The 72,089-nt window shown below is 38.2% G+C and overlaps 3 protein-coding genes across 3 annotated transcripts; all 3 read right to left on the bottom strand.

Annotated features, from left to right (window-relative positions):
• Nucleotides 1-20,945: 20,945 nt before the first annotated feature.
• LOC143533122 (root allergen protein-like) lies at nt 20,946-21,709 on the bottom strand. Its single transcript, XM_077027985.1, has 2 exons — nt 21,483-21,709; nt 20,946-21,357 (listed from the first exon to the last, which is right to left on the bottom strand). The coding sequence occupies exons 1-2, from the start codon at nt 21,661-21,663 to the stop codon at nt 21,071-21,073; spliced, it is 468 nt and encodes a 155-aa protein (XP_076884100.1). The 5' UTR covers nt 21,664-21,709; the 3' UTR covers nt 20,946-21,070.
• A 6,034-nt stretch (nt 21,710-27,743) lies between these two features.
• Nucleotides 27,744-28,468, bottom strand: LOC143533123 (root allergen protein-like). Its single transcript, XM_077027986.1, has 2 exons — nt 28,239-28,468; nt 27,744-28,122 (listed from the first exon to the last, which is right to left on the bottom strand). The coding sequence occupies exons 1-2, from the start codon at nt 28,417-28,419 to the stop codon at nt 27,836-27,838; spliced, it is 468 nt and encodes a 155-aa protein (XP_076884101.1). The 5' UTR covers nt 28,420-28,468; the 3' UTR covers nt 27,744-27,835.
• Nucleotides 28,469-43,424: 14,956 nt separating this feature from the next.
• On the bottom strand, nt 43,425-44,141 carry LOC143533125 (root allergen protein-like). Its single transcript, XM_077027987.1, has 2 exons — nt 43,957-44,141; nt 43,425-43,840 (listed from the first exon to the last, which is right to left on the bottom strand). The coding sequence occupies exons 1-2, from the start codon at nt 44,135-44,137 to the stop codon at nt 43,554-43,556; spliced, it is 468 nt and encodes a 155-aa protein (XP_076884102.1). The 5' UTR covers nt 44,138-44,141; the 3' UTR covers nt 43,425-43,553.
• Nucleotides 44,142-72,089: the final 27,948 nt, after the last annotated feature.

Below are 72,089 nucleotides of genomic sequence, written 5' to 3' on the forward strand. Positions count from 1 at the left end.
GCAATTTCGATTTGTGTCTCAATTGTGATTGTGATTGTCCTACAATGCGAATGCGATTAAATACCTGATGAACAAAATCGCACCCGGCACTGTAAACTTGCATTTTACACAAACACCTTCTTTTGGAAGTAGATAAGCTTCAAGCAACCCAAATAACTTGTGATACTTATAAACACACTCCTTAAACACAAAAACAAGACCAAAATCCAAGGTTGTGACCCATGAACCTTAATTAGTAGAGCCGAAAGCTTTGATACCAATTGTAGGTCTCTTGAATGGATCTCACAACTTGTTCTTGAATCAATCTCAATTCTTGGTTAACGGAAATCATCAACAACTAACCAAGATCTCAGATCTTGTGCTATGTTTGATTATTTGCTAAAAATGATAAAGTTGTGAGTTGGTGGGGATATAAGGTAGAGTGGAGAGAAAGGTTTTCCAAAAAGATTAGTTTGCATGGGCATATAGTAGGAAGCATGTGACGTGAGGTCTAAGACTCACTCAAAAATAAACCGATTACAACTATTAGATAGCGATAAGAGGCTATCGAACATAGGGAGTTTGTGGAAAGTGCGTTACTGAGTAGCTATAAAATTACACTAAATTAAACTAAATGCAAAAGTAAATTTAAGGAGTTGGTTGTTTGGATTTGATTAACGAAAATAACTGAAATAATTTAACAAGTTTTAAACAATATGAGAAACAATGCTCTATCCCGATTTCAGGTTTTCAATATTGATACAGTTAACGTTTACTTGTGTGATGAACTACATGAACATAGTTCGTGAAAATGCGTTTGACAGTGATAAAAGAGGACTAAGTACTTGAATTATGAAAACGCAAGGTTGTCACTCGATAATCAGTTTTATATAGTTAACCCTAATTCTCTTCTACTAAATCTCGATTGCCTATGGCACCAAGAACAGATAATCAAGAACACGAATTTACACTATATTAACAATTACTAATCAAAATCATAGTCACCATAGCAATTTAATCATAGAATCAAAAGACTATCCCACAAATCACATAAATGAATAACAAGTAATCAATTGAAACCCTTACAATTCGGGAGAGAACACAAAGAGTACTAGCCACTCATCATTCGATTCATCATAGCATAAATAAAAGTATATAGATGAATCTCCAATCCAATTCAATGATTACAATCACCAAAATCAAATACTTGCTCTCCAAAATTCGTCTCTAAGGTGTTTTGGATGATAAGATAATGAAAAGACAGCCCAAAAACTCATAAAATATGTAAAAAAACTCGGCAGTTACAACTCAGGACCGTGGCCCACGGTCTCCACCGTGGGTCACGGTGGGCTCCACGACCATCGTGCCAGCCACGGTACGGTGGCTTCTGTATGATTAGCCATTTTGGATCGTGGCCCACGGTCTGGACCGTGGGCCACGGTGGACTTCAACCATGCACCATTGTTTTCCACATGTTTTGGCCTCTCGTGCGTCTCTAGCTCATTCGGTTGCCTCGGTATACACCATAATAGCCCCGGAACCTCCTTTGAACCTACAATTCACCAAAAATACCGTAGTTATCTAATTCCACAAAATAAACCAATTCAAAACATGATTATTAACGGCTTTAAATCACTTAAGGGTTGTCCCATGGACCACCCGTCACATTCCCACACTTAAACGTTGCTTGCCCCAAGAAACATCTCAACACAAACTTTCTATTCCATTCAACTTGTATCCACCAATCTTACCACAAACCGGTTCAGTTAAGGTCCCAAGTCATACCCTATTCCCTTATTTTTATCGGGTGCACTAGTTCACTTGATGTTCCATTTAAACCAAAGATTTCTAACCAAACCTAACATGCTTTCGGTTTTTACCTATACATAACACGCATTTACACATTAACTTTTCATTGGTGATCATCCATACATTTCATATTTAATCAATTCTCCTCGCATACGCTTGTACAATCATCAAATCTTCACCTATGTAAATGCATTTGACATGAATACAAATCAAGATGGTCTTAAAATGGGTTGTAATGGGGCCAAGTGTAAGGGTATGGAAGGGAATATTGAAAGTAGCTCAAGCGGCCTGATCCGACTTATTACAAACAAACTAAGTAAACAATAAAATAAACAACTATAAACATCACTAACTTCTCTTTTTCTTTTTTTTTTTTCTTTTTTTTTTCTTTTTTCTTTTTTTTTCACTCAATAAATAATACTTTGAACTATGCATACATAAACATTGCAACTCTAATATATAGTTTTTTTCAATGAACTAATATAATACTTGAGCATTACATACCCGCATGATAAACATAATGCTTCACATATCTAACTGATAAATACTAAAACAATTACATAGAAACCTATTAAGTCAAATCGTTTCGCAATATAACATCAGGGTTGATCAAATAAAAGAATAGGCCCAATAAGGTTTTCTAAAGGAACCAACTTCCCGCCCCTCACATAACCATCCTCATATGTATAATGTATGAGGCCCCAACCCCCCCAAAACCCACACTCTCGCTCATCCAGACGAGGCTTAACCTAAGTGTCTTTATCACTTTTGCACTCATGCCAAGCTAAGATCTCGAAATGCACTAATTGTACAAGTTCTATCGGAGAATATCAACCGTCTCACCAACCAATACTTTCTTAATTCTCAAGTGTAAACGAATATATTATGCAAGTTATTACACCGAAAGCATGCTAACCTTGGTTAGAAAACTACATAATCTCCTTTTTTAAAACAACTAGGCACATGTTATTTAGGGAATTGTGACCATGAAAAGGGACCAAAACTTTACCCCGCCATCTTACCACTTTCCGATTCTTTTAAACACATTTTTTTTTAATTTTTTTCTATTTTTCTGATGTTTTTAATTTTTTCTGTTTTTTTAAAGTTTTTTTTAATTTTCAATTGAAACAAAAACAAACAAAAATTTTCCTCATCCCCACACTTGGGATACATTGTCCCCAATGTACGGTTTTAAGAAAAACAAAACAAACCACTTGTTAAACACAACCTTCATTTCAACATTTTCCCATAATACTTAATCAAAAGTATTTTGTCCACCACCCATCCACCCAAAAGCATATAAAGACACAAAAAAAATAACAACTATACAGTATTATACAGAACAATGTTCACCTGGAATCACGCGGCTCTATCAGTTGTAAGGCGGGCGGGCCAGCCCAAAGATAGATGTCATAAACTCTGAGAACTAGCCGAAGTTAAATACCCCATCGCCGCTGCTGCTTCCTTCTTCTTGTGGTGGTGGTGGTGCCATTGATTGCATCGGGTTGATCCACATGGAATGATGAAGAGGTGGTCCGGAATAACGTACTGAACTGTCATACGGAGGTAAAGTCGTGTAATCTACGATTTTCGGATCCGGTTCACCTGCATGCCATTGATCATGCATCCTCCGATTACGATCATCCAAGTATCTCATGTTCATCTCATGTTCTCAACCATAAGCATTGGCACGGTTCCACATCTCCAACCTGTCGTGCCTCTCTTTTTCGGCCCGTTCAACGTAGGCCCCCATAAAAGTCTGATGGTCAAATAATGCACGTGACTCATCCGACCAATTCTCATACGTGGAAGGCCTATGCCTCTCCACCACCTCATTCATGGACCCCGCATGGGCCCAATTATTACCATAAGAGTTATACCATCCGAATAATCCCAACCCCCGTGTTGGGAACTGCTGCCACCGCCCACATCCATGTAATCGGGCTCACCTACTTCTTCCACTTGTTCTATCACATCATCATCATCACCTTCCACTCCAATATCCTCTCTTACTACTCTCCATCTCACATTATCACACACCAGCACGTGATGCCTATCGGTTTGTGTGTATTTCCAACCCGGCAAATCCGACAAATTAAACTCCTTGAACACCTTGGTCATTCCCACCGACTCGTCAGTTATCACACCATGATTCTTTAACAATGTTGTGATCAGTCGACAATGCTGAATTAACTTCCGCTTATTGCTTTCCCGGCTGATCCAAATATTATGCATGACTAGATATCGGTAAGAAATAAGAGGCGTCCCACACATCAACACATACAGCACAGGAATGGCACAGTTTCGCACTATCGAAATATCTCCCCTTCGAGACATCACATTATACAAGCAAATAAACATCAATAACTGTACGTGAATCTTCAAATCCTTTCTCTTTATCTGATCACCCGAACCTCCACCTCTTCTAAGAACTTTTTCAAGCATGTGGTGCCATTGAGGATGCTTGTCGGGGCATTCAAATAAATCTTTGTCAGAAGGGTATACGTATGAGTTGCTTGGTTTGGCGTCAAAAAGCGCGATCTGATTAAATGTATCAAATGACATCACCACTTCCTGTCCACCCACCGTCCCAATCAGTCTCATGTCATTACCTTTTTTATATGCGGGACATCTTAATGTGGACACCCACTCTTCAAATTTCCCGATCATACAAAGTTTTGCTCTCTTCATCATAACATTTCAGAGCTGCTTCCCAACCTAATTCCTTAAATTTGTCAACTATCCCAAAAGCCTCAAAACCGGGATCAGTTACCTCCTTCTCACACATATATCCTTCAATTCGTTTATTCAACGTGGCCATTTTATCAATGAACAGCTCCGCTTGCCATTCCAATGCGTACTTTAACAATCCCCCACCTTTCCACGTGGGTTTTACTGTTTGTACTTGCACATGTGCTTGCTCTCCTGCATTCTTTGCCTCATTAATTGGGCTGCTTGACCACTAGAAGTTGATGCCTTTCCCTTACCCCTGTGATAGGTTCTACCCATCTACACACAACAAACAACCCAAACAAACCAAGTTAATTCAACATGAACTTCCCCACACTTGCCTGTTACTATGGTTGTGGATAATCTCTTGTTAATCAATTGACCAAAAATTTCAACACATAATTTCCAATTAATCAATATACAATCAAAAGTTATAACATTTATTCACTAGCCACAACCATAATGCATAATCATTAAACTAATTACTTCCAACAAGCAAGTGGGTATATAGAACAATTATGAACACTTACAACTTCATTGTAATATACCATCAATAATGACAATAAATTCCATACCTTGGTGTTATAGGAGATGTAGATGAAGAAAGCTTTAAAGTCAACCAACACCCATAAAATTTTCTGACTTGTTTGTCCAAAATCGACCAACAAAACAGAGGATTTTTTCAAATGCAATGATATAATTAGAATCCTTGTGAAATTCTAGCCAATTTAGACCCAAAAATCGGTTTAACTGATGGAGATATGAGTAAGTTATGGATCTTTGAAATTGGGAGTTAGGGTTTGAAAAGGTGTTTGTGAGGAAGAAGAAGATGAGAATTGAAGTAAATAATAATGGTAGGTGGTTTGTGTGGTGTGATATTGGTTTAAAATTAAAATTTTATTGTTTATAAAACCTAAAACCCGGCTCCCCTTTTCAATCGCCTCCGAACCGTGGACCACGGTATGAACCGTGGGTCACGGTTGCTTTAGGTCTGCTCTGTGTTTTCGGTGGACCGTGGCCCACGGTGTGAACCGTGGGTCACGGTGGAGATATGTTAATTTTGACAGAAGAGACAGTACCGTGGGGATCCTCACCACCGTGGAACCGACCGTGGGTCACGGTCTGGACCGTGGTCCACGGTTCACTGTTAAATTTTTTTTTTCAAAAGGAACCAAGAAAAACCGAAATAATTAAAACTTACATACCAAATTAAAATAAAAATAAAAATTAAAAATAAAATTACCCTACCCCCCATGAAAAACCCGACTTGTCCTCAACACGGTATAAAAATCACAAAGACTTCCCCACACTTGATTTGGACAACTCCAAAGCGAAAAGGGTAATTTTTAAAACCAAATTTAAATAAAAACTAAATTAACCTATACTAAAATATACAACATACCTTGGCCTCTTAATTCGTTTCCTCATCCGGTGAGCGTAACAAGAAACTCACCCGGTCCACATCGAGCATATTGATGTCCTTTCCTTCCAAGTAAGGTTTAAGTCTTTGACCGTTCACCACTTGTTTTGTGTGCTCTTGAACATCCTCTATCTCCACATCACCAAATTGGCCTACTTTTGTGATGATATATGGGCCCATCCACTTGCCCTTTAACTTGCCCGGAAACAACTTTAACCTTGAATTATACAACCACACCTTTTGACCCACTTCAAAAGTCCTTTTTCTCAACCTCGCATCATGGACCTTTTTTAGTTTGTTTTTGTATGCGAATCCCATCGAATTAAACGCGCTTTTGCATCCTTCTTTTCCATCAAATATCGAACCGCACTATGGTCCGAATAAACAATCACCTTACTCCCCAAAATATACGAGCGAAACTTATCCAACGCATACACCACCGCAAGCAATTCTTTTTCGGTGGTTGTATAATTAAGTTGCGCTTCGGACAATGTTTTGCTCGCATAATAAATGACTACCGGTTTTTTATCAACTCGTTGACCCAACACCGCTCCGATAGTAGTATCACTAGCATCATACATGATCTCAAACGGCTTTGACCAATCCGGTGGTTGTAGAATGGGAGCTTTCACCAACCGTTCCTTCAAAACATCAAATGCTTGCAAACACTCATTAGTAAAATCAAATGGGGCATCTTTTTACAACAAATTACATAAAGGTTTTGTGATCACACTAATGCTTTAATAAATCTTCTATAAAAACCCGCATGCCCCAAAAATGACCTTACCCCTTTAATGTTTATAGGTGGAGGTAAAGATGATATTACCCGGACCTTTGCCTTATCCACTTCCATTCCCCTTTCCAAAATCACGTGACCCAACACGATACCCTCTTGCACCATGAAGTGACTTTTCTCCCAACTTAGAACTAAATTTGTCTCAACACATCTCTTTAAAACTTTTTCTAATTCATTGAGACAAGTTTCATAAGTTGGACCAAAAATTGAAAAGTCATCCATGAATACCTCAAGTGAATCCCCAACCATATCCGAAAAAATACTCATCATACAACGTTGGAATGTGGCCGGGGCATTACACAATCTGAATGGCATTCGACGAAAAGCAAAAGTGCCATACGGACAGATGAAGGTGGTCTTGTGTTAGTGATCCGGGTGGATAGAAATTTGATTATAATCCGAGTACCCATCCAAAAAACAGTAATACTTTTGACCCGATAATTTTTCAATAATTTGGTCAATAAAAGGTAATGAAAATGGTCTTTAGATGTAAGGGCATTTAATTTACGATAATCAATGCAAACTCGCCACCCGGTGACCGGTCGGGTGGCGATTTGTTCACCGCTTTCATTGTTAATTACCTGTATACCTGCTTTTTTCGGTACCACCTGTGTAGGACTTAGCCATGCACTATCCGAGATGGGATAGATAATCCCCGCATCCAACCACTTTATTACCTCTTTCTTCACAACTTCTCTCAAATTGGGATTCAGCCTTCTTTGAGTTTCTCGGGTTGGTTTTGCCTCCTCATTGGTGATGATTAGGTGCATAACTACAGATGGACTAATGCCTTTTAAATCGGCAATTGTCCAACCTATGGCCGCCTTGTTCGTCTGCAACACCTTCAACAATTCTTGTTCTTGGGCCTCTTCTAAATTAGATGCAATAATGAACGGTAATGTGTCATTATCCCCCAAAAACGCATACTTCAAGTGGCTCGGCAAATCCTTAAATTCCATTTTTGGTGGGCTTTCCAATGATGGTTTTGTACCCGAATCGATCACAGCCGGTAGACTTTTAATTTGATGAGTCCATGGTGGTCGTCCTTCTTTTACCGCTAACACGTCTTGATTCTTCTCTTTCATCCTCAATGCGCAAAGATGTACCTGGTCAGAAAAATCACAAACACATGCTTCCAAAGCATCTTCCTCATAATCATGCGATTCACACATGTCAACAATATCTGCCATGAAACACTCATCACCACATAAAGCATTAGATCCGTTAGTGAACACATTTAATCTCATTTTCCTATTTCCAAAAGCCATATCAACTGTGCCCGATCGACAGTCAATAATAGCATGAGCGGTGTTTAAAAACGGTCCATCCAATATAACATTTTGTTGTTGGGTCGAATCAACCGATGAGTAGTCTAAGACCAAAAAGTCAACCGGATAGTAAAATTCTTCAACTTTTACTATCACATCCCGCACAATTCCTTGGGGAATTTTATGAGACAAATCGGCTAACACAACCATGGTCTCAATTCGTTTTAAAGGACCAAAATCATATTGGTCGTATAAACCCCCCGGAAGAATGCTTACTCCGGCCCCAAGACCTAGTAACGCCTAAGACATTTGAAAATCGCCTACTTGAATGTTAATTAAGGGCGTTCCCGTATCTTGAATCTTAGAAGAAAGATCTCCTTTTAAAACCGCACTTACCCGCCCAGTTAAATCCACTCGTAGAGGCACTTTTTGTTGCCTCTTTTAAGTGCACAATTCTTTCAAAAATTTTGCATATACGGGTACTTGCTTAATTGCCTCAAGTAGAGGTAAATTTACCTTTATTTGTTTAAAAACTTCCCACATCTCTTCTTTATGAGAACCCCTTCTTGAAATGATATTTTTCTTACCCGGGTCGAGTAAAGCCGAGGGAAACGGGACCGCATTTGGTTCCACTTCCTTATTTTTATCGTTTAAATTTGAAGTTTGACCCGGATTTTGTAATGGTTTTTCAAACGTGACATGATTAGTGGGTTTATTTGTTACAATTTCATCATCACTTTCATTACCCGTAATATCCTCAACTTCCCCATCAACCACACCCGGTGATAAATCCTTTTTATATTCTTTACCACTTCTTAAAACACTAACGTGGTTAATAGGAACATTACGAGAAGAGTTATGAGAAGGATTTACCTTTGTGTCGCTTGGAAATTGACCTTAATTCTTCTTCAAGTCCGACACTTCAGTTACGAGTTGACCTATTGTGTGGTCAACGATTGGATGTATTTATCTCTAACTTCATCCTTTTGCATGCGAATTTCATCGAGTTGATTTCTTTGTTGCATGTCTTGTTGCATCACTTTGAGCATCTCCATCACTTCATTTCCACTCGATGAACTTTGACCCGTTGACCCGCTTTGACTGTCACCCCCTTGACCTTGAAACCCTTGACTATTCCCACCATTAAAATTACATTGGTTATTGTATTGTTGGCGAGGAACATAATTGCCTTGATTTCCTTGAAAATTTGGGTTAGGTTGAGTGGCCGGGTTTCCATATCGAAAATTCGGTTGGTTTCTCAACCCGGGGTGGTAGGTGTTGGAGTTCATGTTGTAATTCCTACCACCTCCCCCTTGAAGTGCATTCACCTCTTCCACCGGTGCTTGACCTACCGTACATACCTCCGAAGCATGACCCAATTCGTTACAATTTGTACAAATATTGATTACTTGATTAGTGGTTTGTACCCCTCCATCTTCCACGGCTTGTACTTGAGATCTTCCAATTGCCGGCCTTGCTCTTCTACCGGTTTGAGCCTTTCTCTTTGATGTGACCGTCATTTGTTCCAAATACGCCCAATCATCTTGTTCATAGTTTGTACCAAACGACCCATTTCTAATCGACATCATATTTTGTTCATCTTCTGTACTCAACCCCTCATGAAACGCATTCAATAACTCCCAAAGAGCAATACCATGATGAGGACAATTTTTGATCATCATATTAAATCGCTCAAACGCATCGTGAAACATTTCGCCCGATTGTTGTTGGAAATATCTTAGTCTCCTTGCATCGTTAGTCTTTTGAGCCGTGTAAAATTCTTCCAAAAATCGTTGTTGCGTTTCGGCCCAAGTGTAAATGGATGCGGAAGGTAATGTGTAAAACCATCTCTTTGTTTTATCTTCCAACGAAAATTGAAAAAGAACCAATTTCATTTCATCCGCCGAAAAACCTTGACCCCCAATTGTGTTGCATATAGAGTCATATGCCTCTAAATGAAAATATGGTTCCTCCATTGCTAACCCCTTATACTTTGGTAGACTTTGGAGTTCATTGGTTCTCACTTCAAATGTCCTCCCTTCTTGATTGTGAGGAATAACCACTAGAGACGGATTATTGGTAATTATCGGTCGGAAATGGGCTTCAATCCCCCTTACCATCTCTCTTGCATGTCTTCTTGGTACCCCCATTGGTACTCTTGGTTGACCCATTTGCCTATAAACGGGCCTTGGCTGCGCAAATTGTTGTTTAAACTGTGGTTGGGGCATTTGTGGTTGGAATTGTTGTTCTTGAGGTTGCCCTTGGGGTTGTTGAACAATCAGTGGCGGTTGAACTTGTTGATTCACAACACCGGTGGTTGTTGTTGAGCTTGTTGTTAACTGGTGGTTGTTGAACGGGTTGTTGGACAACCGACGGTGGTTGTTGTTGAGCTTTTTGCGGTTGTTGCCATTGACCATAACCAAAATTTCCCGTATTTACCCTTTTTCTTCCATCACCTCCCATGTAGTAACCTTCCACTTCATACTCATCAAATTCACTGTCAAACCCATATCCGTATCCATCACCTTGTGATCTTGAATGTTGCATGAAAGGTTGGGGTTGATATTGGTAACTTGATTGTGATTGTTGAAAAGTTGGTGGTTGGTTTTGTTGAGATGATGATGCACCAAATGTAGGGAAAAGGTTGGAAATAAATAGCAATGTTGATGATGTTGTGTAGATTTATTGAGCAGGGATGGGTTCGGTTGTGTGAGGTGGCAATTCACTTGATGTTGTAGGTATATTAGTGGTGATTGGTGGAAGTGGATATGGTGGAGGTGTAGTCGGGACAGGTTGATCTGAAGTGGGAATTGGTGAATCCATGTTGCTGTTTGATGCGGTTGGAGAACCCAGAAGCTTGTTCTCTCTATGTAGAACACGGTTTCTTCGAAGCGTTCTGTCAATTTCGGGATCAATTACTAGTGGTGACGACCTGTTAGATCTTCTAGTATGCATACACTTATAGGTACCTGCACACTAACACAACCAGCGTAAACCCGAAAATAACAAACAAAAACTACTAACACTAACACACGTTGCGCACTACTCCCCGACAGCAGCGCCAAAATTTGATGTGAGGTCGAAGACTCACTCCAAAATAAACCGATTACAACTATTAGATAGCGATAAGCGGGTATCAAACACAGGGAGTTTGTGGAAAGTGCATTACTGAGTAGCTATAAAATTACACTAAATTAAACTAAATGCAAAAGTAAATTCAAGGAGTTGGTTGTTTGGATTTGATTAACGAAAATAACTGAAATAATTAAACAAGTTTTAAACAATATGAGAAACAATGCTCTCTCCCGATTTCAGGTTTTCAATATTGATACAGTTAACGTTTACTTGTGGGATGAAATACATGAACAAAGTTCGTGAAAATGCGTTTAACAGTGATAAAAGAGGACTACGTACTTGAATTATGAAAACGCAAGGTTGTCACTCGATAATCAGTTTTATATAGTTAACCCTAATTCTCTTCTACTAAATCTCGATTGCCTATGGCACCAAGATCGGATTCAAGAACACGGATTTACACTATATTAACAATTACTAATCAAAATCATAGTCACCATAGCAATTTAATCATAGAATCAAAAGACTATCCCACAAATCACATAAATGAATAACAAGTAATCAATTGAAACCCTTATAATTCGGGAGAGAACACAAAGAGTACTAGCCACTCATCATTCGGTTCATCATAGCATAAATCAAAGTATGTAGTTAAATCTCCAATCTAATTCAATGATTAGAATCACCAAAATCAAATACTTGCTCTCCAAAATTCGTCTCTAATGTGTTTTGGATGATAAGATAATGAAAAGACAGCCAAAAAACTCATAAAATATGTAAAAAACTTGGCAGTTTCGACTCTGGATCGTGGCCCACGGTCTCCACCGTGGGTCACGGTGGGCTCCACTGCAACCGTACCAGCCATGGTACGGTGTCTTCTGTTTGATTAGCCATTTTGGACCGTGGCCCACGGTCTGGACCGCGGGCCACGGTGGACTTCAACCATGCACCATTGTTTTCCACATGTTTTGGCCTCTCGCGCGTCTCTATCTCATTCAGTTGCCTCGGTATACACCATAATAGCCCTGGAACCTCCTTTGAACCTACAATTCACAAACAATACCGTAGTTATCTAATTCCACAAAATAAACCAATTCGAAACATGATTATTAATGGATTTAAATCACTTAAGGGTTGTCCCATGGACCACCCGTCAGCATGCCATGCTTTATTTCCATACATGAGCCCAAATGGGCTTTGTTACATTGGCCTTAGCCCCAACATACAATACACTTAAATGAAAGCATACAAAATACAACGATAATTATGCTAACAAATACAAAAGACTTATACATGAAAATGTGCTATACATTAATGAATTGTTTGAATATTGTCACTTTAAGTATGTTATTGTGTTCATGTGCAATCCGCTGTGCCCCGGCATATTCCGTCGTTTTGGTCGGGGTGTGACAATGTAAATTCAAAGCAATGTTGTAAAAGTAGGTCTACAAGGCCGAGTACACCCCGAGTACTCGCTACAAGGTATGTCTTTAACTCCGCCTAGTTACTAAGAAGTGGTCAGAGTTGGTCAACCTCAGCCAAAATCACATCTAGTCGGTTAACTTGGACCGATTTTGACTTTAAGAAAATAAAACATAATTCGTATTTCTGTAATATTAAAGAAAAAAATATATTTTTTAATTAATGTTTAGCAACTTTTAGAATAATTTAGTATTTAAGAGTATTTCTATTATTTATATTGCTATTCACTTAATTTGTTATAAATATTAGCAAACGTATTATTTTGACATATATGTAATCTTCAAAAACTAATTTGTTTCATATTTACCATTTTCGAGTACTCCTCGAGTACTCTGAGTACACCCAACTCCCCAGTCGGCCGCCTAGGGTCCGCCTAGCGACTTTTGCAACCTTGATTCAAAGTATAAACATGTGAATAAAAAGCAAAAAGAATAAAAACTTTCGGTTCAAGTGGGTTGTGTTTGGGTTAACCCGCCAATAAGCATGCCGTGTTTGGGTTAACATGTTAACATGATTTTCGGGTTCGGTTCATATTTGGCTTCGTGTCAAAATTCCAGGTCCGTATCTTTTTAGACCTGTAAACACGATCCGTTTAACACCCCCAGTGTTCATACCATTTCCAATAATGATCCATAGACAGGAAAAAGAAAAAAAAAGGTTAAAATTGTTTATGTATCAATACCAATTTTTCAACCCAACAATAAATTAAAAATCTATTGTTGAATAAATGTTGTATACTTATACACAATGAAAAAATACCTCAAAAAAACATGTAAATACATATTCTGAACCATAAAGTTAAATGACTGATAAGAATATTGAGAAACTTAGTTATTCCATTATCATAAAAACTGTTATAAAAGGAGAATGAGCACTCATGGATATTACATTTTCACCAGCCAATCATACATTGTTATTTCATTTCTACCCTGTAGGTCCCGAAACCGGATCAAACAACAAAACAAACTAAGAAACTAGTTGTTCTTGGATCAACCTCATAACTAGTTGGTGGAAACAAGTAGTTGGACCGAGATCTCGAATCTTGTGTGTCGGTGAGAGAAGGCCGAAAGTTGAAGGAAAGAAAGGGAGTTTGAGAGAGTTTTGGAGTTACTTGGATAATAATAATTTATGCAAGGGTTTATTCACAAGGTTATTGAGAAATGGGTTAAGTGACCCTTTATATAGGGTCCCCATTTCTCCAAATTTTACATTTTGTTCAAACAAAATAAACATACTGAGGTACGTATTACACCGACTCTTAGCAAATATAAAGACATACACAATCCTAAAACTAATATAGAATATTGGCCCTACAATCTCCCTCTAGGATTGAGTATGTCTAGAAACCTTCATCAAGTTCCTTACTTCGTCTTTATTTCTTGAAATCTAGTAGTTGTCTTGATCCAAGAGCTTGAACGAGATTGGATCTCGGACAATTCTTTATTTTCCGATCTTGAAGACTTGAACTTCAATCTTATTTCCTAGGATGGCCCGGCAGCAAAAAATTTTAGAAACATCAGATGCGGGAGGTTCGACATCTAATTTTATTTTGTTGACTTTCTTGTGCCAACTTGTTTCTTTGCTTTGTCATTCGACTGATCTTCAGATACAATCAGTTCCTTTATAGGTTCAACCGTAAATTGTCACGTTCTCGTTTTCTTTTAAGCGCTGTCTGCAACTTCAGTCTCTGCAGCCCAGGACACTTGATCTTGATCTACCTGTCGATGTACTTTTGCACAAAACTTAGAGAGAATAAGATTCATTCACAGACCCTATCGAGGGTCAAAGAAGAATTTTCCGTTTAAAACATGCTCTTGGTTTGAAGTATTTGCAGAATAAATCTGAAATTTATTTTATCTTGACTTTTCATAAAATACCAATTTTAGTCTCTCAACTTGTAAATGATCTGTTTAAGTCCCATATTTCCAGCGAACTTTGTATGAACGACCTTGACAACAAAACACATGATTTTGAATAAAACAAAGATTTAATAAAATATGTACGAACACATAAGAACTTAAAATCTTTTTGGAATTTTCATATATTAAAATATTTCAAATATATATATATATATATAATATTTTGAAGTTGAAACATAAAATAAAACAAGAAAAATGAAAAAGATAGGAGTAAATATGAAATTAATAATATATAACAATAATATTTACAAAATTTTGAAGCACATGTTTTTAACATGTAGTGAAAATAAAAAATAAAGTTTAGATAAAGATTAAGATAAAATAAGACAAAAAAAATAAAAAAATACAAGTTAAACTAATTTTAACATGTAAAATTAAACTAAAATAAAACTTAAAAAGAACTAAAATTTAAAACAAAGAGAAAAATTTATATGATATTAATTATATTAATTAATTTACAAAATAAGCTATTAATACTTGTTTTTTGTGAGAAAGATCACAACATGGAATCATATTGTCTATAGCGTCCTAGATCACAGTTCTATTTGGATATTATTATGCCAAGAACCCAGAGTCGATTGTAGATATGTTGGTCCACTTTAACCTTAACAAGTATTTTGATTTCACTGTGATACGTTAAGGTATAGTTAGGAACAATACTTGTGTGGTCCCCTGTTAATCCAACATGTTACAAACTCCATCATACCTCGGGCATACTTCGTGTTCATCAGTATCACCCCGAATTGACTCCGACCCCCTAATGATTGATCAAGACAGTTTGAGCTTCACAGACTTTTTGCAAACTTTTCTTTCAAACAATATGTAAAGGTTGAACCATGGACTTACTAGCCTTGTTGACTTATGCCTTCATATAAAGTCTTTAGGACTTACTTGTTTGCCCCATGTTACGTGGTTCTAATATACCCCTTTTTGTTTGATAAAATTATCAACATTTTTGTTGTTGATTTTGAATACTTTTGAGTATTTTGCAGTTTTTTCTGCTTTTCAGTAATTTTTTGACATTTTTCAATATCTGAAGCTAGAGCAAGAAATAATTTTCATTGTGACCAATCACTAACGAGCTCGTGTATGACTGACTATTAGGATTTTTGCCGTCATAAATATGACTTATTTGGAGTCGGCAACCGCTTCATAAGAGTGTAACCACTAGCATAGCAGATATTTAAGTTTATATTACTATGATACTTACTCATTTGTTAAGCCTATCTACACATCAAGCAACGATCTTTTTGGCTTTTGATCTACTCTTTTCATGTGCTAGGATCACCTAAGACAATTTTATATCATTTTCCAAAGGTCGGGTCGATTTCTCAAAATTTTCTTTTATTTTAATATTATCTGACTCCCACTAAACAGGAGCTCACTCTAAACAAGTGATTATACTTTTCAAAGTTTTCAGATTTTCTTAATTAAAATAAATAATATAAAATATTTTTGAAAACTCAAGTGACCTAATTTTTAATTTTCTTAACAAAGGTAAAATCTTTTTGGTGAGTTAAAGTTAACTTCTTTTCTCCCTGTAAAATTGTGACATATTTGAAAAATATTTATAATTTTATATACAAAAGATAGATAGGTTGTTTTAATCAAAATTGATCGATGGCTTTAGTGAAAAGGTCAACAAAGCTGTTGTCAGATGGACTATCCTAAACATGCATTATCACAACATATAATAAAGTTGGAGAGATTTAAACCGAAGCCCAGAGATGCTGGATCCATCACTTGAGAAACGCTCGACATGTTGTGGTTTATCCATTTGAACAAGGTTGGCATTGTTGAAGCACAAAGTATGAAACATTTCCCGGTCTAATCCGCCAACGAATGGTTTAGCATCAAATAGCAAGAGTTCGTCTTCCATAATATGTCGGGTGCAACCACGATCTAAGTATCGAATACCCTTGATAGTCCTCCCTGATTGACCCTACATGCACTAAGCGTTTAAATGGACATGGGTTCCCGAGACTTAGTTGTCTCGGGAAAGTCGACCATAAATCGACATAACTTGATTTTATTTCTTGAAAACAATTTATTTCTTTGGGACTCATCGCTTGAAGAGCAGTCCTTAGGAATCCAAGAACAAGATTGTTCCTTGGTTTTGAAGATTTTGGACTTTTGTTTTCTAAATTTTAAAACTGTTTTTGGTGAATCCTTAGACTTTTCAGTCTTAGGATCCTTTTTGAATTTATCCTTTTTAGTTCTCCAAAAAGGTTTTCTCTTGGGTTTTACTTTATTGATTTCGGATCTCACATCCACTTCACTGGCTTCACTATTAGCCTGATCAGTCCTTGAATCTGGGCTACTAAAGGCACCTTTTGGGACTGACTAAGCCGCCTTTGAATATCAAGTTGTTGCTTGAACCAGTGTTTGCAATGTCTTGCAAGGTGAGAAGAATGACCACAAACAAAACAACACTTTCTCCTAGGAGCACTATAGAACTCGTCAGAACTATAAAAAGGTTGGTGTGGTGGGAAAGGTGATCTGTGGAAAGGAACATGATTATAAAACACATTTGATGATTGACCTCGATCATCAAAAACAGTAGTGTAATATGGATCAACAAAATTTTGTTGATAATGACTATAATAGTTGTTATCAAAACAGTTGTATGACTGAGGACTTTGTGATTGATTAGTTGTTTGAGAAAATGATCTTTTATTTGGTGGCACGTATTTACTTGAAGTACTCGTTTGATTATCATTTTCAAACACTTTGCTTTTACATGAATTATCCTCAGTTTCACAACTTGATGATGAACAACTAGTTATGTTCACCTCAACAGGCCTTTCCACCGACCCACTTTCTTCTACACCAACTGCTGAAGAAGATGGACTACTAGTAGGACTAACTGAAGGAACAGCTGAATCAACAGTCTTGGGAGCAGCAGGAACAAATGTCTTTAAAATTTGCACATGACCAATGCCATAGACCATTTCTTCCTCTGGTGGTGAGTTAAAATCAAAGTGAGGAAGGCTAGTATAGTTATCATTAAAAGGCGATGGTACAGCAGAACTATCATAGCCTATACCAGTCTTTAATCTTAACTCCATCTGTGACCCAATTTATTCAGCTTTTCGGAAACTAACTCAAAGTTTTCTATGGCAATTTTCTTTTGGGTTAACTCAATTTCTAATTTAACAATTTTAGCATTTAGTTCAATTACATGATTTTCATGACGTTTTGCTAAATTTCTAGCAATTGAAACTTGTTCCCTAAGATCGGTCATATCATTACCATGAGTGTTAATTCTGATAGTGTAAATCTTTGCAGCCTTTTTAAGATCATCATTCAGAACTCTAATGCCCTCAATTTGTTCAAGAATTTTAGCGTTATGGTTTCTATAGTGAATAATTTTATCAATACATTCTTGAGAGCAGAGTTTGTGTACCTCGGGAATGAGAGAGGCAGGTGTAGGAATCCCATAAGTGGCGCTTGACGAGGTGTTTGCTTGATTACTTCCACCTGCAGCACACTCATGGATGATAGGACTTGCTTGACTGCTCACACCCGCATCACTTGTCTCATCTTTATTTTCTTTGCACAAAAACTTGATGGTAGAAGTCAACTCTGAGAGTATTAAGGTATCCAGGTTCGTCGTTCTCTTGATGGTAAACACACTGATGTTCCATGTGTAAGGCAGTGAATTCAACAACTTCATGTTGATCTCAGACAACTTATTTGTGATACCGGCACTTCTCATTTCAGTGACGAGTGACTCATATCTGTTAATGATAGAGGCAGCCGATTCTCCTTTAATATGGCTAAACATGTTGAATTCCTCTTTTAATATGTTCTTTCGGTTCTCCCTTATATCCTGATTCCCTTCAAGCTTAGAATTGCAAGACATTTTTTTAATGGAAAGTAAGTAAAAAATAAAAAAGTTTTTTTTGGTCAACGGGTCAAAGTCAAAGGTCAACATGTCAAAGTCAACAGTCAACGAGTCAAAGTCAACGGTCAACGGGTCAAAGCCAACAGTCAATGAGTCAACCCTTTTCTCTAAGATCAAACACTCTTGAAATAAAAACTGCTCAATAGCTAAGTCCAAAGTATTCAAATAGTAATTGTAGTCAAATGGACAATTGTATTCAAATAACAATTGCATTTGAATCACATAAGTGTATTCAAATAACAATTGTATTCAAATGGACAATTGTATTCAAATAAACAATTGTATTCAAATAACAGTTGTATTTGAATGAACAATTGTATTCAAATAGCAGTCGTATTCAAATAACAATTGTATTCAAATAACAATTGTATTTGTATAAACAGTTGTATTCAAATGGACAGTTGTATTCAAATGAACAATTGTATTTGTATAAACAGTTGTATTCAAATGGACAGTTGTATTCAAATAACAATTGTATTCAAATGAACAATTGTATTCAAATAACAATTTTATTCAAATGTACAAGTGTATTCAAATAACAATTGTATTCAAATGAAAAATTGTATTCAAATAACAATTGTATTCAAATAAAAAATTGTATTCAAATGAACAATTGTATTCAAACAACAAAATGTATTTGAATCACAAAAGTGTATTCAAATAACAATTGTATTCAAATGAATAATTGTATTCAAATGATGAAGGATTTGAATACAATTTACTTGTATTCAAATGGACAATTGTATTTGAATTATTGTTTTGGAATGTCACCAACTCACTTTCCTGTCACCTTTCTCAAACCAACCCAAATACATGCATAGCACTTCTTTTATAGTAGACTACACAAAAACCAATACAAACACCAAATCTTTGAGATTCAAACACCAAAAACACAAACTTTTCAACCAAACTTTATCATCTTCAACATGAACACACTTATTTTCTTAGAAACTTTGAAAAATTATTAACCCGAAACCCACTTATTTCATTTGAAAAATCCGTCTTTTCACACACAAGACCAAAATCCAAGGTTGTGACCCAAGATCTACAACTAGTAGAGCCCGAAAGCTCTGATACCAATTGTAGATCCCGAAACCGGATCAAACAACAAAACAAACTAAGATACTAGTTGTTCTTGGATCAACCTCACGACTATTTGGCGGAAACAACTAGTTGGACCGAGATCTCGGATCTTGTGTGTTGGTGAGGGAAGGCCGAAAGTTGAAGGAAAGAAAGGGAGTTTGAGAGAGTTTTGGAGTTACTTGGATAATAATAATTTGTGCAAGGGTTTATTCACAAGGTTATTGAGAAATGGGTTAAGTGACCCATTATATAGGGTCCCCATTTCTCCAAATTTTACATTTTGTTCAAACAAAATAAACGTACTGAGGTACGTATTACACCGACTCTTAGCGAATATAAAGACATACACAATCCTAAAACTAATATAGAATATTGGCCCTACATACCCTTAAGTACACACAAATCAGAAAATAACTGAAAACACATGCCCATAAGTACCCTTTTTTTTAATATATGTAATAAATTGATTATTAATGGGTATTTTAATTTCATCAAAAGACTCCAACAACCATATAACCACACGGTGAACCTTTACCATAAATTGTAATTTTACAAACTACCCATATATAGTTAGGGGTGTGTTTGCCATATGGTAAACTACCCATAAACCTAACCAACACACACTAGTGCCCCGGCCCCTCTAATATATTTAAAACACAAAACTTTCTAAGCATTAATAAAATACATTAAATATGCAACCTATTTTGAAATTTGTAATACTACCGTTCACATACTTGTTTTTTTTTCTCGAACGGTGACTTTCACAGTTAAGCTATCTCACTGCGCGAACACGTCACGCCCCGCCACCCCACTCAGGCCAACTATGTTGACATGATCAGGATCCACGATGGCATCCGAGTTTGGCTTGGCGTTCCCGGTAAAACCTAGTTGGCTCACCCTGCCCGAAGGCACGACATGTTTTAATGCTCTGGTAAAATCTGGTCGGAATCAGGATTCGAACCCGGGACATCCGGGTCATCCATAATGTTCCTGACAATTGGGGCAAGCCCCTCTGGTTGGTTACATACTTGTTAACTATGATTTTTAATTTTCTAATCTATTTAATTTTATTAATTTAGTTGTACAAATTGGATATCAATGAACGTACAAAAATAGTGTCAAATGGCATAAACATGAGCCAATAAAATGGGTGTCGCTCGACACAAATATGTAAGGATATAGTTGTCCGAAAAATTTACTAAATTAGGGGTTTGATTTAAGAGGATTCAAACTCAAATATTTTAGACCATTAGAATTATACATCCAAACAAGTAACTTGGCCGGCTCCTTATAACCTGTCATTGTTAACAAACTATGTGATTATAGCAAAAATTCCTTACTAATAGAGAACCACTATCGAAAATAAATAAGATTCAATAACTATTAACATGCAAAAAGTAAAATCGAAGAAAATATATGTCTATCAAGAAAATAATTACGTCATAAACTCAGCAGGTTAATTTAAAATAACTCAAATCATCAATTTTTCTCACATCAAACCAAAACATGGTACAACAATCATAGGACTTTAACCTATTTCTTTATTTCAAACAACACCGAAAAGTGAAAAGCGAAATACGTAGGTTAAGAACTTTAATAAGTTTAAGCATGAGCAGCGGCGTAAGCCTCGATCGCCTTGTAGGTCTCCTCGTGTGTTTCTTTCTCTTTCTTAAGAATCTCCTCGGACAGTTTCTCATCACCTTTGTAATTATAAGTAACAATTTGTGTAAACACACTTCCTCCATCTGAAGAAGGCACAACCTTAACAGTATAGCTAATTGAGTTTAATATGCCCATCAAGATGTCACCCTCAACGAACGAGTAGCTAAAGCTATAGTTGCTCACATCTAACGCATCAACCTTATATTTTCCAATTGTGAACGGTACGGCTATATATAGTGAATAAAAAGTAAGAACTATTAGCTTCAAAATATATTATCTTTCAATTAAGTATAATTCATGAGAAAAAATATAAATAAATTATTATTGAATTTGTATGAGTGTGATTTCTTACCATCACCAAATGTGAAGGTCTTTATTGTTCCAACATCTCCATTTCCTTCAACTGTCTCGATCGATTTGAAAACCTCAGGCTTAACCTTAGGCGCAATGTTATCAAAATCACTCAAAGTTTTAAAAATTTTGTCGGCAGGAAACTTTGAAGGGATCTCAACCTGGACAATAGCAGACGACATGATCAGTTAATTTCAAAGAAAATTTGTGAGGGGAAAATAGATGATGTTGTTGCAATGAAATGTGCATAATATTTATAGGCTGATATGAAGAAGAACTAAGCCCATCAACTTTGACCAAACCACTCTAGTGCGTATAATGCGCTCAAATTGGCTACATTAACAATTACTTTCTTGATTATAATAGTTAAAAACATTTACAGGCGATCAAGTTTCTACACATCATGGTACTAAAATAATACTTTTGTAATATTTTAATTAGTCTCTCACTCTCTCCTACTAAAAAATTCATATTTGTTTTTCAAATTATTCGTTTTCAACAGCCATCAACCATGACCAAATACAACATATAAACTAGGATGGATATTTCATATATATATAGTTTGCTTTTTGTTTCTGTAGTGTCATGTGTTGACAAGGTCGGTGGAATCGAACGTTTTTTAACATACGAATATTAATTATACCCATATAGAATGCATTGAGTCAAGTTATTCTACAAAAAAGAGTAAAAATGAGAATGATTTCTAGCCATTAAAACTGTGACACCTCTCCTACCTCTATAATACAATTCATCTTCTTACTCACTGGCCGTCACGTAGCACACTTCTCTCGTCATTCTCCCCATACCACTATGCATGGTCTAATAGAGTGTTTTTTTACTTATTTTAAAATAAAACGGTTCAATGTATAATGAATTAAAGTGAATCAAGGTCAATATTAAACGATTCAAAATATAGAGAGCTAATATGAAACGGGTCATCGATTAGTTGAAAGTATTCCGAACATCATTCTTTAATCATTTATTATATGCTTATTTTTTCTATAAAAAGTAATATTTGTAGACCGTAATGCCTATGGTCAGCACACCTTAGTCCACTGTGTAATTCTTAAATGATAACAACATAATACCATACAAAACTACTATACGCTCACCCATTATACTTCAACTCTTACACAACTATAAACCTATCTAAGTCCAAAACAATCTCGCAACAATAAACTTAAACTCCAACCCACCCAACAAACCCCCAAACTAAACTTAAATTCGAACTATAAACATGCTTATCTCAATCCAAAGAGCACAACTATAAACTTAAACTCCAAACCAATTATAAACCTTATCCATCTCAATTAAAGACCCCAAAGGTTAAAATTATAGTGACCTTAATTTATTGATTCTTATAGCATTTGATTTTAATACAAAATCTACACCTCAAAGTTTATGTTGAATTGAAACCTAAGCTCATGATCATAATCGGATATTATATATATACACAATAGTATAAAATTAAAATTAAATAAACTCGCATAACACGCGGGTTAAAAGCTAGCTATAAAGATATAGTTGTCCAGAGGATTTATTAAATATGAGTTTTGAGTGTTTGACTTAAGAGGATTCACACACAAATATCCAAACAGACTTGAATTACATCCAAACAAGTAACTTGCCCGGCTCTGTAACATCCTAAAGTTTATGATAATAAATAAAAGGAAATAAGTTTCATTTAAATAAACGTGTGTTAATATTTAATTAAAGAATTAAATAAGATAAAGAGTATGAACTTGGGTGGGAAAGATGGAATAAGGGATGAGATGAGTCTTAGGTCCATTGTCTTAAGAGAGTATAAATACTCCCTTAAATCTCCCTAAAACCCTAAATTCTTATTCTTATCTTCCTTATTCTCTACACACTCAAAACACACACATACACAACCATACTCACGACCACAAGCAAGGGAGAGAATCCAAGACCAAAACCAAACCTAAATCTTGGTAAATCTTGGGTATTCAAACAAGATACAAGATTATAGTTCATAACCAAGCTAACTCGTAGCCTAGAAATGAGTAAAGATACGTTCTTTATCCTTAAAGGTTATGTTTTTGTGAACGGGTTGCCATAAAACTTAAACCTAGGATAGATCGGGTCTATATACACCATAAAGTTATAAACTTTAAGTCAAAATGGACATAACGAACTAATGGATAATTACGGTTCATAAAGAAAACCCTAGATCTAGCTTAAAGAACGTTTTTATGATCAAAGGTTCGAGCTTTACGTATAAACGAGTTAAGTCTTGGCCGGAAATGGAAATAAGAACATTTATGGGTTAATACCGAGCCATAATGGGATGTTAAAGTGATAAAATGTGACGATAATGGTGATAAAAGGGCCAAAACCATACAGCTCGTTCGATTACATTAAACGAGTCGTATACATTCAGCCCGTTCGAATACATTAATGTAGTCGATTACATCGTTAAGGTCGAATACAAGATGAGACTCGATTACATGGCATGTGATCGAGTACAAGCTACATCCAAATACACTAAATAAACCGAATACAATTGGAGGATTCGAATACATACACACAATTCGAATACAAGTCTTACTCGATTACAATACCCTATTCGATTACTTTTACATGATTCGAATACATTGGGGGTATTCGATGGAAATGGACAAATTCGAATACAATGAAGCATTCGCATACATTTAATAACTCGCATACAACATAGATGTTGATTACATGCATGCCAATCAAATACAATCCTGAACTTGAATACATATATATATTTTGCATACATATAAGACTCAATTACTGCATGGGTTCGGTTACATGTAAGTACTCGATTACAAAGCATATGGTCGATTACAATAGGACTCGAATGCCCAGAACTTAAACAATTTCATATGCATACCCTCGCATACAATAGTAGACTCGATTACTTTGGATTACCCACATACATTATGTATGACTTGAATACAATGTACATAATGGAGTACATTGATGTTTTGCATACAATATATATACACTTGGGTATAGTACAATATATATGCGCATGCATTCAAATACTGAAAGAAAGATTAAACAAAGATAGGGTTTTAGGAGTACAAAAGAAAGAAAGAATGAAAGGAAAACATTGTATGCAAACCCAAAGTATTTGAATACATTAGTGTTAGGTAAAATATTCTAAGTAAAATGTATTCTAAAGCAAGACCATTAGAATAGACCAGACTTAACCATTTTGGTTGAAACTTGAATAACGTGAATAAGACATATATTGATACATATAATTAATGTACAGTCAGCCGAGCTCAGTTAAGGAAATGATTAACGGAGAACGTAACAGGATCTAGGTGAGTTTCTAGCCCCATTCCTTGTTATGTTTTTGGGGTTGTGTGCATAATCAATGTGATTAGTTAATACACTTACCTTAAGTGGTAAGTGTATGTTATATATGATTTATGTGAAAGATATGAATGATTGCTTGTCGGTACGTGAAAGATCTTCGAATATTGCATGTACTGCCAGGTTATAATTAAATATATGAATGTTATATATAATGTATGGATGATATATGTATGTTATGAATGAGTGTAAAGGGATGGCTAGGTGCATAAGAAAGGGACCGAGCCCTAATAATACTCGAGGAAGAAAGGGACCGAGCCCTAATAATACTCGAGGCAGAAAGGGACTGAGCCCTAATAATACTCGAGGTAGAAAGGGACCAAACCCTAAGAATATCCGAGGAAGAAAAGGGACCGAGCCCTAATAATACTCGAGGCAGTAGGGGGTAATGTTCTTTAAAACGTAAGAGTATGTAAAGTATGAATAGATGTACAGAATGTAAAGAAAGAATAAAAGAAAGAATGCAATAGAGAATGAAGGGATATACTCACGTATGTACGAAAGAAAGATAAGCAAGTTAAGTATATACTAAGTATCTACGGATGCGTATGTATAAGTATGTGAAAGTATTGTATGTTACTTGATTAACTAGAACTCACTCAACATAGCTTACTTTTAGTATGCACGTAGGTGAGTAGATTGAGGCAGTTCGCTTGACGTGGGAACATGGCATGGGAAGGAAGACACTGGCATCTCAAGGAAGATTGTTATGTTTTATGTTTAATGTTTCTAAATTTGAAAAATAAGCTGTTGTTTAGGACAAGTTATGAATTATTATATAATGGTTTATGAAAGTTTTATATTCCGCGTAAAGTTTAATTAACTATGATATTCAGAACTGTGTTTATGAGTAAATCCAACGTCCAACGTGAGGCACCGGTAACGGGGCCTTAGACCATTCCCATTCACAAACTAACCCAACTCAATCTTTAGTATAAAATTAATTTCTCTCTCTTTCACCAATCTCAATCCAACCAAACCAAACTTTCAACACTCATTAGCAAACCAAACTTCATTACTTTTTATTAAATAAATATAATTTATAATTGTTTTTTATTAATAATTGTTGTTTTTATTAAACGCGTTTAGAAATATAAAAAATAATTTATTTATTTAAAAATATACAATACATATTTAATATAAAAAAATTACAATCGTAGCATTAAATTTAAAATTACACTTAGAAATGATAAAAACTACATAATTATTTATCATCGTCATTTTTTTGGGAAATATGCTAAATCAAATCGTTCTTTAAACCGATGTGAGCTTCTCTATTGCGAAATTGTTCCCTATTGGTCATATAATTGGATAAGCTTCCAGTTCGTTGAGTAGAGTATTAAAAAAGTTGTTCACACAAAAATATTGCCAAATATGCTCAATTAATATTTAGTTTATTATAAAAATATTTTTTTTGCGATCTTATGTTTTTTTTTAATAAAATTTATACCAGTGTGTTAAAAAAAACTAAACAAGACTGTGTTTTTAGATTTTAAAAAAAAACTTATTAATTAAAAGTTATTAAAGAAAAACATTTTTAGTGTTAAAATTAATTAGTATGAAAAGAAAAATAAATAAATAAAAAATATGAACCAATATTATAGTGACATGTGGCATGCAAGTGAGTGGGCAAACTAGTTTGATTCCACAGATGGTTTGGGCAAATTTGATGGTTTTTTCTTTTTTTTTTTAATTACAAAATAGCGTATCAAACCAAACTAGTTTGGCAATGGGAGTAGTCTTACAGGCTCCTTAAAACCCGTCATTATATATATTAATTAAGAAGTTTGGCGACGCAATCATGTGATTGGTCGCTAAACTTCTTATTTGCTTTTCGTTTGTTTTATATTTTCAAATTTGTGTCGGTTCGCTACAGGAAAATGCGTGTTTTTTTATAGTTGAAACCGTCAAATGATTCCGGTCAAATTCACGTCAGCTCGTGGTCGCAACCTACGGTTTTTTTTTCCCGTGAGTTATTTTTATTCCATCAATTCTGGAGTTTGGACGAATCCGCGTTAGGTCTAGGCTACAACGCGACCTATATTATTGGTTTTCGTCATGGTCTTTTTATCTAAATATGTTAATTTGTTGTATTTTAAGTGTGTAGGAATTAACTTATTGATTTAATGTTCGGAATCGTAACCTGATACCAACCGGACCTGTGTCGGTTCACCACCACAACACACGGTTTTCTATGTACGATTTAGTCTCGACAACGTCGATTCCGACTGAATTCGCGTTACTTCGCAAACACAATGTGTGGGCTTTTTATAACGTTTTTTTATCCCTCATTTCCATAATCAACGAATTCGTATCAGTTTGCAACTGCAACGCCCGTGTTTTATTTTTCGCCACATTTAAAAAAAAAATAAATACGTTCAATTGTGGTATATTTAAGAGTGGACGAATTTATGGTTTGCTTTATTTTTTGGGTTGTAACCAGATACCAATTAAAGTGTCATTGGTTCGTAACTACAACCCGCGTTTTGTTATGTAAAGTTGTATTTTTTGCGTTAACAAAGGTTTTTTTTTTCTTTTTTTTTGGGTGGGGGGTAATTACTGGTTTCGTAACCTGGCACCGAACGATTTCATCTCGACTCGAAGACGCACTGCACGATTTGATAAGTTGTAAGAATACGATTGTCAATAACATTAACCCGGCGCAATACGCCGGGAATCTTCCATAGTTGTTAACAAATGATATGAGTATAGCAAAAAATCATTATTAATAGAGAACCAATTAGAAATTAAATAAGATTTAATCACATTCAGCATATAAAAATAAAATTGAAGGAAATATATGTTGATCAAGAAAATAATAACTTCATAAACTCAGTACATATTATTTTAAAATCACTCAATGATCAATTTCCTCACATCAAACCAAACATGGTACAACAATTATACAACTTGAACCGTGTCCATTATGTCAAACCACATTGAAAAGTGAAAAGCGAAATACGTAGGTTGAGATCTTTAATAAGTTTAAGCATGAGCAGCGGCGTAAGCCTCGATTGCCTTGTAAGTCTCCTCGTGTGTTTCTTTCTCTTTCTTAAGAATCTCCTCCGACAGTTTCTCATCACCTTTGTAATTATAAGTAACAGTTTGTGTAAACACACTTCCTCCGTCTGAAGAAGGCACAACCTTAACTGTATAGCTAATTGAGTTTAATATGCCCATCAAGATGTCACCCTCAACGAACGAGTAGCTAAAGCTATGATTGCTTACATCTAACGCATCAACCTTATATTTTCCGGTTGTGAATGGTACGGCTGTAGTGGATAAAAAGTAAGAACTATTAGTTTCAAAATATATTAACTTTTAAGTATAATTCATGCAAAAAATATAAATAAATAATTATTGATTTTGGATGAGTGTGATTTCTTACCATCACCAAATGTGAAGATCTTTACTGTTCCAATGTCTCCGTTTCCTTCAATTGTCTCGATCGATTTGAAAACTTCAGGCTTAACCTTAGGTGCGATGTTATCAAAATCACTCAAAGTTTTAAAAATTTTGTCGGCCGGAAACTTAGAAGGGATCTCAACCTGGACAATAGCAGACGACATGATCGGTTAATTTCAAAGAAAATTTGTGAGGGGAAAATAGATGATGTTGTTGTTGCAATGAAATGTGAATAATCTTTATGGTATTTATAGGCTAATATGATGAAGAACAAAGCCCATCAACTTTGACCTAGCCATTCTAGTGCGTACAATGCGCTCAGATTGGCTACATTTAACAATTACTTTCTTGATTATAATAGTTAAAAACATTTGCAGGCTAACAAGTTTCTACACATCATGGTACTAAAATAATACTTTTGTAATATTTTAATTAGTCTCTCACACTCTGCTACTAAAAAATTCATATTTCTTTTTTTCAAATTATTCGTTTTCAACAGCCATCAACCATGACCAAATACAACATATAAACTAGGATGGACATTTCATATTTATATAGTTTGTTTTTTTGTTTCTGTAGTGTCATGTGTTGACAAAGTCGGTGGAATCGAACTTCTTTTAACATTCGAATATTAATTATACTACATATAAATATTATTTTCTCGTAATTATCTACCCATATAGAATACATTGAGTCAAGTTATTCTATAAAAGAGGGTAAAAATGAGAAGGATTTCTAGCCACTAAAACTGTAACACCTCTCCTTCCAATCTCTCCCACACCACTACACCCCTAAAATACAATTCATCTTCTTGGTTACTGGACGTCACATGGCACACTTTGTAAGGCTTGTTTCATTAGTAGTCTTTCGTATTTGTATCTAGTTCGTTTACGTTTCTAGCTTGTTTACGTTTGTATGTTTTGGGCATGAGGCCGTATGTAATTGGAGTCCATTGGGCCTTATCAATGAGAGAGGTGTATGAGTATACACACACATATATAATGTGTGTGAGTAACCCTTGCAAATCTATCTTTCTAACTTACTTACTTTATGTCCCTCCTCCCTCTATCTCATGGCCCTAGTATACACCACCATAAGATCCGAGATATCGGTCCTAGCAAGTTGTTTCCGCCAACTAGTTGAGAGGTTGATCCAAGATGACTAGTACTTAGTTTGTTGTGTTGTTTGATCCGGTCACATGACCTACAATTGGTACCAGAGCTTTCGGGATCTACTAGTTGTAGATCTTGGGTCACAACCTTGGATTTTTGTCTTGTGTGTGTGTAAAGACGGATTTTCAAGAAAATAAGTGGTTTCGGGTTCATGTGTTCTTCAAAGATTCAAGAACAAAATTGTTCATGTTCAAGAATGTGTTAAAAGTTTGTGTTTGTGGTGTTTGAATCACAAAAGTTGGTGTTTGTATTGGTGTTTGTGAAGTTTACTACAAAAGGTTGTGTCATTCATGCAAATGTAGTGGTCATAAAAGGTGACAAGGAAAGTGAGTTGGTAACTTTCCAAAGTGGGATTCGCATACATTCTGGGGGTCGAATACTTTGTAATTCGCATACATTAATCAATTCGAATACATGGCATAATTCAATTACTTGGTTCCAATTCGCATACATTAATCAATTCGAATACAATTTGGTATTCGAATACATTCTCTTTTTTCGAATACAACTTGTTTAAAGTTCTTTTAAAAACAAGGCAATTGTATTCTAAACAAGTCCATATTCGAATACAACTGTTCATTCGTGTACAATTGTATTCGAATTCACACATATTTCAAATACAATTGACTTGGTTCCATTTTGTTGCATTCTTAAATTCCTATTCAAATACAAAGTGGTTGGTCAAGTAATCCAAGGATTGACTATTCGAATTAAGCTTATCTATGCCGACTCCAAGTAAGTTATATCGATGAAGGCAAAAATGTTAATAGTCAGTCATACACGAGCCCGTTAGTGATTGGTCACAATAAAATTATTTCTTGCTTTAGATTCAAGTATTGAAAAATCAAAAATTGAAAACGCAGAAAAACTGCAAAATACTCATAAAGTATTCAAAAGTCAACAACAAAAATGTTGAAACTTTTATCAAACAAAAAGGGGTATATTAGAACCGTGTAACGTGGGGCAAACAAGTAAGTACTAAACACTTTATATAAGGCATAAGTCAACAATACTAGTAAGTCCATGGTTCAACCTTTACATATTATTTGAAAGAAAAGTTTACAAAAAGTTTATGAAAGCACAAAATGTTTTGATCAATCATTGGGGGGTCGGAGTCAATTTGGGGTGATACTCAAGAACACAAACTATGCCTAATGTATGATGGAGTATGTAACATGTTGGATTAACAGGGGACCACGCAAGTATTGTGTCTAATTATACCTTAACGTATCATGGTGAGATCTAAATACTTGTTAGTTTAAAATTGACCAACATATCTACAATCATCTTTGGGTTCTTGGCATAATAATACCCAAATAGAAGTGTGTTCTAGGACGCTATAGACAATATGATTACATGTCGTGATCTTTCTAACCAAAAACAAGTATCCATAGATTTTTGTAAATTAATTAATATAATTAATATAATATTAATTTTATCTTTATCTAAATTTTAAATTTTGCTTCATTTTTAAGTTTTATTTATTTTAATTTACATGATAAAATTAGCTTAACTTGTATTTTCTTTAATTTTATTTTTATCTTATTTTATTTAAATTTAAATTTTATTTTGAAATTTATTTTTGTCTTATTTTAATTTTATTTTTAATTCTAAATTTTATTGAGTTTAGTTTAAAAACATTGTTTTACTTTTAATTTCAATCTTTTCTTTTAAACTTATTTTAAAAGTTTGTATAAATCTTGTTTCTGTTTAAAAGTTTTCACTTCAAAAAAGGGCTTTTTAGTACGCACAAAAGCGTCCAAAATGCTATTTTATAGGACCTTTCATTTAATAGGACCAATGAGAAAAACGTTTCATGTAAAGAGGTTGTAGTAAGTCTCGGAACTCAAAAAGCGCCCTGGTACCCCAAATAAGATTATGAAACCAATTTTATGGTCGCATAAAATATCCATTAACAACCCAAAAAAGTCCCAATAAAAACATATTAGGACATTTTTACTATGTTTTGACATTTTCTTACCTAATTGTAAACTTTTGATACACATACAAGCGTCCTTACAAATTAAATTATAGGACCGTGATGATGGAACATTATAGTACCAAGAAAAGGGTCCTAATATCCCAAACGATATTATGATACTAAATTTTATGATCGCATAATATATCTATGAACAACTTAAACATCCTAAAAAATATATTATGACACTTTTACAGTATTCTAACGTTTAGGAGAAAAATTAGAAGTCTTAACAAATCATATTATGCAACAATTTTTTAAACGTTCACACACAATTTTACTATACGGTTATGGACATCTAAATATTGAAAGAAATAAAACTTTATTATAACAAAATAAAACTAAACATAAATAAGTTATAGCATTATCCAACATAAACTCTTATATAATTCAACAACAAAAAAAAGCAATAAAAGAAACCAACACCATAAATCCCGAATCATCATGCATGCGTCCTCAATCCTCACGGACTACCTACAAATAAACCATCCATGTATAAGCATTAAGTTCCATGTTATTAAAATTATTCGTATTAGAAGTTTAACAAATACATACTGAGATGAATGGACAACACCATGCGATGAATGAACCAACAAACAAAGTTGTCGAACAATATGGCCATTATACCTTATCTTACACTCCAACCTCTAATGTCCTTTTAACACCCCCCCCCCCCCCCACCCACCACCAAAAAAAAAAAACCTAACATCCTAATGCAAGTTTTAACATAAGGGTACACATGTAATAAAATTTGAAAATGGGTGCATTTGATATTAAGAATTTATCCCAGTTGAGGAAATTTCTTTTATATATATATATATATATATATATATATATTTCTTAAACCATGCATAATATCATATTTACCTAATATAAAAATAATATCATACTCATGCAGAATACTTAAAATTATCTACCTATTTCATAATATATAATTTGCAAAATACCATTATATTCTTCTCTTTCTCCTTACGCTCCAAACACATATTCTAATGCAAGTTATAAGACATGTGTATAAATTTCAAAGTCCTGAAATGGGCATATTTGCTGTTATGTAATTTTCCCAATATAACACAGTAGCATTATGACCCGTGGACATATATAACAACCCATCAGCATTGTAATACTTATTCAAAAATGTCATAAGCAAATAGTTAACTATATAGCATATGTTTCCCAAAAGCAAGGTCATGAACCCACAAAGGACAGAAATAATTGTGCCAACGCCCTGCCCAAACCAATGTTATGATGGCCAAAAAAACATAAGTTGTTAGATAATTCATAACAGATCTGGAAAAGCATAAAATAGAAACAATACAATACAATACAATACGTACTTAAACACGATTGCACTCACGAGGATTGTGAAAGACGTGAACATTGAATAATAAATTGGTGAAACAACTTCAGTGTTAAGCATGATACAAATGCATAATTAGTCCATTTTGTAATATAATAAGCAACAAATAAAATAAAGGGAGTGTGTGTAGCTAACCTTATTTAAGGAGTAATTGCACATGTAACCGCCACCATTACAATTGATTTGAATTGCACAAAATTTGAGTAAAAGAATAAATAAACTAAGATATATTGATTAAAATTTTGAATTAAAAAATGTAATAAAGATTGAAGTAATTTAAATTAAGTAATTAGTTAAAATAACCTACCCCATGCATAATCGAAACACAATCTTTACAAAAGGACAGGATGCAATGTCCCAAATGCAGGTAATTGATAAAACCAAATGGCTTTATGCAAATGGCTAACATATTCTCAAAACAACTTCTGATTCTAAAATAATATCAAAATCAAATCATATAATTGTTAAAACTAAAACTTAAAGATACCAAAACGTAGCATGAAGCAGAGGCAATCACGGTTCGGATCGTTTTCAGTGAATTGTTTAGTTTTTAACAAAAACCTCACTATCAAAGGCAACACACAAACATGCAGCAACATAACTAAACCTAGCAGCATCATAACTAAACCTAATGACTAAAGAAAAACGTTCACTATCCAAGTGCACACACAAACACAAAATGAATCAATTTTTTTACAGTCAGTCACATTAAAAGCCTAAAAAAGGATCAATCGAAACCTCGGATACTCAAAAGTAGGTGACGTAGCACTGACTATTGAGCCCGCTCAACTACCTTATGTTGAAGGTCAACCCTACTCACCCTATACGAAAATGCTTGTATTGACTCATCACCCGACACGCCAATTTTCCACCTCTAAAATAGGGATCCATCATTCAGTCACCTACAGTTATGGTTTCAGTAATAATCCATGATTGAAAGCTAAGCAAGATACAAGGTTTCATATTCATTTCTAATGAACCGAAGATCAGATTCGGTTAGTCTACCGAAAAGCTTAAAACAAATGTGACATTAGATATAAAATTAATAAAATCAATTTGAAATGTAAGTTATGATAAGAATCAATATATAAATATACCTTAGTTGATATGTGCAGTACAAAGAGCTGTTGTTCATGACTTCATGAGTTCCGTGAAGATGCATCCAATAGACCACATATTAAGGGTAGCTGTGTAATAAGAAGAGATTAGTATAATATTATATATAATTACAAACATGTACAACATATGCCATAAAACTATATATAAAATGTATATACGTATTACATAAATTAAAGATAACATATTTTCCTCTCAAATGGTATTATTGACCCTATCTCGCTCATGATTTTACCATTAGATAATAGCATAAATGTCTTTTAACAATCAAGTATAGATCAAATTAATAATTAATTAATCCACCACATGCAAAGTTACCCAACATCTCATCTTTTATCAGAAGCCTATCACATTGATGTTCGAAGATATTGTTTATATATCAATTTTATATCCAATAACATTCTTGAATATTTTTGGTTAATAATCATAAGTTTAATATTATATACTTTTTGGTTCTGTGCATATTTGCTCGAGAGTCTTGCTGGGTTTTTTGGGCTTCAATGGGCTTAAAGGTGTTTGGGCTTGTAGCTGCTGCAAGGAGCTTGGTTCTGGTTAGGGCTCGTATGTCTGAAGTCTATATATTAAGAAGTGTAGGGTATGAGAAGAAAAAAAGTGGCAGCACATTATTTTCTCTCAAACCCGATTACCCTCTCTCACACTATTAGTTTGTTATTTGTTAGATTGAGCTCTTGTAAAATTCTCAATCATACTTCAGTTCTTATTTAGTTCTTGTTCTTCAATCCTTGTAAAAGAACAATTGATCTCGGTTTGTAATCCTAGTATTTGAAGTGTTACCAGATAGATTTAGAGTTCTTGACATCAACAACTCAAGACCTAATTGACTAAGATCCTTCCTTTGACCTACCAAAAGTCAATATAAAGTAAAAGTCAAAGTTATTAGAGCCGCCATTCCCTTTTCCCTTGAATATTCAAAGTTTCAAACATTATGATTTGACAAAAGCTATTGAAAGAAAAAATGTGAAAGCGTAAATAAAAGAATGTGAAAGCGACTTGTTGCATCAGCATTACCAAAAAGAGAAACATAATTAACAAAGTAGAACTAAATACTAAAAAACTGTTCAGCAAATAAGCAAATTTTGGTCTACCCATGTGTCCAAGGCACCTAAAATTATCTCACCATATGTCATGTTTATGCTTCTAATATACTTGGAGGTCAACATAGCAAAATTTGTCAAAACAGTAATTTACAATTGACAATTACCCTATAATTATATGAACAACATATAGTTGAGAATCAAACCTTGTTCCAATCAATTATAAGAATGATTGCCCGTCAATCGGTTGGAAATATTCCAAATCATTAAGAACAAAACCTGAATATTCGAAGTAGAAAAACATTACATAATCCATCAAATACTTAACCAATTCATCAAACTAACGTCGAATTAAAGAAGAAATAAAGAAAGATTACCGATCAGAGTCATCATTAAGGGAAGGAGACAGTTTAAAGACTTCAGAAACTTCTAAGGATGAAGACCATAAGACGTTCTCTCGTCCAACTCGAAACCATTGGTGAGATCTTGCCCCATCGATGTATGCGATTAGGGCTGAGGAAACTTTTGTATCATAACCTAATTTCAAATCGGAGGGAAGATTAACGGAGTGGTGTGGGAATGTGGAGAAGGTCGTTTTACAAAGGTTATCTGGTATTTGAGATGTTATGATCCATCCAACGTAAACTAGTCTAAATTAGGCTAAATCAATGAGAGCTCACAGTTTAAAAATCAAGCAAATTTGGTGGCTCTAAAAAAGGGAGCGACCACATCGCGACACGTAGGATTTTTATGTTTTCGTTTATATATATTATAGATAGATATATAACTAGGGTAAAAAATAAGACATTTTATTTGTAGTGAAAGGTTAAAGTTATAAGACTCAAGTTTAAGTGTCGTGTCAAGTTATGTTATACGGAGTAATAAAACTCTAGCGAATAAGTGTCCTATAAAACATATGTTTTATGACTCAAATATCGAATGTCCTATTAAGGTGTATTATAATAACACCACAATGATTAAGCATATTATAAATGTTAAAGTGATAAGACGTCGACTAGAAAGGGTCCTATAACACCGAACATTTATGACTTAACTACAAATATCCTATTAACTTATGTTATAATAAGACATCCAATGATCAAGTGTTCTAGTACATTACTGCATAATGAGACATCAACAACTACATGTCTTATAGGTTACTTTATTAGGATATAGATTATAAGTGTCTTATTAAGTTATATGATAATACGACCTTAAAGAATCATTCATCCTATTAAATAACTTTTTAGGAAACCGGTTTTGTGGTGTATATTGTAAAAGGACCCCAAATGTTCATTTGTCCTATAAAATATATTTTATAGCCCTATTTTACAAGCGTCCCACACAAAAGGTCCTAAAAAGCCCTTTCGTTGTGTTTATTTTTCTTTAAACTTATTTTAAATTTCTAATTTCAATTTTATTTTTAGTTTTGTTTTAAAACTTTATTTTAATTTTATTTCTAAGTGTTTAGTTAAACATGGTTAATATCCATAACAATGTCCTCAATGCAAAGTTTGTTAAGTATTGACCCGGCAAACATATTGAATTCGGCAGGTAAATATTTTGCGGGTTTTAGAATAAAAATATTTTCAGAGTTCAGGGGTCGGGAGTGAATATTTGTTTAAAACTCGAGACATTTTGACCCTATCGTGAGATAGGTTGACACTATAATTAGTTTTTCACAAATTATCCTTCATTTTATCCACAACCTTATCAACTTTTCTCTCTCTCTCTCTCTCTTCTCCTAAAACAACCCACCGACGCCGCCTCAAACCCTAATCGGATTTCAGATTCACCATCAAAACACATAGCTTTGTCTCGTATATCACACATAAATCATCCTTTTAATCATAGAGAACTTCCCCGTGGTAAAAGTTTATTGTCTTGTTTCATGTTTTGGTCTCTGGGGATGAAGAACAGTCCCGTCAGAACTGTTCGGACTCAATTGGTCTACTTTATGGTGTTCTTCATTTGAATTGATGTTTGAAAATGATATATCGATGTCATATAAAGTGTGAGTGTTAATTTAATTGAGTTTTTGTGGTGGTTTGTATTATTTTTAAAATTTTTAGGGTTTCGTTTTTGCTGGGTTCTTAAAACCCAGATTTGAATGTTTGAATATGTTCTTTTGCAACCCAGATCTTCAAAGGGATTTTTCTTAATTCAGAAGTGAATGCGAATATGGTTATTGTATTCGTTTATAATTTTTTTTGAAAAAAATTTGTATTCGAATTAGATTGTAACTGACATAAATTTCTTTCAAGTGAATTGTATTCGAATACAATATGTATTCGAATGCATTAGTGTTATGTGAACCATTTGATAAGAGCCATTGTATTCGAATACAACTCATTTGAATGCAAGGTTGATCAGCTAACATTGTATTCAAATGAAGGGAAGATTAAATGTATTCGAATGAAACACTTTTTGGCATGTGAAAATATTACCCATGGATTTTGTATTCGAATGCAATTTGCATTCCAATGGATTGATATATGAGAATCTGGCAAAGGAATGTGTAATCAAACATAAATATGCTTTTGAATCTATGGTGAATGGCTATTATGTTCGAATAATTTGTATTCGAATAGATGGTTGTTTTATGATAATTTTGCCAAGTATCATGTATTCTGTATTCTAATGAAGATTTGTATTCGAAAGAGTTCAAATGTATTCTAATGAAGATTTGTGTTTGAATGAATTCAAATGTATTATAATGAGAAATTGTATTCGAGTGAAAATTGTATTCTAATGGAAAATGTGTTCGATGTCATTGTATTTGAATAAAGGTGTATTGGAGTACATTGTACTTAAAATTTTTATTATTTAGAATACATTATAGTTGAAGCCTTCTCTATTGAACACTCATCTCTATTAGAATACATCTTACTTAGAAAATTTTCTATTTTTGAGTCATTCTTATAATTATTCATTTTTGTTTTCTTAAAACTCAATTAACAACACTAATGTCTCATTTGATGTGTTTAGGGTCATAACATCTTATGTTCTTTGGAGATCCCGACAAGGAAAAAGCTCAAAGTGTTTGTCTTGATGATCAAAGGATTAAAGATTTGTCCTTTATCGTTTGCTATCTCAGTTGATCCCGAGATTTACTATTCCTGGATTAAATAATTTTGGGACAATGCTAAGACAAAGAAAGACAGTTCAAAGATTATTTCAAAGGTTGACAATGTGAAGGTGACCGAAGATGTAATCAGAAAATCACTTTAAATTCAAGACAATGTCGGTAATCCATGCACAATCTTTTCAAATGAACAGATAGGAAATTATTTGGAGGATATTGGTTATGAGGTTGAATGATCAACTTGTGAGAAGAAATATCTGTCAAATTACTGGAAGCTTTTGTTTCACATTGTTGCTCACTGTTTATCATCTCAAAAGGGTGGGTTTGACAAAATAAATGCTGACTGGGTTGGAGTCATGCTAAGTTTAACTAGGGGAATAAGATATAATTATTCCAAACTGTTCTTTTATATACAACAGAATGTACTTATAAAAAAGAGAAAGATGATGTATCCTTGTTTCATTCAATTAATTTTAGATCACTTGCTTCCTGATATACCCAAACCCGTCATAACAAATGAAGTTGATAAAGACGGGAATGCAATAGGGATCTTTGAGCCTTTTCATGTCAAGCAGGTAAAGAAGTGGCAATGACTACCATTCTTAAGCCCACTGGTAAAAGTTCTTATTCGTATCAAGGTGAGCAGCCTGGTGTTAAGATTGGTCAGTTCAAGGAGACAGAGTCAGATAGTGATGATGTAGAGGTTGGAGAGGAAGATGATGATGATGATGATGATGATCCTGATGATGGTCAGGATGAAGGTAATGATAGTGAGGTGGAAGAACAGGTTGATGAGCCCGCTGATGAACCTGAAGGTAACGTGCAAGAGTCTGATCCACCATATGAGGAGTTGGAAGGTGAACATAGATCCAAAAAGAAGCATGGCAAGTCGAAGAAGAAAGGTGTTGAGTCCTCTAAGAGATCTCTTGATGAGGAAGACGAGCCTGAACGTCATTCCAAATGGTTGAAGAAGGCAAAGGACTCCAAGAAGTCTTCTCCTTCCTAGCTACCTCCACAAAAGGTAAGTTTTCCTTCGATTTCCGAGATGATGACCCACTCCCTAGCAACCCAAACCACATCACCTCAAACTTTTATTCCCGACCCACACATAGGATCACCTAGAACCTTAGCAAAAACCCTTAAAGCCCTCCAAGAAAAACAAATCAAAATCACAAAAACCCAAACCCTAATCTTACCAAAATTCAAACCCAAAACCAAAATAACCTCACCTAAGGCTCCAACAAACCTAAACCAAAAATCGTCATTAGGAAGAAAACCGCAACCCAAAAACCATCCTTAGTAGACGAACCTGTTACCTCACCAGCCCGCTTAGACGGACCAATTCCCTCCATGTTTGAGGACATACCTATAACCACTCAAACTGAAACTTCCACCTCACCTATGACCACAATACCCGTCACCTCACCTGCTTTCCTATTCACCTCACCAATTAGGGAAACATCATTTTGGTCATCCACTTTCACCACATCTAGCACAACCCAAGCCACCTCAACCTCCATAGAAACAACCACCACAACAACCAGCCTACCCTTAGCCATAACCACTCCCTTCCCAACCCTAACCTTACCTATCCCAACCACACAACACTCAACCATAGCCACCACACCTCCCTCAACCCATAGGAGCCCTGTGATTGATGTCACTCCCATCTTAAGTGGGAAGTCTAATAAGTCTCTCGTGTTCAAAGATCCTATCCTCGATAGGCTCGCGACACTGGAAGAAGCGAATGAGAACTGTGCAAAACGGGAACTCATGTTGATCAAGATCCTAAAAGATCAACACGCCGTCAACAAGGTGGCCACTCGTCAGCGTGTTGCCTTGGCCAACCAGTTGGGTATCCATCAAGAGAGACGTGATCTTGATCAATCCATAATCGAAAGTCAGCAAAACTGGATCAACCACTTGCAGAAACAAATTGACAATCAGCAACTATTGATCAACACGAACACTCTGTAAAATGCTGAACAACACATGGATATGGAAAGGCTTGAGTCTAGAGTTAGATAGCTAGAGACTGATCTTCCCTCCTCTTCTAACTTTGCTAAAAACTTCAGAAGGGAGATTGAGTCTACACTCGACAAAGTGTGGATAGACTTTGAACGCTTAACTTCACGGGTGAGTGGATTGGAAGGTCGTGAGAACGGAGATGTGAGCAGGGTTATGGGAGAAGGTGTGAGACTGCGAAATCTTGTTGAGCAGTTGGAGGATGAGTTGGAAAATCAACGAGCCGAACAGGGGCGTGTAGATGAGTCGCTAGTTAACCGATACCTTGCTGTAATGGAGGTTATGTGGTTCATTTGATGGGGATCTTTCAGAGGTTCCTTCATGTAACCGAGCCAAGGGCTGAGCAAGTCAACCGAAGACAAACTATGCATGCTCTTTTAGCCACTGATGCCGAAGGGGTCAGAGCTTAAGGAAGAGTTCTTGGCTTCCTCTACACGGGAGATCAAAGAAATAATGGAGGTGAAGATGGTTCAGGCTCGAAGATTGCTGATGAGCCTGAAGCCGTTGTTGGAACCGTTATCGGCACTGAGCCTGTAGCTACTACTGCTGTTATGTCTTAGCAGGTCAGTACTACAAGTTCATCACTTGTTGCACCCACCACTAGTGCACAAGTAAGTGCTGTGGTGACCAATTCAATGATTATTCATTCTGATGTACAACTACTAGCACAAGGTGGTGGTGATGATGGTGATGATGAAGTCGATGATGACGAGTCTAACAGTGGAGACGAGGAGGATGATGAGGAAAATGATGATGAGGATGATGACCATAAGCATGATAACTCGGATGAGCCTCGTGGTGGTGTAAACGGTGATGGTAGTGGTGATGGTAGTGGTAGTGGTAGTGGAAGTGGAAGTGGTAGCGGTGATGCTACCGGAAATAAGGCGGCTGATGTTAAGCCGTCAGAGGAAGCTAAGAAAACGAGGGAATCAGAGGCTGTGGTGGAGGCTGAGCTCGCCTCTTTATTAAATGTTTGTTCTTTTGCAGGTACCGTTCCTTCAGTTCAGAAAGTCATGGATGAAAATAAAGATGATGATGACGGCATCAACTAGTCTCCCAACCCCAACACACACCAACTGGGGAGAATGTTGAGCCAACCGTTGATAAGCACGTTGTCACTTATGTTGCTGCTCCTGCTCGAAGTTGGTCAAGAAGAGGAATTAAATACTATAGCGTGAGCAGGATGGGAAGCATGCGATGGAGGTCGAAGCCTTACCATGATTCGAATCTCATTTTGTACGCCAGATTTCACAAAGATAGCCAAAGATGGGCTATCCAACTTTCAAATGGAGATCTTACATATCTTTCCTACCGAGATATGCATGGGCTATCCAACTTTCAAATGGAGATCTTACATATCTTTCTACCGAGATATGCACTCGCTATCGATAGTTGACATGAACTACTTTCGAAAGACAGTAGCTCGTGATGATAACAAGGATACTCTTGAATCATGGTTCAATAACACATTTTGAAGAAAGAATGGAGAGCTGACTACCCGACGTTTGCAGTCAATCCGGGTAGGTCATTCAAGGTATAGAAGATCAACCCTTTCTCCAACAAGCCGTCCAAAGAAAGAATATACAGAATGCCTGATGATCATGGCGAGTCGATTTGCCACGGGATACCTTTCGAGGACAACTTTCTTTATGACTTCATTGCAAGGGAATTCGACAACGAGCACGACCAGGTTATCATACATTGCACTCGCGATCATGAGCTCAAATTCTTTGATGAGCATGAACTGGCTGGATTTGGACTCCACGACCTCAAGAGGCTAGTTGAGTCGCCCATTTGTACAGTCGAAGACGTTTGTCGTGACAACACGGACGCCATCGTTGGAAAGTTCAACAAGTTTGTCTGATTATGTGTTGAAAAGCAACCTTTTGAATAAGATCCAGATTGTGTATTCGACTATGAGTCACAATGCGAGTGGTGAGAAGAAAATAAAGAAAATACCAAATAGTAGAGAGAGATTGTAAGACCCGTTTCATTAGTAGTCTTTCGTATTTGTATCTAGTTCGTTTACGTTTCTAGTTTGTTTACGTTTGTATGTTTTGGCCCAAGGCCTTATGTAAATGGAGCCCATTGGGCCTTATCAATGAAAGAGGTGTATGAGTATACACACATATATAAGGTGTGTGTATCACATACACCAAAGTAACCCTTGCAAATCTGTCTTTCTAACTTGCTTACTTTCTCTCCCTCCTCCCTCTAACTCATGGCCCTAGTACGCACCACCACAAGATCCGAGATCTCGGTCCTAACAAGTTGTTTCCGCCAACTAGTTGAGAGGTTGATCCAAGACGACTAGTACTTAGTTTGTTGTGTTGTTTGCTCCGATCACGGGACCTACACACTTCTCCCGTCATTCTCCCCATACCACTATGCATGGTCTAATAGAGTGTTTTTTTCTTATTTTAAAATAAAACGGGTCAATGTTTAATGAATTAAAGTGAATCAAGGTCAATATTAAACGATTCAAAATATAGAGAGCTAATATGAAACGGGCCATCGATTAGTTGAAAGTATTTCGAACATCATTCTTTAATCATTAATTAAACGCTTCTGTTTTTCTAAAAAAAAGTAAGATTTGTAGACTATAATGCTTATGGTCAGCACGAGGCCTACTATGTAATTCTTAAATAATAACAACAAAATTCCATACAAAACTACTATACGCTCACCCATTATACTTAAACTCTTGCCCAACTATAAACCTATCTAAGTCCAAAACAATCTCACAACAATAAACTTAAACTCCAACCCAACAAACCCCCAAATTAAACTTAATTTCGAACTATAAACATGCTTATCTCAATCCAAAGAGCCTAACTATAAACTTAAACTCCAAACCAACTATAAACCTTATCCATCTCAATTAAAGACCACAACGATTAAATATATAATGACCTTAGTTTATTGATTCTTGTAACATTTGATTTTAATATAAAATCAACACATCAAAGTTTATGTTGAAGTTGAAACCTAAGCACATGATCGTAATCGGATATTATATATACACAATAATATAAAATTAAAATTAAATAAACTCGCGTAACACGCGAATTAAAGCTAGTTATAAAGATATTGTTGTCCAGAGGATATTTTAAATTTGAGTTTTGAGTGTTTGACTTAAGAGGATTCAAACTCAAATATCCAAATAGACTTGAATTACATCGAAACAAGTAACTTGGCCGGCCCCTTAAAACCCGTCATTGTTAACAAATGATTGTATAGCAAAAATTCCTTATTAATAGAGAACCAATCCGAAAATAAATAATCACATTCAACATATAAAAAGTAAATTGAAGAAAATATATGTTGATCAAGAAAATAATTACGTCATAAACTCGGTACAAATTATTTTAAAATCACTCAATCATCATTTGTCTCACATCAAACCAAAACATGGTACAACAATCATACAACTTGAACATTGTCCATTATTTCAAACCACATTGAAAAGTGAAAAGCGAAATACGTACTTTGAGATCTTTAATAAGTTTAAGCATTAGCAGCGGCGTAAGCCTCGATTGCCTTGTAGGTCTCCTCGTGTGTTTCTTTCTCTTTCTTAAGAATCTCCTCTGACAGTGTCTCGTCACCTTTGTAATTATAAGTAACAGTTTGTGTAAACACACTTCCTCCGTCTGAAGAAGGCACAACCTTAACTGTATAGCTAATTGAGTTTAATATGCCCATCAAGATGTCACCCTCAACGAACGAGTAGCTAAAGCTATGATTGCTTACATCTAACGCATCAACCTTATATTTTCCGGTTGTGAATGGTACGGCTGTAGTGGATAAAAAGTAAGAACTATTAGTTTCAAAATATATTAACTTTTAAGTATAATTCATGCAAAAAATATAAATAAATAATTATTGATTTTGGATGAGTGTGATTTCTTACCATCACCAAATGTGAAGATCTTTACTGTTCCAACGTCTCCGTTTCCTTCAATTGTCTCGATCGATTTGAAAACTTCAGGCTTAACCTTAGGTGCGATGTTATCAAAATCACTCAAAGTTTTAAAAATTTTGTCGGCCGGAAACTTAGAAGGGATCTCAACCTGGACAATAGCAGACGACATGATCGGTTAATGTCAAAGAAAATTTGTGAGGGGGAAATAGATGATGTTGTTGCAATGAAATGTGCATAATCTTTATGGTATTTATAGGCTAATATGATGAAGAACAAAGCCCATCAACTTTGACCTGGCCATTCTAGTGCGTACAATGCGCTCAGATTGGCTACATTTAACAATTACTTTCTTGATTATAATAGTTAAAAACATTTGCAGGCTATCAAGTTTCAACACATCATGCTACTAAAATAATGCTTTTGTAATATTTTAATTAGTCTCTGTTATTAAAAAACTCATTTATTTATTTATTTTTTTCATAACATTCGTTTTCAACAGCCATCAACCTTGACCAATTCAAATACTACATGAAGAGGTATGTACCCGCCTCAACATCGAGCGGGGCGGGTCAACCCACAAGATATATACAAGACATTAGAAATCAAAGATATTATCAAGGCACAAAGCCAAAACTTATGCGCACAGCGCATATCGCATATGCTCAAGCATCACATGCTTGCACATATCACATATGCTCAAGCATCACATATGCTCACGCGTATCACATGCTCACGCATCATATATGCTTATGCATATCACATCGTGCGTGGCACATCCGCGCGCGGCGCATATCACATACTCGCGCATCATACATGCCCACCCATATCACAGTTGCGCATGGCGCAGCTGCGCGTGGGGCATCCGCGCGTGACGTGTATTATATGCTTGTGCGTATCACATCTGCGCATGAAATATCTGCGCGTGAGAATAAAGAGAAGACCTCGCGCATCCTCAGGATGGGCGCATATCACACATGCACATAATTAACCTCGTCCTTATCCAAATCAGGATTAGGGCAACATTGATTGTGCACGTCAGACAACCTTCCAGAAGGCATCTTTTTAAGGAATAAGGATATGCTGATGTTGACAGCTGCTAAATGAAAGGTGGACAGCTCAGCATGACTCATGGGTTACCACGTGATTATAACCAATGAAAAAGCACCAGGTGTCTCCAAGGACACGTGGCGCAAATCGATTGGAGGAGGCCAACAAAACCCTAATTTGGTCCCAGCTCAATCAGTGGTAACCCTAGCACTATAAATACAGCATCAACTCCACAAGGAAAGATATACAAAAACACAGTCACACAATCATACAGTATTCAGCTATTAAGCAATACTCTCCAGATTCCCTTACTCTCACATTATTATCTTCTCCTACATATACTTATTCTCACGCCGGAGGGTTACCCCAAAAAGGACCCCTCTGTCCCTTTCTGAGGGGTAAGTTAACGGCGCTGTTCATTTTGTAGGTGGAAGAACCCAGATCCAGAAAAACCATCGGTGAAGAATCGTAACCACACCCGAGGAAAGTAGATCTGCCACCAGTGAGTAGATCCACGTTTCTTCATTGGCGCCATCCACTGTTACAAACGGCAATCAGATCTCATCAGATCTACATAAAAAAAATCAATCACCATGGTTTCCGGCGTTCGTAACACTGATCAAGCTCTGGAGGATATTGAACGTGAGGGTGTCAATGAGGGACAGCAGTTTCTGAGGGTGCCGCGTGATTCTACGCGCACCACCAGTAACCGTCCCTTCATCACAACCCCTCACGGCCAGACTGAAACTCCTCCAGACGATCTCACGTTACAAAATCTTGCCGGCGCGAAACTGAAAGGACCAATGGGTCCAGAAGACGAAACAAATGATCCGAATGAATGGCTCATAAACGAGCAGCGGCGTCTAATGGAAAAGTACAATGAAATGGTCAAACAGAAAAAGCTAGCCGACCAAACACAAAGGCAAGCGTTTGATAAACAGACTACAAAAAGGCCGCACGCCCCGGAAGAATGACATTCTGTTCACACTGCACACACTGAGTTCAGTGATGAAGAAGTGCATAGCATGAGGAAGACGCGAGATACTCATGCAGGAGGCTCACAACTCCGCGCGCCTGTGAACATGGCGCCTGGAGCCAGAGCAGATCTGGATCTGCACATGCCGTACAGCCCGCCAGTGAGGGGGCAATTGGACGTAACCACGCCGTACAGGCCGGCCATCTTAGTGAAGCACTCAAAATTTACTGAGCGCATCGCTAAGGCCCCCATCCAGCACAAGACCAAGATGCCAAGTGGTCTGGGCAAATATGATGGCACAACAGATCCAGATGACTTTTTGCAAGGTTTCTATAACACGGGAAACCTAGAGAGCTGGACGATGCCAACATGGTGTCACATGTTTGCCCGCTGCCTTACGGGCGCGGCGCGTGTCTGGTTCGAGAGCTTGCCGACTGGGCAAATTGATGGGTTCGAGGAACTATTGGAAAAGTTCCAAGCCCACTTTGTACAGCAGCGCAGACACACGCGCGATCCTGATGACATCATGCACTGGGTGCGCAGGAACGATGAAACGATTGAGGACTACATCACTCGTTTCAATCAGGAGTCTCTGGCAATCGGGGGTATAACTGAGCGACTCCTGCGCGTGGCTTTTATACAAGGCGCGCGTAGTGATCAACTCCGCCGAGCTCTCGTAAGCAGAGATGGTATGCCCACCACTTGGGCAAAACTAATGGAAGCATCGCGAGTCTTCGCGAGAAATGAAAAACAGATTGCCCAAGATAGGGCAAGAGAAAGAGCGCATCAGGCTGAATCACCGCGCAGCAAAGAGAAGAGGGCCAAACAGAACTCTGTATGGTCCAGGTTGCAACCAACAAGTTTTTCTTCCGTAGAAAAGCAAACGCAACCAAGCTCACCCCAGCCCCAAAAAGATGTTCGTAATCGCGGGGAGGGTGACAAGAGGGAGGGCGGCAGAGATCCTAGCAGACCTCTGCCAAGAATATGGACTCCCCTCACTAAAACACCTTCACAGGTGTTAAGTACTGAGAATGTCCAATTCAAGCCCCCAAGCAACTACACTACAAGGGACCGCAAAACAGTGGCAAATATTGTGAATTTCACAGGTCCCCGGGCCACAACACCGACGCATGCCATCATTTAAAGGATGCGATCGAGAAGGATGTAAAATCAGGCAGGCTGGCTCACTTGGTGAAAAACCCAAGAATAGAAGATGAGCAACCGGAAGGAGCCTCTGCCAGCAAGAAATACAAAAGAATCTGTGTGGCTGAGGAGGGACGACAAGGGCAGACGTCAAAAAAGAGAAGCGCGCAAATCCACGGAGATTGGCGCGAGCAGCAAGTTATCTTCCCAAGAATCAGGGGAGGCCCTTCAATCAGCAGCCCTCTCTTCATCACCACACACATTGCTCATTACGAAGTGTCAAAGGTCCTGGTGGACACTGGAAGCGAATCTGACATTATGTATGAGCAATGTTTCAGAAAGTTAGACCCGGCAGACCAAGCGCGGCTCGAGATGGTGAACGCACCAATCTGTGGTGTTTCAAATGAAATCATCCATCCCCTAGGTCAAATTCAGTTTGAACTAACTATGGGGGATGATGAGCACAAGCGAGCCGAAGTTGTCAACTTCTTGGTCTTGCCCACCACGTCATGCCACAATATGATCCTGGGTAGGGGAACGATTGCCCAATTTAATGCTATACCGTCGCCAGCGCACGGCGCATTGGGGTTCCCTACACCAACAGGCGTAACATTTGTTTACCGCGATCATTTGTGCGCAGTGACAAGTACGCCGCGGGAAGGGAGAATGAAACTTCCAATGGCGGACAATACGCCAGAGAAGTGGATTTTAAACCCAAAATTCCCAGAGCAAACGGTCAAAATTGGCGCTACCATTTCAGACGAAACGAGATTGAGAATGAAAAGGTTGCTCACAAAATACACGTCGGTCTTCGCGTGGCAACACTCCGATATGACTGGGGTCCCGCGAGACTTGGCGCAACATTCTCTTAACACGTTCAAGTCGGTGGAGCCAATTGCTCAGAAAAAGAGAATCATGGGGGATGAAAAGGCGAAGGCCATGAATGAGCAAGTTGAGGACCTGTTGCGCGCAAACATCATCCGCCCGATCCGATACCAGACGTGGGTAGCCAATCCTGTGATGGTAAAGAAAAGCAACGGGTCATGGAGGATGTGTATTGACTTCAAGGACCTCAACAAAGCATGACCGAAAGACTGTTACCCCCTCCCAAACATCGACGCAAAGGTGGACTCCGTGGCGCCATTCAAGCTCAAATGTTTCCTGGATGCCTACAAAGGCTATCACCTGATTCAAATGGCACCACAAGAAGAAGACAAGACTGCCTTCAGAACCGACAATGGTGTTTTTTGTTACACAAAAATGCCCTTTGGTTTAAAGAATGCGGGCGCCACTTATCAGAGACTTATGGATTCGGTTTTCAGTGAACAAATCGGAAGAAATCTAGAAGTCTACGTTGATGATTTGGTGATCAAGAGCAGGGAGGAGAGACAAATGCTCAAAGACATCGAGGAAACTCTTCAGCGCTTAACGGAAGTCAACATGAAGCTCAACCCGAGCAAATGAAACTTTCGGCGCGGAAGAGGGGAAATTTCTTGGTGTAATGGTCACTAAGGATGGTTTCAAGGTGAACCCTGAAAAGGTGGAAGCCATCCTTGACATGCCTTCACCATCCACCATGAAAGAGGTTCAGAAGCTGAATGGTAGATTGGTGTCAATCAACAGGTTCCTAGCGAACCACGCCAGCAAATCTACTCCATTCGTTAACACTTTGAGGAACTGCTTGAAGAAGAGCCAATTCAAGTGGACGCCTGAGGCTGAGCAAGCTTTCAGTGAGATAAAAGAATGTCTCATAAAACTGCCCGCACTCACAGCTCCACTTCCTGGCGAAACCCTTACATTGTACTTGTCAGCTGGAGACCGCGCCATCGGCGCAGTATTATTGGTGGATCGCAAGGGGATCCAAACGCCAATATACTATGTGAGTCGGGTGCTGACAGACCCTGAGACGCGCTATTCCATCATGGAAAAGTTAGTTTTGTCACTAACACACGCGTCGCGCAAGCTTCATAGATACTTCAATGGTCATCCTATTGAAGTTCTGACAGGTTACAACATCCAGCAAGTCTTGCGACGCCCCGCGCTCTCCGGAAGGCTGACAAAGTGGGCGCTGGAATTAGGTGAACACACGATCACCTATAAGCCCCGTCCAGCAATAAAGGGTCAAGTTTTAGCGGATTTCATCACGGAAATCCCAGAGGGAAAGATTGAAAAAGCTCAGCGCGAGGTAGACCCTCCGCGAGCAAATGATGAAGAAGATGTTTGGAGGCTATTCACTGATGGAGCCTCCAACAGCGAAGGGTCCGGCGCAGGCCTCAAACTGGTGGACCCTGATAATCATGAATATACTTATGCTATTAGGTTGGACTTCAAGAGTACCAACAATGAGGCTGAGTATGAAGCCCTGCTGGCTGGTCTGCGCATTGCGCGCAAGTTTGGAGTTAAAAGGCTAGAGGCCCATGTTGATTCTTACTTGGTAGCTGCACAGGTCAATGGCCTTTATGATGCCAAGGAGAACACCATGCCTCTATATCTAGAGCTGGCAAAAAAGCTCGTTGAGCAGTTTGACTTCTTCAAAATCATACACATCTCGCGCAGCGAAAACAAGTCCGCTGACGCGTTGAGTAAGATGGCATCAACTAATTTTGATCACTTTGGCAAAGATGTCAGGGTGGAAGTGATGAGCAACCCGTCAGTGCAAACGCAATCTGTCCTTGTAATTCATACAACCCCTTCATCCTGGATAACTCCAATAATGGAATTCCTGAAGGAGGGGAAGTTACCGGACGATCGCGCACAGGCAAGAAAGATAAGACACAAGGCGCAGAACTATGAACTACTTGATGGTACATTATATCGACGCTCTTATCTTGGACCGCTCATGAAATGCCTGGATGCTGAAGAAGCAAGCTATGTGATTAGGGAGATTCACGAAGGAATCTGCGGAATACACGCTGGCCCGCGCATGGTGGTTGCCAAGGCAATGAGCTCAGGCTACTATTGGCCAGGCATGTACTTGGATGCGCTAAAAGAAATCCAAAAATGCAAGGCATGTCAGAGCTACGCGCCAAACACCATGCGGCCAAAGAACAACTTGATTCCAGTGACCTCCGCATGGCCTTTCCACAAATGGGCCATTGATATTGTGGGGCCCCTGCCGCAAGCGCAAGGGCGAGTGAAATTTTTGGTAGTGGCGGTAGACTATTTCACAAAATGGGTTGAGGCCAAGCCACTAGCAAAAATCACAGCTGAGGCGATGAAGCAATTTATCTGGAGCCACATCATTTGCCGTTTTGGCCTTCCTATGGAAATTGTGAGTGACAATGGAAAACAATTCACTGACAGGAAGATATCCAGCTGGCTCAAAGAATTGCACATCAACCAAATCTTCACTTCGGTCTACCACCCTCAGGGGAATGGCCAAGTGGAGCGCGCGAATCAAAGTTTGTTAAATGGGCTGAAGAAAAGGTTGGAGGGAGAATCCCATTCTTGGGTCGAAGAGTTACCTAATGTCCTGTGGGCGCACAGGACATTAAGCAAAACTAGCAATGGCGAATCCCCGTTCAGCCTAACCTATGGGACAGAGGCTATGATCCCAGCAGAAATTGGATGCCCATCCCATAGGGTACTCATGATGAGCAAGACTGATAACGAGCGCGAAAGAAGATTGGACCTCAACTTGCTTGAAGGGCGCAGAGAAGCGGCTATCATCAATGAAGCCAAATACAAGAAAAAGCTGGAAAAATATTATAATCAGCGCGTTAAAGAATGCCACTTCAAGAAAAATGATTTTGTCCTTCGAAACAATGAAGCTAGCCGCGCAATACCCCCAGGAAAAATGTCCCCCAATTGGGAAGGACCTTATCAAATCTCAGAAGAATTGGGGAAAGGCGCGTACACTTTAAAAGATTTGAATGGAAAAAAGATACCGCGCGCGTGGAACGCAGCACAGCTTAGAAAATGCTTCATGTAAAAGTTCAAATATGTAATCAAGGCTTTTAAGCCATCATGAATAATGATTCGCGCTATCTTTCAATATTTGTTCTATTACCTTTGCATACATGTTTCACACTTCCTTTATTAATTTGGAGCAATATGACAACACTATATTGACTTCAAAACAAAATAAAACGAAGTAAAACATACATGCGCGAGCCTTAGCTCAAACGCGTTAACGAGTCTTAACTCTAAAACGTCAGGGCCTTAGCCCAAACCTACGAGCCTTAGCTCAAACACGTTAACGAGTCTTAACTCTAAAAACGTCAGGGCCTTAGCCCAAAACAAAGAGCCTTAGCTCAAAACACTCACAAACATCCATCTTACATCCCACGCAGCCTGATCATAAAAATCCCAAAACACAACTAAGGCAAAGTACATGCCAAATCATAGTTGTTAAGGTCTCAGGTCGAGGTCGCGCGCGGAATCATAGTGGATATCTGAGTAACACATGCTGACATGTAATGGCTAAAACTCATAATTCCATATAAAAAACGCGCGACAACGACGCGCAAAAAAGGAATAGTGAAAAGTCATCGCGCGTGTCAGCATAAACAAGATACTGCGAAACCACTTACAAAATAAGACTATGGTTAAGTAAATAATTTCCTTACAACCTTGTTCTTATTTTAACGTGCAAGCATATCTTATATCTATACAAGCAAACATGAAGAGATGAATGGAAATGCGCAAGATGTGAAAAAGGGAAAACAAATTTCATTCCATAGCATTGAAATTTACAAGTGTGATGAGTTACAAATTACAAGTATAACAAAAAACAAAAAAAAAATTAGAAAGATGAAGGGCTTCTCAAGTCTCCACGTCGACGTCAGCCACTTCATCACCCTCATCATCTCCCGCAGCATCTGGCGCGGCCCGCTCCTCATCTCCAAACTGACCATAGTCAAGTTCTTCCTCCTCAATGGAGTCTTCTATCACGACGGTGTCAGGAGCAGATTCTTTCGCCGCGCCAGAGCCACTGGCAGGGGCAACATCCCCCGCGCCACCATCATCGCCACCAGCCCCCTCGCATTCATCGAGCAACTTCTTTAGCGCGCCGAGGTCGGGCTGGTCAGCAAGCGCAGCTATCTGCAAATCATTAGAAAAGTATTGAGTACAAAACACTTGGAAAATTAATCAAGAAAAACTCATTAAGGTCAAGGTACCTGCACAAGGATGGGGATGGGAGTATTCATATACTTCTCCCCCACCGCGGCCATGTCCGCGCAGGCCGCGTCGCTCTTGTAAGGGTACTCGGATGGGTTCTTCTTCAACATGCCATATTCATAGCCATCCGTAAACCCTTCAGCTCGACCCACCAAGCGCGCGGCAGCATTGCAGTCCATCACAAGGGCCTGAAACTCGCTAGAATATTTCATCGCCAAAGCGCAACGAGTCATGCCCTGTGACACCAGCCATTGGCGATCCTGCGCGAGGCCAGCAACAGACGTCTCGAGGGCAGGAACCTGGGAGTTTAATAACTCAACAGTTTCCTTGGTCTTTTTTAGCTCCTCTTTATCAGACGCTGCTGCCGCCAAAATTTTTTCTTTCTCCGCCTGCGCAGCATCAAGTGCTTCCTGGCTAGACGCTGCCGTCGCCAAGGCCTCATCTCTATCGGCCTGCGCGGCCGCCAACTCCTTCCTCAGGCGCGCAACCTCACTCTCCAGTGATGATTTCTCAGTGATACTCTGAACGATAGCTTGGTCACGCGCCTCCGCCTCCAGTTCCAAGTCACGCACTCTCCGCGCGTACTTGGCAAGTTCGGCCTCCGCCACCTGCTGCTTCTCCCGCGCAGCTTGGAGCTCATGCCCGCGCTTAATAAAGGCGGTGTTGGCACTTGCTCGGTTTTCGCTGAGCTCCGCCTGGAGTTTCTCAGCTCGTGCGCGAGCATCAGAAAGGTTCCAGGCAGCCACCTTAGCCTCTTGCTGGGCTTCCACAAGAGCATCGCGTACTTTAATATAATCACGATGAAGCTCTTGGGAGGCAGCAAAGAAAGCGCCGACCCAGCGAAAATGTGATCGTTAAGCAAGTCAGCGCGGGTGCGCCCCTCCTGATACCTCCTTTCAGTAGGAGGCACGGCATGAGCCCAGAAGTCCTCGCATACACCCATGGATTGGAAGGAACTGTCTTCGTTAATATTCCATCTCGGGCGGTAAACGTGGTCACCTTCCTGCAAAACACAAGAAATGTTCTAAGTCATAAAAACATACTTATATGGAAGTACGCGCAGCGGAGCAACAAATTAAAACATACATGCGGGGATGAAGCAGAAAAGTCAGCGCCAGCCTCACCAGAAGTCTGCGCTGCGAAGTCTTGTGGCATCGCAGGGCTGGCACGGACTCCGAAGGAGTCTTCAGCTTGAGCTCCCTCATCCTCCTCATCTTCTTCAATCGGCCTCTTCTCCTGCGATTTGGAGGGCTCCAAACCAGTCTCGCGGAGAGGGCTGCGCGTAGGAGGAGGCGAGGGAGGTCTCGACGCCGCCAGTTCGGCGCGCAATACGGCTTCCTGCTCCTTTGTAATCCCAATAAGGGGAGACTCAGCACTAGCGGGAGCAGGAGCAGAACCAGCGGCGCCGGCAACGGCGCCAGGAGTGTCACCAGCAGCTTGTACGCCAGCTACAACTCCTATGAACAAATCAACAACAAAAAATGGTTTATGATTTGATCAAAACAAAAAATTCAGAAGACAATGGCGCAAAACATACCTTGGCGCAATTCTGTTCGCGCGGCGAACATCGCCATAAAGTTCATTCTACCCTTTTCTGAGGGTAGAACAGGGGACTTCGAAGCAGCCCCCGGCGCAGCCTCAGCACCTTGTTGCGCCTGCGGCTGATCTGCTACCGTCGCCGGTCCTGCAAACATTCAAATGCGAAAAGATTTAATAATAATTCAATTAGAATCGCCCTCATTGAACCATTATGGGTAAGCAAAGTATACCTTTCGCAGGCGCGGCACTGCTTCTCTCTTCAGCCGCGCGAAGGGAGGAGGTCACGCCACCATACCTCAAGTGGACAGGAGGTCTGCCCACTTTCACAGGCAGGGAAGCTAAAGAAACCTTGGTGGTAAACACCTGGGTTTCCTCAGGTCCCTTCGTTTGAGCATGGGGATGAGCGACAGGGGTGTCATCTTTCTTCTGTTTCTTACTGCCCCCCTGCGCCAGATTTCCCCTTAGCTTTCGCTTTAGTAGGGGCGCCTCCTCTTCCTCCTCCTCCTCTTCCGCGAGCTCCAGCTCGTAGTTTTCGAGCGCATCTGCAAATACAAGCAACAGAACTGTTAATAAACTTTGGTATTCTAAAGGAATAAGCATAAGTGCGAAGGCTTACCAGGCGCGTCGCTATCAAAGTCAAATTCCAGATCCACAGGGATGAACATGTCATCGAAGCGATCTGGGAAGCGCACCTCCCCAGTGCCCAGTGGGACGGAGCCACCCTCCACTTGATCGTCGTATGCGGCGTGGAAAAACTCCTTGGTTACTGCGCAAAAACAAGACAAATAATATCAGCAAAGGCAAATTCTATTAGCGCGGAAATAAAGCAATGCGATAACTTACGCAAGCCGTCCACTTGGATGACAGGCTCCGCCGCGCTGTCGGCCCACAGCTTACTCATGCCGACCCCCACCAGCGCCTCCTCGCGAATTTTCTTGGCGGGGGATGGTTCGGCGGTCAGTTTCTTAACCCAGGCGCCGGTTGGGTTCTTAATAACATCCGCATCCGCGGGCGCAGAATCGATCGCGCGCATCGTCATGCGGATGGGGATTACACCAGCCCTGATGTAGAAGAACCTCTCAGACCAGTCATGAAGGCTCTTGAATGACACGGTGCTGCACTTAACCTTCTGACTGCGAGGAATAAAGGAGATCCAAGAATCTTGGATCTTGGGCTTGTAAAAAAATTGAAAGCGCCGAGGGGTGGGCTCCTCGCGTTGTGATTTGCACATGAACTCGAAATGAGTCATGCGCACAAGTCCAAACGGATGGACTTGGGATATATGAATCCCGAAAAACCGTAACACCGCGCCTACAAACCTTGTCATCGGAAGACGAAGGTTGCAGTGGGTGAAAAAATGGGTGTACAGTGAAATATAGCCGGGAGGCGGGTCCGCCGCCGTTTGCCCGGCCACAGGCAACATGCAGCCAAACACAGGGAGAAAACCCTGTGACGAGATGAGGCTGTCGAGATCGGCCTGCCTCAGTTTGCAGGGGATTTCATTCCACCTTTTCGTGGCCTTGGTCCTCCCTACTTCCTCCGATGTGGTCTCAACAACCCTCTTCCCCTTGCCCTTTTGCTTCAATGTCGACATCACCACAGATTTCACACGGCGTCTTCGAGAGGCAATAGAGGTGATTGAGGGGTTAGAGGAGTCTGAGCTATCAGACATACAATAAAAACAGCAACAGATAACAGAGTATCTGGAAGCAATAACCAGAAAATCGGAAAGATAGAAGCTTTGGAGTACACAACAATGAAGATGAAGATAAAAATTTTTCCTAAGGGCCTGCTTTTATAGGCCCAGGAGAGAGAAAATTGGCAACTGATCGGATTTCACGCGCCCCCACTCGCAGGTGTAAGCCAACGCGGGCGCGGCACGTGTCCCTAACACTGTTGAGGGGACATAAAAACGTAACGGAACTGCCACGGAGCAGAGACGCGCCCCCACTCGCAGGTGCAAACCAATGCGAGCGCGACACGTGTTCCAGACAGCTGTGCGAGGGGACATGAAAGGCAACTGTAGCACCTCGAGCACACGAAACGTCTGACACGTTTCCGGCGCACGTCACCACCAACCAACCACGTGTTTGGACCCTTCGTTTCAACCAAATGGATAGAACTTCGCGCAACGATGGAAACAACCAAGAAAACGACAAAACCCCATTAAAAAGACCAAATCAGTAAGTCTAACATCTATCTTACCGCGCTAGCACGAGATAAGACACACATTAGACTGGGGGGCTTGAAGAGGTATGTACCCGCCTCAACATCGAGCGGGGCGGGTCAACCCACAAGACATATACAAGACATTAGAAATCAAAGATATTATCAAGGCACAAAGCCAAAACTTATGCGCACAGCGCATATCGCATATGCTCAAGCATCACATGCTTGCACATATCACATATGCTCAAGCATCACATATGCTCACGCATCACATATGCTCGCGCGTATCACATGCTCACGCATCATATATGCTTATGCATATCACATCGTGCGTGGCGCATCCGCGCGCGGCGCATATCACATACTCGCGCATCATACATGCCCACCCATATCACAGTTGCGCATGGCGCAGCTGCGCGTGGGGCATCCGCGCGTGACGTGTATTACATGCTTGTGCGTATCACATCTGCGCATGAAATATCTGCGCGTGAGAATAAAGAGAAGACCTCGCGCATCCTCAGGATGGGCGCATATCACACATGCACATAATCAACCTCGTCCTTATCCAAATCAGGATTAGGGCAACCTTGATTGTGCACGTCAGACAACCTTCCAAAAGGCATCTTTTTAAGGAATAAGGATATGCTGATGTTGACAGCTGCTAAATGAAAGGTGGACAGCTCAGCATGACTCATGGGTTACCACGTGATTATAACAAATGAAAAAGCACCAGGTGTCTCCAAGGACACGTGGCGCAAATCGATTGGAGGAGGCCAACAAAACCCTAATTTGGTCCCAGCTCAATCAGTTGAAACCCTAGCACTATAAATACAGCATCAACTCCACAAGGAAAGATATACAAAAACACAGTCACACAATCATACAGTATTCAGCTATTAAGCAATACTCTCCAGATTCCCTTACTCTCACATTATTATCGTCTCCTACATATACTTATTCTCACGCCGGAGGGTTACCTCAAAAAGGACCCCTCTGTCCCTTTCTGAGGGGTAAGTTAACGGCGCTGTTCATTTTGTAGGTGGAAGAACCCAGATCCAAAAAAACCATCGGTGAAGAATCGTAACCACACCCGAGGAAAGTAGATCTGCCACCAGTGAGTAGATCCACGTTTCTTCACTACATATAAATTAGGATGGATATTTCATATTTCTTTTTGTTTCTGTAGTGTCGTGTATTGACAAAGTCGGTGGACTCCGAACATTTTTTAGCAGAATTAATATTCTTTTCTCGTAATTACATACACGTTTAAACAGTGATGTTAAACTTAAAACCTTTTGTGCTTTCGGGCGGGGTGATCTAACTTGGTTTTACCGGGATCGCCAAGTCAAACTCGGATGCAGCGTGGATCCTGATCATGTCAACATAGTTGGCTTGAGCGGGGTGGCAAGGCGCGGCGTATTCGCGTAGTGAGATAACTTAACTGTGAAACTCACCGATTGAAAAAAAAGTTAAAATATATATGTTTCTTAAAATAGATTAGTAGAGTTAGTCAGGTGAGACTGAACTTGGTAGAATTTTGAGCATGCCACGGCCCACAGACAACAAAAATAATTAACCTTTATATATCCTAAAGGAGTTACAAATGTTGTCCACATTAAAAAAGAAAAACAAACTTCAATATTATTTATATCAAAAACTAGGATTCATGACCTTTAAAAATGGGTTCAAGTGACGAGTCAAAAATGGTTTCAGTTCAAAATGGTTTCTAATCAAAATTAGTTAGGGTTACTACTAGAAAATAGACCTTTAATGACGCATAATGCGTGTCATTAAAGGGGTAGATGACACGCCATAACGTGTCAAGGAAGGCCCTGTCATAAAATAAAGATTACGTGAATTTATGTGTCATCTTTTTATGACACGCGCTCTTGACACGCATTCTTGACATGGTTTGAATTTGCATGTCATGGTTTCAAGTATTAAAAAAGGGCTTTTTGACACACAATTAATGTATATAATACAACTTAAATTTCATAAATAGCAAAACAATCCATTTCATATAATATTTTATAAACTACTAAAAAACATTCAAAGTTACATTTCATTAACGATGATACAAAATTTCACTAGTAACTAAATGATGCCAAAAAAGTCTACCATTTTTCACGATTTCCAATTATATCATCATCCGTTTATCTATCGTTCCCTCCCCCAACTTGAGAAAAATATTAGATTAGTGAGAGGCAATTAAAACTAGATGAAGCAAATTAATTAGGTTGAAAACTTTTACCTGACCCATTAATGCATCTATAGAAGGGGGGACATCACTTGGTAATTTGATTTTTGTAAGAAAAGTTTCAACATGGTTCAATAACTTTGGTACATCTTGTTGTCACTGTACCCTCAATCTGCCCAATTCTTTATCTATGTCCAAAACTGGAAAAAAAAAACCCTTTAAACTTTTAAAGCATTACAGAAGTTTAAATTCATAGTTTCCTAAAAGTGTTAATGTTCAAATATATAAAAACAATACAAATATTACCTTCCAAGGACCATAATAAAGTAATGCATATTATCCACCCCAATACTCTTGTTAATTGCCTTTGTGTTGCAGAAACAAAATAATTAGCAAAATATAAAAAAACATACATTAGTATCTTCCTTCCTAACTCGTGCTATTCGGTTATATGATTCCTTTACATAATGTACATTTCTTCATGATGGTTAGATCTATATCATAATGTTTCCAACCATTAATAAACTGTCTTACAATATCTAAATCTTTCTTTATATGTATCAAGGCACTACAAGCTAATAACTGAAAGTAAATTTTTTGCGCTAAACAGTTAAACGCTCATACTGATAAAGTCATAGCCTAATTCTGAACCACAAAACAAATACCATAGCAAAGCTACAATCATGTTATCATTCATTATAGTCAAATTACACTTATTTTCTTTGAAATAACTGATCGATGTCGAAAGGTCAATCAAAAACATTTATAAATTACCTTTACTAGCAAGGGCAGGTAAGGTGTCGAATCCACAGGAAATCAGTGGAAAGTGCTAATCAAGTTCATAATTTATAAAATATTAAACTAAGTGGACAGACGATGTCAAGCGGTTTGAAAGATTTGTTAAGCAAAAACAATGTTACTTTGATTTGTAAACAGATGAAGAAATAACCAACCTCCAGGTTTCAGGTTGTGAAGCAGACTATACCACTTGATTAAACTTCTTTGGAAAATTCGTTTGATTACATCTATAATCAAAAGACTTGATATTTGACCTTACTGATTGACAGAACTTAATCCGAATAATTGGTTTGGATAAATAATAACCTAATTGATTACCAGTTTTAGGGTTTGATAAACATAAGTGATTTAATGGCTAAAGATAAACGGGTCAAATACTTAAAGAACTTAATCCTAAAAGTTGATGACCACAAATCAATAAACTGATAGAATCACAAAACATTCAATTACAAAAAACTGTTGAATACATAAACAAACATAAAAGTTAATCAACCGGATGATTGATCAACTATAGTTCCAATATAAAGATTCAAATACCAAAAAGTCTTGCTTACAAACACAACCCTACTCCCGGAGATGGTCACAAAAGCTTTAGCCTAGCATATGCATCTTGAAGATCTTGATTCTTGGTTGAGATGGTGATAACATGGATGATTGTAGGGATTGGTAGGTGTTAGGATGATGTATGATAGCCTTAAAATCGCCCCACTTCTCAATAGTATTAAATAGAATCGACCCTAGGGTTTTTTTGGGCCTTAAATATGGAAGAAAAATCAATAAAAAACCTTTTTTCGTCAGACCAGACCGTAAGCTACGGTCTGGCCACCGTAAGCTACGGTCAGACCGTAAGCTACGGTCAGACCAATCTGCCTTACGGTATGCCAGCACAAATCTTGTTTTCTTCATAGAATCTTCGTTTCAACTCCGTTTTCCTCCCCGTTTGCAAATAACAAAGAGGTGATTATGTCATTGGACACCTTGCGAAGGATAGCACCATTTAAAAAAAAAAAAAAAAAACTTTTTTTCGTCAGACCAGACCGTAAGCTACGGTCTGGCCACCGTAAGCTACGGTCAGACCAATCTGCCTTACGGTCTGCCATCATAAATCTTGTTTTCTTCATAGAATCTTCGTTTCAACTCTGTTTTCCTCCCCGTTTGCGGCCACGTCTTCGTATTTCAATTCTCTATCTTATCATGGATCATCACTTTCATTTCCACTCCATCATGAATGCTCTAAATTAGCTTCTTTAAGCTCCGTTAAGCTCCGCACACCTGTAAACATAAAACCTATCAAAGTATTTGTGTTCGTTACATATAAACAAGTAAAACACACAATATAAAACACTTAAAGCTTGTACTTTTACCCACACATCACATCCCCACAATTATAATTTGCTTGCCCTCAAGCAAACTCTCATGCAACACATACACCTCGATCGACGGTTCATCAATTATCAGTATTAATGCTAGTGAGGTATAAGGTCATACCCAATTCCCAAGAACTGACACTGTCAAGGTTGATAACCCACCAAATAATTTAATGCTACATTTTAAAACTATGAAACCGCCCAAACGAGTGTACTTTGTTTCCGGTTAAGGCACAAATGTTCATACCCCTCATAATATAATATCTCTCCTCTCGGTTTAATATCTGGACCAGCAAAAAATGTGCTAGTATCTCTCTGCCCTCAATACCGAGTATGAACACAATGTAATAAGCTTGGTAGCAAGTCATATCTCCACCTATTACCCACCGGTTGCATAGAGAAAAGAACTAAGGGTTTTGCTGTGGCTTAGGTTAGGGTGCGGAAGTGGATTTATTTAGTGACTTATGGTGGATGAAACCCAATTTATTGACACCAACAAACAAACAAACAAACAAACAAACAAACTCACTACTATTATTTACAACCAATAACGACTTTAAACACGAACTCTTTTTGAGTTTTTCTTTTTCTTTTTTTTAAACAAGTACTAACATCAATATACACAAACAAACGACCCGAGACATACGTACATTGTGTACTATGCTCGACAAACAACTTAAATACAACTCTTAACATACCGAGTTTCATCCACAGGGTTAAAATAATAAAAGGCCAAGGCAAACACGGCTTGTAATGTGGGTTTAAACAAACGAAATGGAAAAGGCACAAACTTGGCTCCTAAGGGGTAATGTAGGGTAGGGAGTATTATTTTTATTTTTTTTAATATGTAAGGCTAATATAAAGTGGGTTTTCTACAGTTCTGTTTCTCCATATAGGTGGTGGTATTAAGATCTCGAAATGCATGAGACAACCAAGTTCTAGATATCATGGACATACCGATTACTCTCGATGATGGCACTCAAATGACATGTGTATATACTATATATTATATGTGTATTATATATAAGGCAAATCTTACACACGTACCGGAGGAATTAGGCTGCCGACATGAAACATGTGTACCTGTCCCCATGACTCGTTATCCCCATCTAAACGGTTCATTTTAATTGTCCAATTTTTGAAAAACATTTGCATGGGAAGACTTTCGAGAAGCTTAAAAATTGACCATGACCAAAGATCTCTACTTGGCATTAATACTAACAATTAACAAATTACAATTTCGGCTTTTGCGCACAATCAAGCTACTCTTAAGGCTAAAAATTTTTAATTTCTCCATATTTTTCCATCCCCACACTTGAGATTTACATTGCCCTCAATGTAACTCGGATTTTCAAAAAAAGATGCAAACACAGGATATTCATACCAATGGCAATCCAAATGACAACCAATTACCCATCTCCAGATTTAAATAAAGTTGCATACCATTAAACGAAACACATAAAGTTTTAAACAAAAACATAAACATAAACACCACCCGCACTACCAAAAAGTTCATCACGCCACCCGACCACCCATAACACAATTATTAAACAGTCAACAAAGTATAAAAGATAGAGAGAGACACGTGGACCTGATCAGCAGATCAGCGAGTGCTCAAAAATATGGCGATTGCGGGTCACCAAAGATAGATCTCATAGTGTCCATGACACCAGAGAAGTTAAACACATCTGACGAGCTTCCCGCACCAGCATTATGAGCTACATCTGCACGAGGATCCACCCACCTCGAATGATGAATCTGAGGTGGTGGATAGTGTGTACTCCTATCAAACTGCCCCAAAGATGAGTAGTCAATCATCGGTGGATTATTCACCACCGGCTCACACCGATGCTACGCTGTATGTGCCCGACTCTGGCGATCATCCTTATATCGATCATTGATTTCTTGCTGCTAGTTATACGTGTGGGTTTGATTCCACGCTTCCACTCGATCATATAATCTCCGGTTCTCTCTCCGCTGCATCTCTGCGTTCCGATTCTGTTGGTTAAATATGATATGAAACTCACTGCCCCAACTACCATAGACCGGTGGCCTCGAAGCTTGTAACCAGTCAACCATTCCTGCATCATCTTGCACCATCTCGTGTGGAAGTTGAGTCGGGACATGTTGTGGCTGCCCCGATGAACTCCCCCTTGATCACTTCTCACTGCCGGTCGTGGAGTTGGATGACCCCGACCAGCCAGAAAAGACATATACGGTTCCTCAATCACATTCTCACCATTCCCATTCTTCAATTCCTTCAGCTGCACTTGTGTATCAAAGTGTTGGAGATAAACATATCCTCCTTCCTCATGGTATATCAAACTTTCTTTCTGCAACTGATCGTTATCAAAAGGACGCGGAGTCTTCTCAACCGTTGGTGTATCCACTCGAATCGCTCCCTTTGCCTTCAACAAAGTTGTAATCAACCGACAGTGTGGGATAATTAACTTTAACTTCGTTTCTCTTGCCCTCCAGATATTCATCATAACCAAATACCGGTACGAAATCTTTGGTGTACCCGTCATCAATGCATGCAACACGGGAATTTCCCATTTTCTAACCTGAGTTTTGTCACCCCGTTTCGGCATTACATTAGATACCATCAATTAGCTTCATGGAAAGGCTATAGAAGAGCTGCGGAAGAGGTGAAGATGGCAAGGCAGAACAGTTTAACGGGATTACCGACATTTCATGGAAAGGCTACAGAAGAACCATATTTACACTTGAGTGATTTCAACTCGATATGCGCACTCATCTCGAGTCAAGGTTTTATTGCGGAAGAGGTGAAGATGGTAGTTTTCCAGTTCAGTTTGAAAGACGCGGAAAAGCAGTGGTTTCTCTCGTTGCCATCAGCTAGTATCTTCACTTGGGGAGACTTGGCACAACAGTTTTTAGACGAGTATTATACACCCCAGAGAATCACAGAGGCCCGCAACAACATTCGAAACTTTCAGCATATCACCGGTGAAACTTTCTATGAATCATTTCAAAGGTTTAAACGATTGTTGAGGACTTGTCCACATCATGGGATTGCCTTATGGGAATTGATAAAGGCATTCCATGATAGTCTCTAAAATGATGTTGTTCGTGACCTCCAAGCCACCACGAATGGATCTTTCCTTGCAAATGACGAAAACGAGGATTGGGGACATTTGGAGAGACACGCGAGTAATTCGAAGAGACAAGCACAGTCGAACAGGATGTCAAAAAGATCAGTGGTCAAAGCAGTTGAAAGTCATGGATCAGATGATAGAATGGATAGATTGGAAAAAAAGATGGATAGGTTGTTGATTGCAGGTGTACAAGAAGCCGGAAAGTCGGGTAAAACATATCCGGTATGTGAAGGTTGTGGTGAATTAGGACACGAGGTTGCGAGTTGTGGGGTTGTGCAAGATAAGGAAATTGAAGAAGAAGAGGTCAACTTTGTGCAGGGTGAAAGGAAATACAATAATATGAACTCAAATACTTATCATCCGGGCCTCAGGAATCATCCAAACTTCAGCTATGGAAACCCGAACACACAACAGAAACCGAATTTTCAAGGCAGTTCTCAGAAGACAGGTTATCAGTCGAACCAAAAACAGTATGGTAATGGTTCGAAAAGCGGTCAGAGTGGGTACAATCAAAGAGATTCTGTGGGTTACAATAAGGGTTATCAAAAGAGTTATCAGCAGGGGCAAGGGAATTCTTCGGGGAACAAAGAGGAATCACTTAAGGATGTGGTAGAGTTATTGAAGCAAATGAAGGCGGATCAAGAGACTAAGAATAAAGCATTGAATCAGAGGTTGGAGCTTCAAGAGAAGGCAAATGCTACGAGAGATAAACAAGTGAGTCAACTGGCTGAAGAAATAGCAAGCCTAAAGCGTAATCCATCCAAATTACCGAGTGACACTTTGAAGAATCCTAGCCACCAGAATAACAGTTCTACTAGTAGGAAGAATACCCACATCAACCAGGTAAATACCCTTAGGAATTGTAAGGTTTATGATAACGGGGTAAATCTACCATCCTCCTTTATTGAAGGAATGGTGGAAGATTTGGGAGAAAATGGGAACAGTGAAGGTGGAGATTATCCAAATAAATAAACCGAAAACGTTAATTAATAAAAATTTAAACAAATTGGTAAAAAAAAAAAGAAACACCAACCATCAAGGAGACGGGGCCCACGGGTAAAACTGTCCCGTTTCCTCAAGCGTTGGTGAATCCCGCAACATTATCACCAAAGAAGAGGGGCCCACAACAGGAGGAAATGTGGGAAGTTTTAAACAAGTAAAATTAATTTACCCCTCATTGATGCTATTAAACAAGTCCCCGCATATGCAAACTATTTGAAGGACTTGTGTACTCAGAAGCGAACTCATAAGATGCCCAAACAGGTTGACTTAACAACCAATGTGAGTTCGGTTTTGATGGGAATCCTCCCACCCAAGTTACAAGATCCGGGAACGCCAATAATACCCATTCAAGTGTGCGATTTTAAAAATGACAAGGGCGTTATTAGATCTTGGAGCAGGAGTGAGTATTCTTCCGGGAAGCTTATATGACCAATATGACTTTGGTCCACTTCGAAAAGCCGACACCACCGTGGTGTTAGCTGATTTGACACTTAAGCTTCCTAGGGGAATTGTTACTGATGTGATTGTTATGATTGAGGATTTTTATTACCCGGTCGACTTTCTGGTTCTAGATTATGTTACAATTGACCCAAAACGGCAGCCGAACGTGATTCTCGGTAGGCCCTTTTTGGCAACAACTAATGCTTTAATAAACTGCAAAACCGGAGTAGTCGACATGGCTTTTGGGAATAAAAATCTTAGGTTAAATGTTTTTTCAAACGTATCTAACCCTCTGGTGAGTGATGAATGCTTCGCGGCTGACATCATTGACGGGTTGAATCCTCATGAAAATGAGGAAGAAACCACAGAGGAGTGTGTTATTTGCTGCAGGACTGCAGTTGAGCATTCACATCAGTTGGAGAAGGAAGAAAAAGAGGTGGAAATCTATGCTGCAAGCATCGGAAAACCGCAATGGTCTCAACAGGTAGAGAAATTACCGGACACTATCGACTCTAAATTGAGACCGTCACTTGAGAGTCCACCGACAGTTGAATTGAAGAAACTCCCAAAACACCTCAAATATGTGTTTTTGGGAGACAACGATACTTTACCCGCCATCATAGCCTCAAACTTAGAAGAAACGCAAGAAAAGGCTTTGATAGAAGTTTTGAAAGAGTATAAAGCAGAAATTGGGTGGACGATTGCAGACTTGAAGGGAATTAGTCCGTCTATCGTGATGTAAAAGATTATCACGGATCCTGAGGTGAAACCCACACATGATGCACAAAGACGGTTAAATCCGAACATGCGGGAAATAGTGAAGAAAGAAGTCCTGAAGTGGTTGGATGCGGGAATCATTTTCCCTATCTCGGACAGTACTTGGGTAAGTCCAACACAAACGGTTCCAAAGAAGGCGGGCATTCAGATAACCCGTAATGAAAAAGGTGAAGAAATTGCTACCCGACCGGTGACCGGGTGGCGGATTTGTGTTGATTACCGAAAATTAAACACCGCGACATCTAAAGACCATTTCCCTCTACCGTTCATTGACCAAAAAATCGAAAAATTATCAGGTCAGAAATTTTATTGCTTTTTAGATGGCTACTCGGGATACAATCAAATTGCAATCCACCCCGATGATCAACATAAGACCACTTTCACGTGTCCATACGGTACTTTCGCATTTAGACGAATGCCTTTTGGCTTGTGTAATGCCCCGGCCACCTTCCAAAGGTGCATGATGAGTATCTTCTCAGATATGGTCAGGGAATCACTTGAAATTTTTATGGACAATTTTTCTATTTTCGGCTCATCTTTTGATTCATGTTTAAACGAATTAACAAAGGTTTTAAAAAGATGTGTGGAAACGAATTTGGTCTTAAGTTGGGAAAAGAGCCATTTCATGGTTTAAGAGGGAACGGTTTTAGGACATGTCATCTCGAGTAGGGGGATCGAGGTTGACCGGGCAAAAGTTAATGTCATATCTAATTTTCCACATCCTACAAATGTTAAAGTGATCCGGTCATTTTTGGGACATGCCGGATTTTACCGACGGTTCATAAAAAATTTTAGTGTCATCACAAAACCGTTGTGTAATTTGCTTTTAAAATATGTGCTATTTGTTTTTAATGAAGATTGTTTAAATGCATTTAATGTTCTTAAAAACAAACTGGTTGAAGCCCCAATTTTGCTATCACCTGATTGGTCACTTCCATTTGAAATTATGTGTGACTCAAGTGATTATGCGGTTGAGGCTGTTTTGGGTCAACGGGTGGATAAGAAGCCCGTTGCCATATACTATGCAAGCAAAACCCTTTCTGATGCTCAAATAAACTACACAACTACAGAAAAGGAGTTGCTCGCAGTAGTATATGCTTTGGATAAGTTTAGATCTTATATTTGTGGGAGCAAGGTTATTGTGTTTTTTCATATCACAGTGCAGTCAAGTACCTGATGGAAAAGAAGGATGCAAAGCCGCGCTTAATTAGATGGATTTTGTTGATCCAAGAGCTTGACGTGGAGATTCGTGATAAGAAAGGAAGCGAGAATGTGGTTGCTGATCATCTGTCGAGACTGACGGGTCAAGAGGAAGACAATACCAGGGCGATAAATGAATCATTCCCGGACGAACAATTGTTTGTTGTTTCCACATTACCATGGTATGCTGACATCATTAATTTTCTTGTTGCAGGTACCATCCCAGAATTTTGGCCCAAGAAAAAGAAACATCAATTCATGTCTAAGGTGAAGCAATACGTGTGGGAAGACCCTGATTTGTTCAAGATTGGGGCTGATCAAGTCTATCGGAGATGCATTCCAGATAAGGAGATTCGAAGTGTGCTGTCACACGCACACTCACTCGCATGCGGTGGACATTTTAGCGGGCAGAAAATGGGTCATAAAATTTTAGCTTGTGGTTTTTATTGGCCTAGTTTATTTAAAGATGCAGCAGAATATGTTAAGAACTGTGTGAGATGTCAACAGTTAGGTAGCATGTCCAGGAGGAACGAGATGCCCATGCAACCAATCCTCGTCGTGGACATCTTTGATGTTTGGGGAATTGATTTTATGGGCCCGTTCCCAAACTCCTTCAGGAATTACTATATTTTGGTGGCGGTTGAATATGTTTCAAAATGGGTTGAAGCAATCGCTACCAAAACAAATGACCACGCCGTTGTTTGTAAATTTGTCCAATCAAACATTTTTTTCGAGATTTGGCGTCCCTCGCATTATTATTAGTGACGGGGGGTCCCATTTTAAAAACTTTAATTTTGGCAAATTACTCAAACGGTATGGCGTAAACCACCGAATAGACAAACCATACCATCCTCAAACGAGTGGTCAGGTGGAGGTATCTAATAGACAAATTAAAGAAATTTTACAAAAAACGGTAAGACCTGATATAAAAGACTGGTCAACAAAACTGAACGATGCTTTATTGGCTTACCGTACTGCTTTTAAAACACCAATTGGTACCACTCCCTATCGGTTGGTTTACGGGAAAGGGTGTCATTTACCTGTGAAACTTGCCAATCGTGCTTTATGGGCCGTGAAAATGGTTAATCTAGATTATGAGTGTGCAGGTAAAGAAAGAAAGTTGAATATATGTGAGCTAGAGGAGTTGTGGGATGAAGCGTATGAGTGCGCGTGAGCATATAAAGACCGGATGAAGCAAGTGCATGATACAAAGATTAAGAGGAAAACTTTTGAAGAAGGACAACGGGTTTGGTTATACAATTCGAGAGCAAAACTATTCCCGGGTAAGTTAAAGAGTAAGTGGATGGGACCGTATCAAGTGAAGCGTGTCGGTCAGTTTGGCGAGGTCGAAATTGAAGATTTTGACGATCACCTAAGGCAGGTAGTGAATGGGCATCGGTTTAAACCATATTTGGAAGATGCGGACTTGAATAAAAGCATACACGAGTCGGTGGTGAGCTTTATAGCTACTGCACCATCATATTCAGCCGAGTAATCCAGGTAACGTCGGGCTGAAGACTTTAAATTCAGCGCTTCTCGGGAGGCAACCCGAGCATTTTTTTTATTTTTGTTTTTGTTAATCTTTTTGTTAAAAAAAAATTGCCGTTGAACGTAGCTTACGGTCTCCCAACCGTAGCTTACGGTCGGACCGTAGCTTACGGTCGGGATTTTTTTTCAGATTTCCGATAAAAAAAAACTAATAATAATAATAAATAATTAATTAATTATTAATATTATTCTCTTTAACCTCCACCACAAGATTCACTTAACTCTTTCTCTCCTTATTCTTCTTATTTCTTTCTTCTTCTTCATCTACTTCCTCTCTTCCACCCAAGAACACCAAACACCCACAACCCTAACTCCTTCAATTCTTACCCAAATCTCGGGATTCCGGACTCTAAGCTCATTATTTTTTGAGAGGAACTCACCTATGGTGTCGGTTTTCATTAATTGTTGCTCGACTTTTTCCGGATTCGTGAAGGTGTGAAGAACCCTAAAAATCAAATTTGGGGATTTTCAAGTTTAAGTGTTTTTTATTGTAATTGAAGCTTAGGACATCAACTTTCTTCACTAAAAAGTATGTGTTTCACATAATTTTAATTTGATGAAGCCTAAGGTTAGTGATGAAGTTCAAGTTTTACTCTATGCATATTGATTGAGGTTAGGGATTGTTATGGTGAGAATGTCTCCACACTTGTAAGATTATATTTGTTAAGGGATGAGTTTATGGGTGTTATGGGTTATAATGAGTTGGTTATGATAGCTTGTTAAAATTTTGCAAGATGAAAATTGATAATAAAGTGATTGATGTTAATATTACTAATGGAACATGTTGGGTTAATGACATAGATCAACTTTTACAAGTTAGAGTTTGAAGTGGTTTTATAAACATTGAATCAACAAGTCATACACCCATAACCAAAAACAAGTGTGGGGATAGTTGGAAGGTTTATCTTGTTAGTTGACTTGCATTTTTTGCTTGATTGTGATTGTGTAGGATGGGAAGGACCGGTGAGACTAGAAAAAACCCGCCAAGGAACAAAGGGAAGGCTGCCTTATCATCGGCCGACCCACCGCCTTTGCCCAAGAGAAGACTAATTTTGCGGGATTATGAGGATGAGGATGAGCCCATGCATGAGCCATATGAAGATGAGGGAGTGGCGCCTCCCCTTAAGCCAATCTGCGGTGGGGGCCCATTATCGGGAATGGACCCGAATTGGCAAGCGGAATTATATAATGACGCGATAGCAAAACTGAAAAACAAGATAGATGGGTTTATGTGTGAGAAGCGGGTTTCACAGAATCTATTGAGGCTATTTGGTATCATAACCATGTTTGAAAACTTGGGTTGGGAGGCAGCATTGAAGTGTTATGATAATGAAGATAAGAGAATTTACATGGATGCGATTCAAGAGTGGGTTGCCTCGTTGAGAGTTGATTGGGGAAATGATCCATACAAAACTATGAGGTTGATTGGGATAGCAAATAACAAAGAGGTGATTATGTCATTGGACACCTTGCGAAGGATAGCACCATTTAAAAATAAAAAAAAAAAACTTTTTTTCGTCAGACCAGACCGTAAGCTACGGCCTGGCCACCGTAAGCTACGGTCAGACCAATCTGCCTTACGGTCTGCCATCATAAATCTTGTTTTCTTCATAGAATCTTCGTTTCAACTCTGTTTTCCTCCCCGTTTGCGGCCACGTCTTCGTATTTCAATTCTCTATCTTATCATGGATCATCACTTTCATTTCCACTCCATCATGAATGCTCTAAATTAGCTTCTTTAAGCTCCGTTAAGCTCCGCACACCTGTAAACATAAAACCTATCAAAGTATTTGTGTTCGTTACATATAAACAAGTAAAACACACAATATAAAACACTTAAAGCTTGTACTTTTACCCACACATCAATAACACGCCTCTTAAAACCAACAACCATAATTCTAATTTAGTTATCTACTAATTACAAAAATACTCAACAGACAGCCTCTAATCATCATAGAATAATTAACTGAAATAGTGAATGAAGCATACCGTAAATATTGGCAATGGAAAGATTGAAATTGCTAGTCATGAATGATTGTAACCTGCCTCATGTGACTATTTAGTGAAATCTGAAAATAAATTAAACATAATATTATTGAAGTTAATAATGCATTCCTACATCAGAAGACCCTTTGGTATGTTCATATTTTGATAAATCTCAGTTCTAGCCCTGACTGTTTGAAAGTTGCCATTTTGAAAAATGCAACGATTCCATTTTAAAGAAACATTTCAAGTTCAGTTACATAATTGCTCATTATCATTAAAACAAATAAGTTATCTTTCAAAAAAAAGATAATTACATATATAATTTAATGATGGTGTTTCACTCCATGAATTACTTGTGACTCTCCTAAAGTGTCCTTCCATAATAAAAATTAAAACATAACAAAAAAATATGTTTATTAAATTCACATGAACTACTTAACATGGTTAACGAATTAATAAAAATGGAGACATATTTCATCAATTTTAGAATTTGAATGTAAGCTTACCATTGACATTTAAGAGATGTTTGATGCCTTGTCACACTAATGGTTCATGAGTTGAGAATTAATACTGAATAAAGAGATTTTATTTCATTTCTTGGACCGCAAAATCCAACAGGATGAATAGCATCTATCCATACAAAGTAAAGATCAACCTAATAATAATTAATAAACATGCATAAGATAAAATGTATTGATCAAGTATTATTATCAGCTGTTAAAAAACATTCAATGGCTCAATTGACCTCATTAAAGTGTATGATTAATGATTCTTGCCTTCTGAAGCATCTATTTGAACTCAATAACTCAGAAAAACCATTAATAAAAACAACTTAGTCAAAATCTTAACAATGAGAACTAAACAAAAAAAAAAGATTAAAAGAGGGCTAATGAACTCACCTTACGTGCTTACACATTTCGCTAACTTTCCACACGCTTGTCCGAGTTCGTTTTAAGTCTAAACGACCACTATTGTTGCAAACCGTAACAAATGCAGGTAGCTTAATCCCTGACTGATCGCTTTTAATCCTTCGTTGTTTCAGTCCTCGGATCCCTTATCACCACTGCCTTGCCATCGAGTACAGCCGTTGTGAATAACTTTATGCTCGAATTGAACCCGTTGCGCACTGCCTTATTTTCTCCACTGTACTGCCACCGGGAACCAACACTACATACCCCACCTTTCGTCATCCAAAAAAGCAGCAACACATTACCGTTCACCGCCTTTTTTCTTCTCTTTTTAGTTACGCTAGTGATCTCTCTCTCTCTCTCTCTCGCTTTTGTGAGATCTAAATGGTTCTCTAAATTCAGTTATATATCCATTTAATCAACTCCAATAACTACATTTTAAGTTTTGAAAACCAAATATTGGTGATTGCTTATACGATTTCGTATTTAACTATGCGATGTGAATAATCAAGATTAGCGATAGTAACATGGAATTGAGTACGCATTAATGAAACTACAGTTCCCCCAATTAATTAAGATAAAATAGAATTAAGAACTAGAAATATCTTGTTACCTAGTGAGCAATTATGACATATGAGAGTCCCTGTAATAAAAAAGGAAGTGTATAAAAGACAAGCCTTAGACTACTCAGCTGCCAAGCACCATGTAGCAGAACCAACATCAAACAACATCAAGTCACCAACGATGATCAAAAGCTGTTATAATCACAAAATATCACACACGATT

This window comes from Bidens hawaiensis, unplaced genomic scaffold (genome assembly GCF_021521415.1).
Source record: "Bidens hawaiensis isolate Kalapana, Puna unplaced genomic scaffold, B.hawaiensis_p1.1 tig00009619_1, whole genome shotgun sequence".
Lineage (NCBI taxonomy): Eukaryota > Viridiplantae > Streptophyta > Magnoliopsida > Asterales > Asteraceae > Bidens > Bidens hawaiensis.

Coding starts and splice junctions, on each gene's coding strand:
- LOC143533122 (XM_077027985.1), bottom strand. CDS start 21,663: ATGTCGTCTGCTATTGTCCAGGTTGAGATCCCTTCAAAGTTTCCTGCC. Junction 21,358..21,482: donor GACCTTCACATTTGGTGATG/GTAAGAAATCAC, acceptor CACTATATATAG/CCGTACCGTTCACAATTGGA.
- LOC143533123 (XM_077027986.1), bottom strand. CDS start 28,419: ATGTCGTCTGCTATTGTCCAGGTTGAGATCCCTTCTAAGTTTCCGGCC. Junction 28,123..28,238: donor GATCTTCACATTTGGTGATG/GTAAGAAATCAC, acceptor TATCCACTACAG/CCGTACCATTCACAACCGGA.
- LOC143533125 (XM_077027987.1), bottom strand. CDS start 44,137: ATGTCGTCTGCTATTGTCCAGGTTGAGATCCCTTCTAAGTTTCCGGCC. Junction 43,841..43,956: donor GATCTTCACATTTGGTGATG/GTAAGAAATCAC, acceptor TATCCACTACAG/CCGTACCATTCACAACCGGA.